At 39.9% G+C, this 72,089-nt stretch overlaps 4 protein-coding genes and 2 long non-coding RNA genes across 7 annotated transcripts in view; 2 read left to right on the forward strand and 4 right to left on the reverse strand.

Moving 5' to 3' along the window:
- Positions 1–1,620: 1,620 nt before the first annotated feature.
- Positions 1,621–10,639, reverse strand: LOC125019791 (low affinity immunoglobulin gamma Fc region receptor II-like). 2 transcript variants are annotated; one of them, XM_047604757.1, is made up of 9 exons: positions 10,543–10,639; positions 10,285–10,326; positions 9,872–10,129; positions 3,818–4,063; positions 3,559–3,720; positions 3,287–3,343; positions 3,132–3,206; positions 2,491–2,555; positions 1,621–2,152 (listed from the first exon to the last, which is right to left on the reverse strand). In XM_047604757.1, exons 1-9 carry the CDS (start codon positions 10,571–10,573, stop codon positions 2,138–2,140), a joined length of 951 nt encoding a protein of 316 aa, XP_047460713.1. In that variant the 5' UTR covers positions 10,574–10,639; the 3' UTR covers positions 1,621–2,137. The 2 variants fall into 2 exon arrangements, with proteins under 2 accessions (XP_047460713.1, XP_047460717.1); XM_047604761.1 differs by lacking the exons at positions 1,621–2,152; positions 2,491–2,555; positions 3,132–3,206; ... (1 more) ...; positions 3,559–3,720; positions 3,818–4,063 and adding exons at positions 8,634–9,264; positions 9,390–9,455; positions 9,544–9,789.
- Positions 4,166–5,320, reverse strand: LOC125019808. The gene is made up of 3 exons (XR_007114125.1): positions 4,847–5,320; positions 4,581–4,622; positions 4,166–4,402 (listed from the first exon to the last, which is right to left on the reverse strand). It is a non-coding gene; the product is annotated as an uncharacterized LOC125019808 (long non-coding RNA).
- A 17,405-nt stretch (positions 10,640–28,044) lies between the features above and the next one.
- Positions 28,045–29,335, forward strand: LOC125019443 (cancer-associated gene 1 protein homolog). The gene is made up of 2 exons (XM_047604220.1): positions 28,045–28,361; positions 28,537–29,335. Exons 1-2 carry the CDS (start codon positions 28,220–28,222, stop codon positions 29,031–29,033), a joined length of 639 nt encoding a protein of 212 aa, XP_047460176.1. The 5' UTR covers positions 28,045–28,219; the 3' UTR covers positions 29,034–29,335.
- Positions 29,336–40,154: 10,819 nt separating this feature from the next.
- Positions 40,155–41,603, reverse strand: LOC125022867 (putative high affinity immunoglobulin gamma Fc receptor IC). The gene is made up of 5 exons (XM_047609829.1): positions 41,520–41,603; positions 41,239–41,280; positions 40,816–41,073; positions 40,488–40,733; positions 40,155–40,397 (listed from the first exon to the last, which is right to left on the reverse strand). Exons 1-5 carry the CDS (start codon positions 41,548–41,550, stop codon positions 40,240–40,242), a joined length of 735 nt encoding a protein of 244 aa, XP_047465785.1. The 5' UTR covers positions 41,551–41,603; the 3' UTR covers positions 40,155–40,239.
- Positions 41,604–49,999: 8,396 nt separating this feature from the next.
- LOC125019691 lies at positions 50,000–51,631 on the reverse strand. The gene is made up of 3 exons (XR_007114110.1): positions 51,566–51,631; positions 51,357–51,476; positions 50,000–51,186 (listed from the first exon to the last, which is right to left on the reverse strand). It is a non-coding gene; the product is annotated as an uncharacterized LOC125019691 (long non-coding RNA).
- Positions 51,632–70,904: 19,273 nt separating this feature from the next.
- The window catches only part of LOC124995560, a 4,669-nt gene continuing 3,484 nt past the window's right edge, over positions 70,905–72,089 (forward strand). Inside the window, exon 1 of the mRNA XM_047568019.1 lies at positions 70,905–72,089. This exon is cut by the window's right edge and continues 2,369 nt beyond it. Coding sequence (XP_047423975.1) covers positions 70,905–72,089 — 1,185 coding nt within the window.

A 72,089-nucleotide genomic window follows, 5' to 3' on the forward strand; every position in this document is an offset into this window, starting at 1 on the left:
GGTAGATGGGAGAATGAGATGGCAGTTGCTCTCTCTTGGACTTAGAGGGAACATTCACATTTACAAAGACCCAAAGGGGTCTCCTTTTTTATGGGGGTGGGGTCTTTACAGGTGTTCACCTTGGGCTGGTTTCACTGCTGCTTTGCAAGGCCCTTTGGTTGTGTTGCTCTCCTGCTCTTTTGTCTTCCTGGTTGCTGTGAAGCTCTGCCTCTTCTGTAGGGAGGCATTGTTGACAGGCTATAACTGTGAGGGAGTCTATAAAAGCCAGATTCCCTCAGTTTATTCGCTCTCTGCCAAGATCCTGTCTGTTTCCGTTTGGATTGTTTACTTTGTTTTGTACCACACATCAACATTACATGCATTTTCATTGCATGCAATATGTTTATCTCACACCGATTACTGACTTCATACCTCATACATTTTTATTGGTTTTGTCATGTTTTCAAGTAGAACCAAACCAAAACTGATCTTTCAGTGTGGACCTGCCTTCTTTGTTGATTGTATTGATTGAATTGAGAACAATTTCTCATTTACAATGCTGACCTGGGCAAGAGGCAGCACAGAGAGTCAGTGGCCTAAACGATCCTTTGCCTCTGTTCTCTGCAGAAAGGCTCGAGATCTCTTTGTGTCTTTACCACATGGCCACATCCAGTGAGGAAGGTCTTCATGGTTGAAATAGCTCCACCCAGGGTCTCTCAGACCTTCTTCTCTTCACTTGTGTGGTCAGAGTTAAGGAAATCAGGATAACTGATTTCTGGCCAAATGTCAGTGTCCATGGATCATTATTTGGTAGTTTGTATGGATCGTTGTGGATTCCAATTGTCCGTGATTTTATCTGATAATCCACTTTTTTCCCAGTCTAGCTGTATTTACTGCTACATTTCACCACGTTTTTGCCACTCAGGGGGCATGGCCCGGGCATCAGTGCATACCCTCTATTACACCTTTCCTCACCATAAAGGGGAGCTCACTGGGCCGGGCTTTTAAGTTGCTACTAAGATTGTCACAAGATGAAGAGGGGAATAAGGGGAGGAAACAAAAGAACTTTAATGAATATTTGTATAATGGAGAACAACAGACACTGCAGTGACACGGCAAGAAGTCCAATAAAAGGTCCAGGACTGGACAGACACAGTTACAAAAGATAAGACAGGACTATATAGGGAGAGTAATGAGACGCAGGTCATGCTAATAACAAAGAAGCATGCAAACTACAGACAAGGAAAGAAGAGTTCAAAAGACACAGGTGAGGTGTGTTGGTGAAGTAAAACCAGCATAAATAAAACAGGAAGTTAGCTCAAAGAATGACCTTTCCTTGACCATGGCCGCAGTGTCTTCAAACTACAGATGATCCAAGAAATTCAAAGAAGAAAATTCAGAGTAATGGATCCGTCTCTGAATGTTTTGTCAGAATGTAGGAAGGTCGACTCACTGAGCTTTAATAAGACATAATCCTCAAGACTATTCTCAGTGTGAAAGTGACTGTACCACAAGTTCTTTTATAAGGACGTTTATGAATTTCACTCTTAAAGCCGAGGAACATTCTGCTATAGTTATAATTATCATGACACACGTGAGAAAACATTTTGTACTATGGAACAAACTCAAACAGACGCTCTGAAGTGTAGCATGTGACTTTTATTCTCTCACAAGAAACTCTCGTCTCTTTGGTGACCACAACCTAAGAAAAGGCAATACAACACTTTCAGATACGCAGCTAACTGCATCGTATTTAGAAGCAGCAGCTGCGCTCATCTGATGAGAAACTGTTTGAACAGATGAAGCTGATGGAACAAGTTTGTTAAACTGCCTGACGAAAATAAACCGAAACCTCTCTGATACGTTGGTTAGAGAGCACACGCTGTCAAGATCAACACATTTGAATAGAATAGAATGCCTTTATTGTCATTATACAGCGTATAACAATATTTGTTTTTGAACAGAAAAAAAAGAAAAAGACAACAGGCGTGAGATCAACAGATTTTTAACTTTTCCATTTCAGCTTGTAGAATTACCCAGAACCTTGACAAAGACTTGGCCGGGTTGAGTGGTAGACCACCTACAGATGTAGCTTGTGCATGTAGCTAATTGTGTCACTTCCTGGTTTTCATGTAGATCACAGAGCTCCTCCTTTCAGTCAACGCTTAGCAACCTGCAACACAGCATAGAGAAGACAAATATCATGAAAGTATGACTTCTCTCTACCCATAACAATCTGCTGGGAAATATTTTGAACCTCACGGCCATTTACATGGCACCATCTTAGACACTGACGTATATACAATACTAGAATCAGTTCTTGGAGACAGAGTTTAGGGTTTTGAAGATTCAGACAGGATGTGCAGATGCTACACTGATGAAAGACGAGGACCTCGCTGGCTCAAGATTTCTGAGCTGCTTTTTGAGTTTTTGTTCAGCAGACAGTAAGAACGTGCTCATAGAGAGACAACTGTGTAGCAATGAAGAGATAAAAGTCTGTATTTGACTTACATACTGGACTGTAGAATAGTAGACCTCACCATCAACAGGGCGTGCTGAGGGAGCGCTGGACTCCGCTGCTTTGAAGACAAATCTGTCATTATTGTTTATTACACATGCATCTTCATAGTTATAACAATACACCGTACACAGATAAAGGGATGAACAATGCAATGAATAATTTTAAGTCTGCCCCAGCTGTGGAGTGCCACTCTGGCCCAAAGTGTTCTCTCCATCTTTGTCTGACAGAGAGAAACGGTTAGCTATTACATATCAACTTTATGTTTGTTTTACAGGATTTTTTTCTGCACTGTTTTCTGCACTTTATTCTAGACCACTATGATCCATATAAACACAGACAAAAATAAGTGTACCACACATACAAACAATCACAATAATAAAACACAGCATCCGGCTATGTAGTAGTATGTAATCTGATCAGTTTTTGAATTTGGGTCATTATAATATTAACCAAATATAAACTGATACAGAGACTTAAATAACTAAAGACAAGTCTCAAGTTGTACATTCACCTATGTGTAACTAAAGCTAACACCAGCACCAAGATTTTGATCACCTGCACCATCACGTCAAACAACGGAAATGTAGAGTAGCTAACTGCTAACTGTGGTGTATGAGGTTAGAGGAAATACCGTTCTTCTTCCTGGTCTTCGTTACAGTAGCATACATTGCTGGGCTTGCTTCAGGTGCACTGGCCTGTACAGAGACTAGAAAAAAAAAACATGACAATAAATGTATATATATATATATATATCCTTTCTGTTAAATCCTTTTACTTTAAACCTACCTGTCTGATGCTGTGATGAGTCTGAATTAGTCACTGCGGATGAATGTGGACAAATTTCTGCAAAAAAAATATGGTATTTTAAATAAGGCCATGGAACTGAAGTATACAGAGGAACTGATATTCCAACAAAAGCATTTATAATTTGAAAAGCTTCAGCCCTAACACCCAACCCTGAGGAACTCTACTATGAATTTTGTGTACGTGGAAGAATCGCGATGAGGTAAAGCAAAAGCAGTGAGCTCATTGAGTAAAGTTCAAGTCATGTTCTTCACCTCTGCAACAGGCAAATCTGCCAAAGCAGATTAGTAGTCCCACGACCAACAAGAGCAGTATCAACAAGACAGCAATGACGATCCAAAATGTAATTGAGGAGGAAAAGGAGGCAGGATTAGAGTCTTCGTATTCTTCTTCTGGTCGGTCAGGTTCAGTAGAAACTTAAGAAGATGGGAATTATTTGAGACTGTAAACACATGCATGGTATAATCTATGAATACTTTATGAATCTTATTTTGCGTCTTAAACGTTTCTCACCTCCAACAGTCAGCCAGCTCTGTGGTGATTCTCCAACTCCAGAGATGTTACATTTGTAGAATCCTTGATCAGACATAGAGACATTTCTGATGATCAGATTTCCTGTGGAGCTTCTCCACATGCGGACTCCATCTTTATAGAAATCAGCTTGGATGTTGGAGGAAAATTTTCTGGTTCTGCAGCTCAGAGTCAGATCTTCTCCCCCCATCACAGGAAGAGCAGGACTCTCCAGGATCACAGAACCATCTAAAGAACATGATCATATGTAATTATCATGAAATCATGTTGAGATAATCACAAAATATCACTGCCTCACTGCAAACATACAAGTGCCATTGATGTTGATGATGTTTCTTCTCTGTCCTCCTTCCTCACACCAGTACTTTCCAGAATCAACTCGATGAATATTTTGAATGGTGCAGGTAGGTCCTCTTGATGTTCTGTCATCAGTGGTGCAACATGAGGACTTCCCCCTAATTGATTTATGTTCAACATCACAGTAAAAGACTCCGTCACAGTACAGAGTGACCGACTCATATTCAAGGAACTGCAGTTTGTTTGGAGAGATACGAAGAAAAGCTGCATCTGAGACAAAGAAAGACAGAAATTCAGTTTAGACATTTACTCCTGATGGACCTGATAGACAATATCTACAACATTTAAAAGCAGACGGGAATAGAGGAACTTGTGTGATGAATAAACACACCAACATCAAGATATGTTTGCTTCTTTTCTACAACTGCCCAACAAAAAATCTGCTCACCAACTTCTTGATCCTGTGCACACAGCAGGATCATCACAGTCACTGAGGATTGCAAAGAAAATAGACCAATCAATAAAAGTTTTGTCGTCTTCTACAGCTGATCAGGACATTCCGCATATTCTCTCCTAAATGTTGTAGCTAGTGAAGAATACTACTTCAGTCAAAAGCACTAAACAGTGTTCAATGACTTCCACATGCATGAGGTTTTTAAGTTTAAATAGAGTCTTTGTCATTAGGTTTTAACCTGTAAAGGAGCCAATACTCACACAGTGTGATGCAGAAAGCTCTGACCTCCATGTTGTCTTGACGCTGACTGACTGAAGTATAAAGTGAGAAGTGGTCTCTTCCTGTGTGACTTCTGAGAAGTAGGAGTGGTGGAAATAGCCTAAATTTCAGTGGGTGGAGCGAAGGCAGAGCAAGTCTACGTTCAGTGCAACTCTGATGTTTGTTTATTGTCTTCCATGTTGGTTTGTTGCTTTATTAGCATTCTAATATATACTTATATATACTTAGCCCTAAGAGTACTGGAGGTGGAAGTCACCTTTAAAGTGAAAAATCAAAGTGTTATCCTTCTCAACTCATTCAGCATCCCCTTGACTAGAAATGGATCAAAAGTTTATAAAAAAAAAAAATAAATACCAAAAGCTCACATATTCTACAAAGGTTCTAGTAAAAATAGAACCATTTTCACATGTGGATAAAAACAAAAAACCCAAAGTGACAGGGAAGCTGGCTACAGAATAGTAAGGCAATGTACACAATTCAACATTTGGTCATTTGGCTATTGTGCACATCATAGAATCCATAAAAATAATGATAAAAGTTAAAAAAAAAAAAAAAGAAAAAAAAAAAGACCTGAGATTCTTAAGGAACTAGAGTCTACTCAGGCATCACTGTTGTCCCTCTAGTTCAGCCTGTTGATCATGTGGACTCCCAGGTACTTGTAGAGGTCCCCTACCTCCACCTCCAGGCCCTTCATGGTGATGGGTGGCCCACTGGGGGGCTCCACTGGTGGCCACTCTTGGTCTTGAAGTCAACAACCAGTTCTTTGTTCTTGTCCATATACAGGAGAAGGGTTAGGTTTGCCTGTGACCACTCCACAAAGTCCATGTTAAGTGTCCTATACTTAACCTCCTATCCCTCTCTAATACACCCAACCACTGCAGAGTCATCAGAGAACCAGAGCTGTACTGGAAATCTGAGGTGTAGAAAGCAGATGGAGACAGGAGAGTCCCCTTTACTGCCCCCACTTTACTGACAATATTTTTAGTCCTGCAGAGCATTCGCAACTGTCCTTGTGGAGACAGGCTGCCTCTTTGCTGCATGAACAGAATTCTATTGTCCTGGGTCATAGAATGAACAAACTGGTGGAAAGTGGGGAGAACATTGTCCATGGTGACATTATTAAAGTCCCAAGAAATGGCTATGCGGGCTTTCAGGTGTTTGGAATTTTGCATGGGGGAGTAAACTCCAATGACAGAGGTGAATTCACTGGTTAAATAATGTGAACACATTCCCACAGCTAAAAGTTCAATGTCTGGTGTACAGACATGCTCATTCACAGTTATATGAGTAGATCCCATCTCCCTCCTTCTTATCGCTCAGGAGCTCATCTCTATCCATCCATAGTCTTTTTTTCTTATCATTGTCTGCATTTGTCCACATAGTTATACACCACAGGGTGTCAATGTTATCCAAAATTGATGCAGCTATATTCTTGCAGTAGAATATTTTCTTTTTTCACTCAGAGCCGGCCCAAGTCTCCATGGCGCTCTAAACAAAATTAGATGTTTCTACCATGAATATTGATTGTTAACCATGCACACGCCTGCTATGAACTCATTGCAGCTCTGATTATCCTATTGTCAGTGTGACATGTCTTTACACATGTATCTGTAATATACTGAAATTATGCTATTTCAGGTGTAATGAAGTTTATTTTTGTTGCAACTCGACAGCAAGTACAGTCAAAACTACTCTGAATCAGTCAAAATATACAAACATAATTTTTAGTTTATTACTTTTGTTTTCAGAAACCTGGAGGGGCAATGTGCAAAAAATGATTATAATTATATAGGTAGGGATTAATTTGAGCCTGGTACTTATTTGGGCAGATCGGGTACCTGTCAAAAAATAAACAAACACACAAAAACAAAAAAAAATGTTTAAATTAAAACAATAACATGCATTAATTTACAGAACAACCAAGAATTTCATGCTGTTTAAGATTTAACGTCATTTGAAAGAGTTGGAGATCTGTTGACACACTGAAAAGCTGGGCCAACAAACCACGCCCCTGACACAGAAAAAATAAAATAAAATAAACTTTAAATTTGGCGCATCTGAGGAGCAAGCAGAGAGGAAAAACGATTACCATTTCAACGAAACAGACAGTTAAATTTACTTCCTTTTTTCAAAAAAAGAGTTGCATAACACTTCAAAACGAGTCAGAAAAATCTCCACAAGTGGCGACAAGGGCAGTTGCAGCGGTCATGTTGATGGTCAAAACCGGCTGCAGCAGGAGGCTAGAGGCGCAACAGCTAGCCGGGTTCACCAACAGCTAGCCAAGCTGGGGCAGGAGGCTGGCACCATGGCAGCAGCTGGTCAGGTTCACCACCAGACGGAGCAGCTAGCCTAAATCAATTTCCCTTTGGGGGCAATTCTTTTCATACGTAGTAATTAAATATATACTATATGGTGACAGTCTGTCCCTTATCTGATACATTACCCACAGTTGAGCCTGAGGATAATGATAAGTGATAAGTGTCCCTATTTCTATTCCTATGCTTTCAGTCGAAGTTGAGGAAGCATAACTCTGCACCATGACCCTGTGACCCTTGATGCGATGTATTAAGATTGGGGGGGAGAAGATGAATGGGGTGAGGTCAGAGGACTGCAGCACACTGTCCTGCAGCCTTCCTCCAACTCATAGAGTCTTGAAGCTAGGTAAGGACATACTATGGTCCGGGATATCTGCAGCGCTTCTTCTAAAGTTGAATGGGAATCTCAGACCTTACTCCAGAATGCACAGAGGGCATGGACAGAGCTAGCAGTTCCTCTCGTATATACACAAACAGATCATCAGGATTAATGATATGAAGACCCTAAATGGACTGACGATGAGGAGGCAGGGAATCCAGGAACATTTTGTTTGATAGAAAATAAACAGGAAAACACAAAGAGCTGCAGAAGGCAAGAAAATACAAAAGAATCAAAACACGGCAGGACAAAAAATAAATAAATAAATAAATAAAATAAAAAAAATTTCAGGAACACAACACACAAGGAAATAACATCAACGACACAACAGGGAACAAAGGGAAGGCAGGGCTATAAATACAAGGGCTAAGGGCTGACAAGATACAGCTGACATGAATCAGAAACCAATAAATAATCAAGGGACACACGAGGAAACACAGACAGGAAATCCAGAAACTTAACAAAATAAAACAGGAAACACAAAACATGACACAGACAGACATGACATAAACACAAGAAGGCTAGACAGACAGGAAGTTACAAAACTTGAAAAAATAAAACGGGAAACTCAAAACATGACACAAGACATAATCATGACACAGATGGCCACTCTGGTGAGCACTACAGCTAAATATAAAAGGTCCTCAACAATGAAAAAAAAAAAAAAAAAAAGTAGCTTAAAAAGCTGCAAAAATTAAAACGCAAATAAAGCCAAAAAACATTATGATTGTTTTTTGGCATAGAAAGATGAGGATACGTTAGAAAACAAAAGTTTGGAGTAACACATAAAGAAAAAAAAAACTATGCAAACCTACTGGTGACCTGCAGTCACTCTTCCAGGCACATTTAAAAAAAAAAATAAAAAATAAAAAAATTAGCCATGGCTGTGAGTGTGACTGGCTGTCCTCTGTAATGGTTGTCCAGTTACAGAGGAAAAGAGGTAATAGTAAATTAATCAATAAATGGATCATGAGGATCAAGATTTAAATTTTCTCATACATCCCATCGTTCCCTCACTTCTGCCTTACACTGTACAATTCAGATACACATTATAATTAAAAACCATGAGTAGTCTGTGAATACATATCAAAGTTTATTATTCTTCAGATTTTAAAAAGCTGAAAACAGAGGAAGACAGCAAATGGTGACACACTGTCAGAGGTCACACGTTGCTTCAAACCAACATCAATTAATAGAAGCGCTCAGACAAGTGGTTATTTTGAACATCATACGTCAGGCTGGTTACGGCCACAGTGACAGGTTTAAAAAAAAAAAAAATAATAAAAAAAACCTTGCAGACATGTTACACAAGTTTCTTAGTAAGAGGCTAATTTCCTGATACAGTCACTTTGTCTAACCATGGGACTAGAAGCAGACATTCAGCTTGACAGCAATGAGCTTAATTCTCAATGAAATGTGACAGTAGGCATGATGAAATATTAACTCCATGATCTTAGCTACTAAACTAGCTTCTGTCCACCGGTTGCTTTTCATCCAGACCATCGCTTTGCTTTAAAATAACAGAAAACCCTCTTTTTGTCTGTGGGAGATGAATCATGTTTTATACGTCTGTCTAATACACAGTAAAGACATCCGAGCAGCAGCAGCAACAGCACCAACACCATGATGATGGTGAAGGTGGTCTTTAGGATGGGGCAGATGTGACTGTTTGGATCTGGGGAGGAACAATGTTCTGTGAGAGTTTCTGCAGAAAAAAAAGACATTATGAGACACAGTGGTTTATAAAGTGGTGACTAAATAAAAGAGAAATCCATTTCATCTCTCAAAAGGCTTTGTATGCAACAGATTTCTTTGCAGAAGTCTTCTTACCATTACACTTGCAGAAGGAGGTAAGATTCATCTCCTGGTAAAAATATGGTGATGAAAACAGTAAAGCTAGAATTTAAAAAATAAATCAATAACAGGAACTTACATCACATGTATTCACTATTAAACTTAAAATCTTAAAATTATTGCATCTCACCTCCAATAGACAGCCAGCTCTGAGGTGATTCTCCAACTCCAGAGATGTTACATTTGTAGAGTCCTTGATCAGACATCAAAACTGATTTGAGGTTCAGATTTCCTGTGGAGCTTCTCCACTTGTGGACTCCATCTTTATAGAAATCAGCTTGGATGTTAGAGGAAGATTTTCTGGTTCTGCAGCTCAGAGTCACATCTTCTCCCTCCATCACAGGAAGAGCAGGACTCTCCAGGATCACAGAACCATCTGAAAAACATGATCATGTTTAATTTATCTTGAAATCATGTTGAGATAATCACAAAATATCACTGCCTCACTGCAAACATACAAACAACATTGATGTTGATGATGTTTCTTCTCTCTCCTCCTTCTTGACACCAGTACTTTCCAGAGTCATCTCGGTAAAAATTTTTAATGGTACAGGTAGGTCCTCTAAATGTTTTGTTATTAGTGGTGCAACATGAGGGCTTCGCCCCAATCGACTTGTGTTCAACATCACAGTAAAAGACTCCTTCACAGTAAAAAGTGACCGACTCAAATTCAAAGAACTGCAGTCTGTTTGGAGAGGTACGAAGAAAAGCTGCATCTGAGATGAAGAAAAACAGAGAAATTCAGTTTAAAATTTACTTCTGTGAACTGATAGATGATGTCTACAACACTTAAAGTAATAGAGGAACTCCTGTGATGATTGAACACATCAATATCAAGATATTTTGTACAACTGTCCAAAAATCTACTCACTGACTTCCTGATCCTGTGCACACAGCAGGATCATCGCAGTCACTGAAGACACAAAGAAAATAGACAAATCAATAAAAGTTTAGTTTTCTCTGAACATATTTTCTATTAAACATGGTAGATGGTGACAAATATTATTAAACGTGTTAAATTTTTAAGTTAACACAAAATAATGTGTAATAAAAATGCTGACTTTCACATGCATGAAGTTTTTAATTGTAAATAAGTTAAGTTTTAATCACGAGAGGACCCAGTACTCACACAGTGTGATGCAAAAAGCTCTGACCTCCATGTTGTCTTGATGCTGACTGACTGAAGTATGAAGTGAGCAGTGATCTCTTCCTGTGTGACTGTTGAGAAGCGGAGGTGATGCAAATAGCGTCAGTGTTTTAGCTAAACATAGGTGGGTGGTGCAAAACACAAAGGCAAAGCGAATCTGTGGTTCACCTTTGAAAGAGAGCACATCAAGACGGCTTGCAGGAGTTTCAAACCCCTTGCATATTTTTTTAAAAAATGTCTAAGCAATGATCTACACACTAGGCTTTTACATACTGTCCACAAGGCGACTGCTACTGCCTGACACCAGTAGATCTTGACTGTTAATGGGTTGCAAGTTAGAAGAAGGGGCTGAGTTTATGTCACAGCTCAGCTGAAGGGCCCAAATATTTCAGTGCATAGGTGGGGATTTCTAGGGTCTGATATGAAAAAACCCAGACAGGCCTCACTTGAAAACCAGTTATATTCCACTCATATCGACCATTCTTTATTTGTAGAGCACTTTCCATACATAAAAATGCAACACAAAATGATTTACATTAAAAACAAATACCCCTTGCTCATCTATACCCCAGACCCTCATTTGAGCACACACACTGACACACAGCATACTACACACATGCATACTACCAAGCCCAGACTATCTCCAACCCAAGATAAAATACAGTATGGCTGAGCACTGAGGGACCAGGTGAGGAAACATCGTTCTTTAGGCACTGTCTACACTGAGATGTGTCACAGCCTACAGCTACGGAGGACGCAGGCACAAAGACCACCCTGACCTAGACAGAGAGGGGCCCACACCACAGTCATAAAACTGGGGAGCAGGAGCCACAACCCTCCAGGCCAGGACAAGTCCCAGGGTGGCACACCTGTAGGCAGGCCAGACATAACTCCTGGAGTGGAGGGCCCCTGTGAGCAGGCAAAGCTCCGGGCCCAGACAACATACCTGGTCGTGTACTGAGAGACTTTACAGCTTAACTCACAGGTGTCTTCACGGAAATCTCACTGAGTCAGGCTGTTGTCTCCACCACCATCATCCCGGTCCCGAAGAAGTTGTCTCCCTCCTGCTTCAATGACTACGTCCAGTAGCACTCACCCCCATCCTGATGAAGTGCTTTGATCGGCTAGTCATGCATCGGTTTGGGTCCAACCGATCAACCAAAAAACGCCATCTCCACTGAATGTGGACAAGACAAAAGAGATTCTTGTGGACTTCAGGAGAGCGCACACCCACCACGCTCCTCTGTCCATCAATGGTGCTGCTGTGGAGAGGGTGAGCAGCACCAAGTTCCTGGGTGTGCATATCACAGAGGACCTCTCCTGGGACACCAAGACGGCATCACTGGCCAAGAAGACTCAACAGCACCTCTACTTTCTCCGCAAACTGAGGAAAGCCAGAGCCCCAGCCCCCATCATGTGCACCCTCTGCCGTAAGACCCTCCAGCGCACAGTCTTCGTCCGCTTATCTAGGTCCGGGTCGCGGGTGCAGCAGCTTTAGGAGGGAGGTCCAGACGGCCCTCTCCCCGGCCACTTCCAACAGCCCCACTGGAGGATTCCCCAGGCGCTCCCAGGCCAGACAGGAGATATAATCCCTCCATCGCATCCTGGGGGACCCCAAGGCCTTGTACCGGTGGGACATGCCCGGAAATCCTCCAAAGGGAGGCGTTCGGGGGGCATCCTCACCAGATGCCCGAACCACTTGTATCCACGATCTTGTTCTTTCGGTCATCATCCAAAGCTGATGACCATAGGTGAGGGTTGGAACATAGATCAATGTTCAGAGAGGACATGAACCCCCGATTTGTGTATTTGTTGAGTGGAGTGGAGATTGTGAATACCAAAAGTCCAGCCTACAAGGGAAAAATGTCAATGTCCATGGACAACCTGATGTAAATCATTAGTAGAAATGCTGATCCGCCACTGCAGTGTATTCTGGTGTAGGCCTGTATATCTGGACTGTTTTGTTTGAGGGTATCAGGCTGATGCCGACATGTTGATCACACTAAAATCACTATGGAGATAAATTACATAATTTTTTACACAAGGAAATAAGGCTTCAAACGTAATATAGAACTTGAATGAAAATGCTCTTAATTTGAGCACAAATACTAGAGATGGGACGTTTGATACGGAGACTCCGAAGCCTGTTTCACTCTGTTGAAGCAGACTGATTCGAAACGCTGTGTGGAGGCTTGTATCAAATCTCCGTAATCACGTGACCGATGACGTTTGAAGCTTCATACGTCACAACGAAACACCGGAAGTGAGGTGGCTGATTCGAATCTTTGGCGCTGCTTCACTCATTATAAGGAGACGCGAAATGCCCGTGTTGCTGCTACAATTGCAGCTGACCACTAGATGTCACCGGTAGGGTCTGTCTTTGATGCTTTGAAGCTTCGAATCTTTTTTCGGTACAATCAGGAAGAAGCCTCAAAAGCTTCACAAGGCTTCATCTGCCCATCTCTAACAAATACTAACATTGTGGGGCCACGTTGTCGTTGTTGGACCATGTGAAGAACCTCAAAATGTTTTGAGTGTAGGGTTGGCATTAGGGTTAGGATTAGGGAAGTTCAAAGATAGAAACGTGTGTTTATGTGTTTATATTCCTGACAAACTGAACCAGTCACGTGGTCAAAATAAACTGCATACAATAAGTAAACAGATCAGATGGTGAAGAAGGCGTGTATGCTCCATGAAAACACATCTGTTAAGCTTTCCCTCAGACTCTCAGACGTACAAAACAGGTGAGCTGAAATTTTTAATTAAATCTTTCAACAATGATTTCCACAGATTTCATCCAAGTAGAGTGATTTGTTCATACTTATTATTCTTACTTGTGTTTTACTAAAAGCTGGTTAAAATAATACATACACATTGTTGGAAACAATCTAGAGTTGATACAATCGGACGATCCAGGATTGTTGTATCGTCAAGAACCTTCGTTGTCTCTGATTTTTAGACCACCACTGATAAAATGATAGGTAACAACTGTGGTGTTGTTCTTTCTCTCTTGTTGAATCATTGTCATCAGTGTGAGTCCATAAATCTGTGGCAAACAAGTTCATAATGAAAGCAAACATTCAAATATTATTTGTCTGTAAGACACAGTCTTTGACTAAACTTTAGTTCCTACCATATATACAATTACCTTTTCTGTGTATTTGTATCAGAAACAATGGCACATTATTATTGATTTCTCTCAGAGTTCAGATCATCATGATGCTTCATCTAATGGAAGAACTCTTCTTTAAACCTCATTGTGTTGTTATTCTCCTTCTCCTCATACACAACCATGCAGGTAAGAATACACATACATGTGAAATAATCTTACTAGCTACAATTCGTCTAAGATTCTAGTTCGACCCGAACGTCATGTAACTTGAAACCTCACCAAAATGAAGCACTAAGACCAAAGTCTGCTGACACCAGAGATAGAGATGAGTTTATAGAAGTCAAACACATCATATAAAACAATAAAGGATCAACACATCTACCAGCACCGACTCCGTAATCAATCCTGCAACAGCCTTCTCTTGTAATTACTTTTTGTTAATCGTTACCTTTCATCCTGCTTTCACTTTCGGAGAGGTACGTCAGAAATTTTGAGCTCTGTTTGCCATCTATCTACCCCAAGCACCTCCCTGTGAACATCAGAATGCTGCAAGTGGATATTGTGGTATCTGTAAAGATGCAAATGGTGGCTCAAAATGGTGACTTTCAATCCAACAGCTCAAACCCATGAATGAGCGACATATGTTGCGTTCACTGTTGATCTGTCTCCAAGATTGGACACTCATAAATATTCATAATAAAGGGTTTGTAATCAGGTACTTTACATATCCCAAACTATTTTGTCCCCAGCTCTGTCCCAGTTGACTGTACCTTCTCAGCCGGTAGTGGCCACCGTCGGTGATGATGTCCTTCTGCCGTGTCAGCTGAAACCCACAAGAGATGCCTCAGACATGACAGTGGAGTGGTCGAGACAGGACTTGAACCCCCGATTAGTTTTTTTGTTGCGCAATAAATTGGAGCTTGTCAGTAAAAAAAATCCAGTCTATGAGGGAAAAACGTCAATGTCCACAGACAAACTGAAGCTGGGAGACGTTTCACTGAAACTCTCCAAAGTGAAACTGTCTGATGCAGGGACCTACAGATGCCACGTTTAATCAGTGGGTGTAGGATCTACTGTTCAACTGCTTGTTGGTGAGTGAACTGACATCATGTTAATCTTTATTTATAGGGTTATAATCTTAGTACCCTAGTACTCTTGGCACTGGGGGCACATGTGAATGCAGTTTGTTTCTGGTGAAACCTTTTTAAAACATAACAGCTGCCTCTGTACAGGTAATGTTGCTGGGTTTCAATCTTAAGCCTTGTTCAGACCTCACATTAACGTCCAATCTGGGCAATCCATTTTCAACCGTCCAGCTCAGTTCATACATTGCATTAAACTGTGAATATGTTAACAGCTTCTTTCTCTAATGCATCTCTGGTGCTGGGGTCAGATGCAGAATTAAACTGCAGATGGCAGCAAAAATACACTTACAGTGTGCACTTACAGTGTGCGACTAGTTCATTCTGAGTTCATTCTTTGAGTTGTAGGTCAAATGTAAGGTCACCACCATCTCCTTGGTTTTGCTGACATTCAGCTCATGCTAGTTATCATACCAATCCACAAACTCCTGGGCTATGCCATGGGACCATGAGGGGCCTGACACAATAGACATTGACATATTTGACAAGAAGGGAACTGTCGTTCTGAGAGGTCCTGTCCAACTCCCACTGTATACTGTCTTCTCCCAACAAGGACAGAAAAGCCCTCACCTCCGGGTTGCTCCAGAACGACTTTTCCAGTCATCATTTAAAAAAAATGTACTGACACGAGAGCAGAAAGTTGAAAGTGAGCAGCTTACTACCAGTCAAAATAACTCATCTTTCTAATAGTCAAAACAACCTGCTTTGTACCTGGCGCTGCATCATGACGATTTTTTTTTCTGACCAATCAGTAGTAACCAACGTTTTGCGTCACATTTTCAGCCCCAATTCACCTAGTTTGGACCGACCACAGAGAAGGGACTTTTAAGTGCCCAGAAAAGTATCCCTTTGGCCTCATTCGGATCACCTTCTAGTAAGCGATTTAAAGTGGGCAGTGCTGGGCAGTGTATAGGTAGGTCGTGTAGGGAAATCCGGCTTTTGTAAGACAAGGTGTGGGGCTGAAATGTGTTGAAAGCTGAGGAGAACGACAAGAGTCTTGCTGAAATGTTGGGGCGTCCCAAAGCGACTGTGTAAAGTCAATGAATATTTTGACATCAACAGTGTCTGAGCTTGTGTGATGTGCAAATTGGAAAAGGGTCAATCTATGAGTTAGTTACTCTGATGATTTGTTATTTAACAAACCTCTCCATAGCCTTCATCACGAGGGAGGTGAGAGCCACAGGTCTAAAGTCATTAAGTACTTTGGTTGTGCTGTTCTTTGGGATCACAGTGTCTTAGCACATGACTGCAGATGTTTTCCAGCCCAGGTGAGCTGGTCTCTCTAGTTCTCCTCAGGGCTCTTGTCACATCCACGTTGCTGAACGTGAATGAAGTCGGTGGATAGAAGTGTGGTCTTGATATCTTCCAAATGGGTTGTGTTGTAACTGTCAAACCTAGCACAGAAGGAGTTGAGGTCATTGTAGCTTACCACCACCAGTGAGAATGTGTATGAATGAATAATGGGTTCTGTAAAAGTGCTTTGGAGCCACTCTGTGCGTTGAAAAGCGCTATATAAATCCAATTCATTATTATTATTATTATTATTCTTATTATTGGGGAGAGATTCAGGGCTGCAGCCATCTACATGAACAGTGTGTCAGTAGTTGGTCGCAGTGTTCAGAGCAGACATGTTTTTCGGGTTCCTCTGTGTAAATTTTCCTCAACTTTGTTTTTATATTTTTGATTGGCAACTTAAATGGCTCACTTAACTTCCCTATTGACCTCTTTCTTCTCCAATTAAGACCCCATTAGTTTTGTTGAGGATTCTTTGGGCTCCTTCCCACTCCCGGCCCTGTTGTTGGGGAGATTGTGACAACTTTCGAGGAGATAATGCTGTCCACACAGAAAGAGATGTATGAAGGGGTGGTGTCGACTTGCTCATTGATGTTGTCGGAGGGAGTCCAGACTGTGGACTCAAAACATCCTTGGACAGCTAAAACTCCACTGCTTGATGTTACGAATAACTGTTTTGGCTCTCCTTATGATTGGGAGGTATGCTGGAATGAGTAGGATGATGTTGTGTCAGCAGAGCCCAGGGGGGGCTTGATTTACTGCTGAAGACCTTTTAAAGCTTTCCCAGAGGTCAGCAGTGGAAATCACCCAGGATAAATGTTGGTGAGTCTGGAGAAATACATTCCAGATTGTTGAGTGAATTCATGATGTTTTTTTTTAATAGATTTTATTGATTTTTCTCAAAACAAAACATAAACAACATACAGGTACTCTCTCTATTCACACATATATCAAAACAGGAAGAAAAACAAACCACTGTCCAAACCAAAATGAATTTAAGTAGCTCATGACTGTCCTCACTCCAAAAGGTAAAAGAGGCACCAGAAAAGAGAAGGAAAAAGAAAGATCCCACATCCGCCCCTAACTGTTGTATCAGTCACCCTATACACATACTGTGCCTTCGCTCGTCCATGTATAGTGAAAGTAAAAAAAGAAATTACATGAGACAATAACAGGGTGAGTGACATTAATAAAATGGATAAGTAAATGAAATGAAAACAGATTAAATTTAAAATACCTAAATAGATTCAGTACAACAAGTGTATATATATGTATACACACGCACACACACACACACACACACACACACACACACACACACACACACACACACATACATAGAGTTAAATAATCAAATAAAATCAAAGCAAATGCAAAGAAGGGGACATCCTGAGACTAGCAATAGCAGAGATCATAACATAAATCATCTAGTGGAGATATTCAAGTCAAAAGCATATCTCCACTTATTTATAGTGTCCTGGAGGGGCGCGGGTAAGTACCGCAGAAAGGCTGACCATGTTCCCTCAAACAAATTATCATCCCCTTTCATCCGCGCAGTAAGTCTTTCTAAAGGTAAAACTTTATACGTTTCTTGGTACCACTGTGTGATAGTTGGAGGTTTATCTCTTATCCATTGCTTTAAAATACATATTCTAACCAGAAACAGAAGTTTGTCACAGAGTTTAAAATCTGTTCTACTCAGAGATAGTGTTTTTGAAGGCAAACTTCATATGAAGTGGCCAGGATCCTTAGTAACTTTAAATGAGAAAATTTTACTCAATTCCTGGGCTACATTGCTCCAAACCTTGCAATCAAACAGCACTCACAAAAGCAATGAATGTATGTCCCAACAGACAATTTACATTTGGTGCAGAGGGGAGAGGTCCGGTTATCCATCTTGTTAAGAATGAATGGTGTTATGTGGGATCTATGCAGTATCTTATATTGGGTTTCTCTCATTTGGTTGCAAATAAATGTGGTTTTGGCAGAGATTATTGCTTCATGCCAGTCATCTTCGATGAACTGACCCCCAAGATCACATTCCTACTTCTGTATCAGCTTCCTTATATCTGAGGGATCTAAGGAGTAGATTCATGATGTGTTTGGTGGAAATGGCAGCATAGGCTCTCGGATGAATGTAAACCAGAATGAGAAGATAGTAGGGCCGGAGAGAGACGGCCAAGAGTTCAATGTCTGTGGTGCACAGTTCCACACTCACAACGACTGTCAAACAACAGTGAGTATTTCCATACAAACACACTCTGCCGCCATATTATTTCCCAATGAGCTCTGCATCCCTGTCTAGTCTTAAAAGGGGGGCTAAACTGTCAATATGCTGAATGCTCACTCTCATTTAATCAAGTCTTTGTAAAGCAAGAATTGAGGCATTCCTGTATGCATGCACTTGACTAATGTTAGCTTGTAGTTTATCTAGCTTGTTCCAGAGCGAGCGCACATTGTTTACATGTCTCCTCCATTAATCTCGCATGTTTTTCACATTGTTTCTTCTCCTTCCTGCTTAACTTATGTTTGTGGTAAGAGGAGTTACTGTGGTGAGATGAGTCCTTCAGAGTATTTCCTTGTGAAACAAATCTGCGCTGATGCAAGTTCAGGGTTAATTCTGAGATGTTGCAGGAAGTCTCTGGTGTTCAGCTCATCGCCAGGGAAATGAAGTCCATTAGTGGGGACAAACTTCCATGAGAGGAAAAAGTGTGACAGAAGTAGTAATGTCCTGAGAAGTGCACAGGTGTCCATGGTGAGGGGAATACTCTGAGAAAAGTCACATTTTATTTGAATCACACCAGTTTGTGTTAATAATTCTTGAGATTTGAAGCCACTTGTTACAAGTTGAACTGGATCAAATAATTTATGGTGGACATAAACTAGACTGTGAGTTGGAAACTCCTCATGTACAAATACTGTCACTGTGTGATGGTTGCATTTTACCTCAAGTACGATGAAACCTGAGCTGGATTCAAGTTTTTTCAGATCTCCAGTAACACAATAAATCATTTTAATAATTACATGTGTTTGCTACAACAATTCATTTTTGAACGGATGTTGATATAAAACTGCAAACAGTGCTTTATCAACAATGTAGCTTTCACTTTTTGCATGTTTGTCACTTGTAACATAAACAGGAGTTCCTTAGATAAGGGACTTCTACAAAGAACTGAATGACGCATGTGACTATTTTTGCAAATGAGGAATTTCACTATTTGATGGTTAATTAATGAAGGTCTGATGTTCTTCTTTCTATCTTTAGGTACAGCTTCATCCATTGTCCTCAGTCTAGTGAACACTGAGAACGATGACAGAGACAGAGGAGGAGTGGTGTTACAGTGTGAATCCAGAGGCTGGTATCCAGAGCCTGAGGTGTTGTGGCTGGACGCTGAGGGAAACCTGCTCTCTGCTGGACCTCCAGAGACAGTCAGAGGTCCTGATGACCTCTATACTGTCAGCAGCAGAGTGACTGTGGACAAAAGATACAACAACAGCTTCACCTGTAGAGTCCAAAACAACAACATCCACCAGACCAGAGAGGCTCACATACATGTTTCAGGTAGAACATGGCTGCTGGTGTTTAGAAGAACAATGTTATAAACTCTGATGTTTTAATGTGTCTGTGTTTCATTGTTGCAGGTGATGTGTTTGTTGCTGGGAACAGTCCTGCTGGTCACATCACCATCAGCCTGGTGGTGATTTTCATCGTTATTGTTGCACTTGTCTTCTTGGTGGTGAAATGTCGCAGACATAGAAGTAAGTCTGTCATCACTTGTGTCTAAATGTTCAGGTAGTTGAGGAACTTCTTGTTGCAAACAGTAATAAATAAATAGCTATGTTTTTTGTTTTTTGTTTTTTTTTTCAAAAATAATAATGAGTTAGAGAGAATATTTCAGTTCTGTCCCCCTCTTTCCTCCCTCATACTGTTGCTTTTTTTTCTTCACATCAGGAAAAATTGCGACAACTTCAATAACGGGAACTTCAAGGAACCATGAAGAACTTAAATTGGTCGTGGAGGAAGAAAGACAAATGGTAAAAGACACAGGAGAGAGACAGAACATCAGGGACCTGGATGAGAAAGAAACAGACCTCAATAAAAAGTTAAAAGATCTAGAGGAAGAATATATGTATGTGGCAGACATGGTTAATTTATTTGAAAAGAAAAAGAAGGATGCAAAGAATCGAATGGTCAAGGCAAAACAAAGTAGAGATAAATATCAACGTGAGCTGGAAGCCAAACAAAAACAAGACATATCAAATCTTGAAACAAGGCAGCAACTTATTGAGAAAGCATTAGAAAAATACGAGTACGATCATAAGCAGGCAGTATATTTGATTAATCTGCTGATAGAGAGGAAGAAAGTCTTGGATGATGACAGGAAGAAGATTAATGAACAGCTGAAGGAGATAAAGATTAAGAGAGATGAAGGTGAAACAATGATCAGTTCAGACTAGTAATTTAAAGGAACTGTTCCACTCTAATAAAATAATCACATATGTTGAAGCACTAAGGTGTGATAAATACTGACTGTGAATCATCTTAGTGAGAGTTATTGTTCTCTTTTTTTTTGTCTTCAAAAATACTGAAAACAGAAAGTGTCATTGGTTCATGTGGACACTGATGTAAAAGTTCACATTTATTTTCAACAGCACAGATACCTGCTACTTTATATGAACACTTTGTCTAATGGCTTCCAAATTTAATGTGTTAGCTTCCATGTTTGGTTTTAATGTATGCACACTGCACACACTGTATTTAGCTGTTTTGTTTTGTTTTTGTTGTTGTTGTTTTGCGAAGCTTTACCCACTTCTTAAAAGTGTACACGAATAAAACTATTTAAGATGTTAGAAAACATTTCATTCTGTTTGTGTTCTGTATCTTGACTTTGTTCATTGGAGATTTAATAAATTTGCATTTGAATCATCAATCAATCGATCCATTTAGGCCAAAATATAGTGAGTTTAATTGAAGAGTTTAATGCTAGAAACTGTACAGATGACGATGAATTCTAACTAAAAGCAACACACACAACAAGACCTCTCCATCTTTACTGAGCAACCTGTGGTGAGGGTAGAATTAGTATGGATTCGTGCTGATCTAAGTTATAGCAAACAAGAGCAACTTATTTCTACCTCATGGTTATACCAAGTTACAACCTGCAAACAGGTGACAGTGAATCGAAGACTGAAGGAGACAAAAGTGTAGCGTTGTATTAAACGTTAGTGAGTCTGGAGGATGTGTGGGCTGGTCACTGATATTGTGGCTGGTCCAAGGGATGGATTAGAAAGTGGACAAATGTACATAGCTGCTATGCCTGACTTGTCCAGTAGGGGTCCCACTGTTTTAACACTGAACAGCAGATGGAAACAAACATTTCACTTTGTAAAAGAGTTGCTAATTAAAATTGCAAACATTTTCATAATGTGCTGCCACTTCTATCTAAAACAAAGTTGAGAACATTTTAATAGATAGATAGATAGATAGATAGATAGATAGATAGATAGATAGATAGATAGATAGATAGATAGATAGATAGATAGATAGATAGATAGATAGATAGATAGATAGATAATTGCCCAGTCCTTGCTAACTTTGCTAAGATTGCTACATGTAAAACTTGTCACACTGACCTGAAGGATCTTTATTTTGACATGTTTTCCTGTTTCAGAAGTCTTAGCTTCAAGGAACTCTTTAATTCCACTTTTGTCACAGTTGAATCTGTCTCTGCAGAGTGAAGTACAGCTTTAAATGCATTTCTTTTACCTTCCGTTTAGAAACACTTTCAAAGCTACACTGAAAAAGTATGACCTTGCTCCAACTAAAAAAAAAATGTCCAGGTACCACATCTAAAATATTTGACGTCATAGAATCTAAATTGAGTAACTTCTTATGACCTGACTCAACCTTAATTCTTTGCTTTGATCCAAATTATTTTCTTAACATTTTAATTATTGAACCAAACTAACAAATTTAAATTGAACCAACCTGATATATAATATACACTTTTAACTGAATTATTTTACATTGACACAATTAATTTATTTACATATACCCAAACTATATTTTTGACATTTTATTTGACTTAACTTCAAAAATAACTTTTGTTTCCACCTTATAAACTCTATAAAAAAAGACACTTGGCCAACAGATTACATTAAATGTATTTATAAATCTTTAACATATGGACCATATGCAACATATTAACATTAGGCAAATGGCCTTCATTTGGTTTAATATTTTTAATTTGAGTAACCCTGGACTATGAGATGAGGGTTAGTCTTTGCAATTTTGACATTGCAAAACAGTCAAACTTGAATTATCAGCAACTGCTTTGCTACTTCCGTTTATTTTTGGACGAAATCCACCCAGGACTTAAGAGACATCCATGATATCAAATGGTGCGTTTGGCCAGCATGCCGAGAAAGCGTGTGCAGTGCGCATGCGCAACATTTAACTCAAACTGAAAATATTACCTGAGACTACTACTTGAGAGAGATCAAAAACATTGTTTTGTGTCCTTTGGACGAACATTTAGTTTATGCAAAAAGAATGAGTTTTACAAACAGTTTGAATGAACAGCTGCATGTTACACTTTTTTCAGTGTACATGAACACTATGATATCGGACGTCTTAATTTTAGAGTTAAAATATATAAGTTTTGAGTTTTCATGAAGACATCATCTAAGCTGGTGTGTTTTCACTGGACTCACTGCTTCATAACTTCACTCTCTATCTTTCCGAGAATGTGTCCTAACTCCAAACTAAAGCTGCTCTCACATTGAGGATGTGAAAGGGACCCAGCAATCGATCCAGGATTGTTCAGCTCGGCTTCGATGTTGGTTGGTTGGTTGGTTGGTTGGTTGGTTTACTTTATTAATCCCTGTAAAGGGAAATTAATCGTCACCCTGTACATCCAGACACCCAACACACAACACACTACAACATAAAAGACACTGAAGTGCAATACACGCAGCTTAGCTCAGCCCACAACAAAAATCAACAATAATCAACAACAATGTTCATTAAAAAACTTGACTGCACCAGGTACAAAAGACCTCCTGAATCTCTCAGAGGAACATCTAGGCATCACCAGTCTGTTACTAAAAGAACTCTTCAGTTCATTGAAAAAAACATAGAGTGGGTGGTCCTCATTGTGCAGGATACACCTGAGTTTCCTACCCACCCTCTTCTCCATGACCACCTCTAAAGAGTCAGGAGGCAAACCGATGATAGATCCTGCCTTTTTTATAACTTCGTTATAAGTTATGTCCTGAGGACAGCCACAGGACATTCCTGTGAACAGGAATGCAGGGCCAGTCCGGGTTTTTTTTTCGTTCTGATGGTGATATATCTGCCTGCTACATTGTAATTGTGGCACTCAGCGGCATATCATTGTATACAGCTTTTATAGCGATATCCCACATTTTTTTTAAACGATCATGGTAGCGCTCTGCATCCAAGGAGAAGAGGAGATTCGACGGCAGATATCGGGCTCTATACAGGACAGATATCAGAAGCCTTTTGAAAGAGCAGGGAGTTGACTGGTTCTCCAAGTCTATTCTTCAGGTCATCAACAAACTGAAAACATTAAAATAGTAAGAGGTCTGACCCAGAACTTCTGGCGATGTGAGGGGACAGGGGAATAACTCTTTAGAGAATATGATCTACAGTTGTTTATGGATAAATTGAAAGTGAATTAAATGGTTAATTTCCCCCCTACTTGTAGCAATTCAGTGTTCTGCTGTGAAACTTTTGGACCTGGCATTCATTGGTGTGGATGTTACTTAGACATGTAGCTCCCACCTAGACCAGACCAGACACCCCCACCCCATAGCAATGACACTCCTTGATGGTAGCAGCCATCCCCAGCAGGATTAACAAAGTGGACAAAGGTACAAAACTGCTATTCCTAAATCGTCCAATAGGGGGTCTCACTACTTTAACACTCAGAGCCAGAACTAAACAGCAGATGGAAGCAAAAATTACACTTCATAAAACAGCTGATAAAATGTTTTGAAAGAGAGTAATTCGATACATAATGTGCTTCTTCTATGTAATACTTCTATGTTACTGGCTCAGGCTCCTGGATTGTATGAGTCCTCTGACTGGCTGTACACAAGTGCACAAAGTGAGTGAGTTAGTTTCAGGAGCCATAAAACAGATGTAAATCATTAGTTGAAAGGCTGATCAGACTGATGCCAACATGAAGATCACACTAAAATCACTATGGAGCTAAATTACATATTTTTTTATTTTTATTTTTTTTACAAGGAAACATAATATAGAACTTGAATGAAAATGCTCTTAATTTGAGCACAAATACTAACATTGTGGGGCCACTTTGTCTTGTTGAACCATGTCTGGAGAAGGGTTGGCATTAGGGTTAGGGTTAGGAAAGTTCAAAGATAGAAACATGTGTTTATGTGTTTATATCCCTGTCAAACTGAACCAGTCACATGGTCAAAATACACTGTACACAATAAGGAAACAGATCAGATGATGAAGAAGGCATGTATGCTCCATGAAAACACATCTGTTAAGCTTTCCCTCAGACTCTCAGACGTACAAAACAGGTGAGCTCAAATTTTTTATTAAATTTTTCAACAATGAGTTCCACAGATATCATCCAAGTAGAGTGATTTGTTCATACTTATTATTCTTACTTGTGTTTTACTAAAAGCTGGTTAAAATGATACATACACATTGTTGGAAAAAATGTAGTGTTGATACAGTCGGACGATCCAGGATTGTTGTATCATCAAGAACCTTCGTTGTCTCTGATTTTTAGACCACCACTGATACAATGATAGTTAATTAGTTGTTCTTTCTCTCTTGTTGAATCATTGTCAGTGTGCGTCCATAAATCTGTGGCAAACAAGTTCATACTGAAAGCAAACATTCAAATATTATTTTTCTGTAAGACACAATCTTTGACTAAACTTTGGTTCCTACCATATATATAATTACCTTTTCTGTGTATTTGTATCAGAAACAATGGCACATTATTTTTGACTTCTTTCAGAGTTCAGATCATCATGATGCTTCATCTAATGGAAGAACTCGTCTTTAAACCTCATCGTGTTGTTATTCTCCTTCTCCTCATACATAACCATGCAGGTAAGAATACACATACATGTGAAATAATCTTACTAGCTACAATTCGTCTAAGATTCTAGTTCAACCCGAACGTCCTGTAACTTGAAACCTCAGCAAAATGAAGCACTAAGACCAAAGTCTGCTGACACCAGAGATAGAGATGAGTTTATAGAAGTCAAACACATCATATAAAACAATAAAGGATCAACACATCTACCAGCACTGACTCCGTAATCAATCCTGCAACAGCCTTCTGTTGTAATTACTTTTTGTTAATCGTTACCTTTCTGCCTGTTACATCAGAAATGTAGTCATTGGACAAAATGTACTCATGATTTTTGCAAACAGCTTTGGGAGACTTTTGTTTTTACAAGATTCACTTCTTCCCTTTTTTTCTTGCGTAAAACATATTTCCCTACAGATTTTCCCCGTGATTAACCTTAAACTTATCAAAACACTACCTAAACACTATGTTGTGTGATGCACTAGTTTTCTTATGTATTCCTTAACTGGGAACACTGATGGCAAAGTTTTGAGCTTTGTTTGCCCACCATCCAACCCAAACACCTCGCTGTGCACATCACAGGGGCAGCTGTGGCTCAGTAAGTAGAGGAATATGTCGAAGTGTCCTTGCCAGTTGCAAATGAGGATGAATGTTTGTGTGCTTGTGTGAGTGAATGTGTCTGACTTTGAGGTAGGTTGAGGTAGGAAGAAAGGCGCTATATAAAAGAAAGACCATTTACCAAGTGGATATTGTGGTATCTGTAAAGACACAAATGGTGGCTGAAAATGGTGACTTTCAATCCAACAGCTCAAACCCATGAATGAGCGACATATGTTGTGTTCACCGTTGATCTGTCTCCAAGATTGGACACTCATCAATATTCATAATAAAGTGTTTGTAATCAGGTATTTTACATATCCCAAACTATTTTGTCCCCAGCTCTGTCCCCGTTGACTGTTCCTTCTCAGCCGGTAGTGGCCACCATCGGTGATGATGTCCTTCTGCCGTGTCAGCTGACACCCACCAGAGATGCCTCAGACATGACAGTGGAGTGGTCGAGACAGGACTTGAACCCTCGATTAGTTTTTTTGTTGAGCAATAAAGTGGAGCTTGTCACTGACAAAAATCCAGCCTACAAGGGAAAAACGTCAATGTCCACAGACAAACTGAAGCTGGGAGACGTTTCACTGAAACTCTCCAAAGTGAAACTGTCTGATACAGGGACCTACAGATGCCACGTTTCATCAGTGGGTGTAGGATCTACTGTTCAACTAGTTGTTGGTGAGTGAACTAACATCATGTTAATCTTTATTTATAGGGTTATAATCTTAGAACGCTAATACTCTTGGCACTGGGGGCACACGGGAATGCAGTTAGACCCATAATTTGTCTCTGGTGAAACCTTTTTAAAACATAACAGCCGTCTTTGTACAGGTAATGTTTCTGGGTTCCATCTTAAGCCTTGTTCAGACCTCACATTAACGTCCAATCTGGGCAATCCAATTTCAACTGTCCAGCTCAGTTCATACATGGTATTAAAACTGAGAATATGCAGAAATATGAGCAATGGAGAGAGGACACAGGCCTGAGGAGAACCAGTAGAGATTTGTCGTAGATTGGAGAAAGTATTGTTGACCAGTACTCTCTATGAGCTGTGGGTTAGAGAGTCCAGCGACCACAGGATGAGCTGATCATCTAGGTGAAAGTGTTGAGTACATGAACCAAGGTGTGAGGCTGAAAGATGTTGAAAGCTGAAGAGAAGAACAAGAGTCTTGCTGAAGTGTTGGGGTGTCCTAAGTAACTGTCTAAAGTCAATGAATATTTTGGCAACACCAATGCCTCAGCTTGTGTGATGTGCAAATTGGATTTGTTATTTTAAAAAAACCTCTCCATAGCCTTCATCACGAGGGAGGTGAGAGCCACAGGTCTAAAGTCATTGAGTACTTTGGTTGTGCTGTTCTTTGGGATCACAGTGTCTTAGCACATGACTGCAGATGTTTTCCAGCCAAGGTGAGCTGGTCTCTCTAGTTCTCCTCAGGGCTCTTGTCACATCCACATTGCTGAAGGTCAATGCAGTCGGTGGATAGAAGTGTGGTCTTGATATCTTCCAAATGGGTCGTGTTGTAACTGTCAAACCTAGCACAGAAGGAGTTGAGGTCATTGGGGAGAGATTCAGGGCTGCAGCCTTCTACATGAACGGTGTGTTTAGGTGTGTAGTTGGAGTCAGAGCAGACATGTTTTTCAGGTTCATCTGTGTGAATTTTTCCTCAACTTTATTTTTATATTTTCGATTGGCAACTTCAATGGCTCACTTAACTTCCCTATTGACCTCTTTCTTCTCCAAATAGGAGCCAGTGAAAATGTTAACCTGATCTGGATTCAATTTTTTTTAGTGCTACAATAAGACAATGAATCATTTTAACAACCATATATGCTTGCTACAACAATTCAGTTTGTTTTAGATGATGATATAAAAATGCGAACAGTCACTTGCCAACAATGTAGGGTTCACTTGTAATATAAACAGGAGTTCCTTAGATAAGAGGTTTAAAAAAAACAAAGAACTGAATGACACATGTGACTACTCTTGTAAATGAGGAATTTCACTGTTTAATAGTTAATTAACTAAAGTCGATGTTCTTCTTTCTATCTGTAGGTACAGCTTCATCCATTGTCCTCAGTCTAGTGAACACTGAGAACGATGACAGAGACAGAGGAGGAGTGGTGTTACAGTGTGAATCCAGAGGCTGGTATCCAGAGCCTGAGGTGTTGTGGCTGGACGCTGAGGGAAACCTGCTCTCTGCTGAACCTCCAGAGACAGTCAGAGGTCCTGATGACCTCTATACTGTCAGCAGCAGAGTGACTGTGAACAAGAGACACAACAATAGCTTCACCTGTAGAGTCCAACAGAACAACATCCACCAGACAAGAGAGGCTCACATACATGTTCCAGGTAGAACACGGCTGCTGGTGTTTAGAAGAACAATGTTATAAACTGTGATGTTTTAATGTATCTGTGTTTCATTGTTGCAGGTGATGTGTTTGTTTCTGGTAACAGTCCTGTTGGTCACATCACCATCAGCTTGGTGGTGATATTCATTGTTATTGTTGCACTTGTCTTCTTGGTGGTGAAATGTCGCAGACATAGAAGTAAGTCTGTCATCACTTGTGTCTAAATGTTCAGGTAGTTGAGGAGCTCCTTGTTGCAAACAGTAGTAAATAAATAGCTATGTTTTTTCAAAAACAATAATGAGTTAGAGAGAATATTTCAGTTCTGTCGCCCTCTTTCCTCACTCAAACTGTTGCTTTTATTTCTTCACATCAGGAACTTCAAGGAAGCATGAAAAACTTAACTTGGTCATGGAGGAAGAAAGAGAAATGGTGAAGGACACAGGAGAGAGTCTGAACATCAGGGACCTGGATGAGAAAGAAACAGACCTCAATAAAAAGTTAAAAGATCTAGAGGAAGAATATATATATGTGGCAGACATGGTTAAATTATTTGAAGACAAAAAGAAGGATGCGGAGAATCGAATGGTCGACGTAAAACAAAACAGAGATAAATATCAACGTGAGCTGGAAGCAAAACAAAAACAAGGTGAAAAACACTCAGACATATCAAAGCTTGAAACAAGGAAGCAAGATATTGAGAAAGCATTAGGAAAACATGAGTACGATCATAAGCAGGCAGTATATATGATTAATCTGCTGATAGAGAGGAAGAAAGTCTTGGATGACGACAGGAAGAAGATTAATGAACAGCTGAAGGAGATAAAGAAGAAGAGAGATGAAGGTCAAACAATGATCAGTTCAGACCAGTAATTTAAAGGAACTTTTTACTTGAATCTGTCTCTACAGAGTGAAATGTTTAGAAGAAGATCTTGGTTCAGTATTAGGCAGAACATTTATTAATGAAAAGTAATGAGAGGTGAACAGTTGGTGAATGAATGAACGACAACAATAAACATGTTGAATTTACTTTTACTTTTAAATGTTATGTTATTCTTTGTTGTCATATTTGTGTTTGTCAGTTTATTAGGTACACACATTAAATTTCACTGAAATAAAGACAGAACAAAGTGTTTGAACTGTTCCACTCTAATAAAATAATCACATATGTTGAAGCACTAAGGTGTGATAAATACTGACTGTGAATCATCTTAGTGAGAGTTATTGTTGTCTTTTTTGTTTGTCTTCAAAAATACTGAAAACAGAAAGTGTCAAAGGTTCATGTGGGCACTGACATAAAAGTTCACATTTATTTTCAACAGCACAGATACCTGCTACTTTATATGAACACTTTATCTAATGGCTTCCAAATTTGATGTGTTAGCGACCATGTTTGTTTCCAGTGCATGGACACTGCACACACTGTATTTAGCCGTTTTGTTTTGTTTTTGTTGTTGTTGTTTTGCGAAACTTTACCCACTTCTTAAAAGTGTACATGAACAAAACTATTTATGATGTTAGAAAACATTTCATTCTGTTTGTGTTCTGTATCTTGACTTTGTTTAGTGGAGATTTAATAAATTTGCATTTGAATCATCAATCAATCAATCCATTCAGGACAAAAATCATATAGTGAGTTTAACTGAAGAGTTTAATGCTAGAAACTGCAGATGACGATGAATTCTAACTAGTGCAACAAACACACACTACAAGACCTTATTATGTTTAGTTATGTTAGTATAGAAAAAAAAAAATCTACCAGGCAGTAAACATTGGCAGTTGAACCTTGTTATCATGAAGGTTTATGGAGATTTCCTCACTGCTGGTGTTCTGACTCCTGTCACTGTCTGGGGAAAGTTAAGTGTTTCCCCCTGGTGGTGAGTTTGAATTACTGCATTTCTTTTTTACCAAGTTATTTCAGTGTATTTTAGTTGTTTCATGACACTGGGCTTCAGTGTGGTGTTTGGGGCGTTTATTTTAAGCTACAAAAAAATGCTAACTATGCTAACACTAAGGTTGAGCTTCATTTGTGTTATATAGGGGAATTTACATTTTTCTACCGCATTTTCTATTGTGCCTGCCTTCCTGTGGATGCATTTGTGTTGTTGTGTTGTGTTGTGTGTGTCTTGGAATTCAGTGAGTGTTAAATATGTTTTATGTATCTGAACTGAATTTGTATGACAGTTTTACAAAACAGTAACTGAGAAGAGTTAGTAAAGTGACCCTAGTCCCAGACCCCAGACTAATTCACGTCTGGTCAGTTCCCGATAAATGATTTGAATCTTCATACTCAATCAGGAATCACGAGCTCCATCAACCCAGATCCTTTGAGTCAACTGACTTTTTGTGGTTTTTGTGACTCAGCTTGACCTGAATCCATGAAATGTTTGCCAGATACTACTGCTGCAAGTGCCAAATTGGACAAGAGTTTCTTTTTAATGACTCTATTAAACAGTTCTATAAACAAGTACGACTTGATTATACACAAGGTTTGGTATTTTTGAATATGGTTTAATTTTAATTTCCAACAAGTCCTGGAACCGGACTTTATGTCACCAAATCGCTGACATATTGTGTGAGTCCCCAGCAAGACAGACTGTTAAATGTTTATTGATAGAAAAATATTAGGTGTAGTAAATTGGTTGTATTCATGCATAAATAAGAGCCTTACTTCTGTAGAGAACACATTGGTCCAAGGTTGTGTTGTGTGAGATTCTGTGCACTGCTGAAATAAAGAGGTGCTGACTTCAAGATCATCATTGCAAGAGTGGTGATTTCCTTTTTCACTTCACATTTCATCACTATAAGTGGTTTGATTAAACTTAACTTGTCCCAGCCAGGCTGTATTACACCTTTCCTCACCCTTATGGGGAGCTCACTGGGCTGGGCTTTTGAGTTGCTACCAAGATTGTCACGAAGTGTAGTGGGGAGGAAACAAAAGAACTTGATGAATATTTGTATAATGGAGAACAACAGACACTGCAGTGACACGGCAAGAAGAACAATAAAAAGGAAAAGACAGGACTATATGTACATACAGAGAATAATGAGTGTCAAGTGATACTAATAACAGAGACGAGGAAGAAGAGTTGACAAGACACAGATGAGGTGTCTTGGTAATAAACTAAAACCAGCAGAAATAAAACAGGAAGTGAGCTCAAGGAATGACCTTTTCATTTTCTGAAGCTGGAGCTTCTTCAAACTACTGATGACCCAAGAAATTGTTGCAACTCTGATTTTCGTTGTTAGATTCATTGCATTTGTGTAACCAACTATCCCTACGACCAGACCTCACACCACCAAAGCTGTGGCACATAGTGTGGGTCCCCAGCACAACAAAATGATAAATGTTTGTCTTTATCAGCGGTTTGATTAAACGTAACTGAGCCCAGCAAGACCACTGTCAGTGTGAAAGTGACTGTACCACAGGTTATTTCATGAGGATGTTCATGAATTTCACTGTTAAAGTTGAGGAACATTCTGTTAGTTATAATTATCATGACAAATGCAGGAAAGCACTGACATTTTGTACCAAGGAAAAAACAGACGCTGTGACATTACTTTTATTATCTCACAAGAAACTCTCGTCTCGTCGCTGACCACAACCTAAAAACAGCAATACAACCCCTTCAGATACGCAGCTAGCTAAGGTGCATTTAGAAGCAGCAGCAGCAGAGTTCATCTGAGGAGAAACTGTTTTAACAGATGAAGCTGATGGAACAAGTTGGTTAAACTGGCTGATGAAAATAAACCGAAACCTCTCTGATGTGGTGGTTAAAGCGCACACACTGTAAAGCTCGATAAACTATTTTAAATTTGTAACACAGCAAAACGACATGAGGTCAAACATGTTTTTCATGTTGCTTCTACAGTAACTACAACAATTCTGGCTCTAATTGTGTCACTTCCTGGTTTTCATGTACATCACGGAGCTCCTCCTTTCAGTCAGCGCTTAGCAACCTGCAACACAGCATAATGAAGACAAATATCATGCACGTTGTAGATTATAGAAAGAAAAGAAGCTGTTGCCGGAATTTACTTTGCAAAGTAATATTAAGCATTGACTGAATGGGTCCTGGGATAGAGTGGCGCAGGTTCTGGAAGAATCTTTTCCTACAAGATACCCAGGGACCCCTGGATATTGTACCTGGGTCTGGCCCCAGAAGGAACTATCTGAAAGAAGGACCTGTATCTTTTCAAAATAAGGATCTTGCCATCTAAAAAGGCCATAACAAGAAACTGGCTGAACAATGACCCTCCAAGCCCAGGACAATGGTTGGGTACTCTTGAGGAGATTTACTTGATGGAACGACTGACTTATTACCTCAGAATGAAAGCAGGGACCCTCGACCAACAGTGGAACAAATGGATTGGGTATATGAAAAAAAAAAGGGTCTAATACTCAACTGCCTTAACAGACAGTGAATAAGGCTGCAACAAGAGTGATATACCCCACCACCTTTTATTATTTTATAATTTTAAAAAAGTGATTATAAGCATGACTGAATGAATACTCGAATCAGTGCTTGGAGATGGGATAATCATAATTACAGTTTTGGACACGTATACAAGATGTGTATATGCTGCACTGACAGAAGACAACGAGCTCACTGGTTCAAGGTTTTTAAGCTACTTTTTGAACAGCAAGAACCTGCTCATAGAAAGACTGTGTAGCAACAAGGAGATAAAAGAGTGTATCTGACTTACATATTTAATTGTAGAATAGTAGACATCACTGTTAACGGGGTCTCGGGTCGCTGAGGGAACGCTGGACTCTGCTGTGTTAAAGACAAATGAAATATTACTTAATACACAAGTGTCTTGTTTGTTACAACAATACATCATGAATGGATATTGAGATTAACAATGTTATGAATGATTTGAATGATCTGACCCAGCCGTGGAACGCCACTCTGGCCCAAAGTGTAGTAAATGGGTGACGCTCCATTTTTATCTGACAGAGAGAAATAATCAGTCGTTATTAGATTGTGTTATTGGTATTTACGCCGAGTTAAGTGTCGCCAAATGTCTTCGGAGATTTGTCTCTTTCCACATTTTGTAATCTGATCAGTTATTGGCTCAATAAAAATCCAGATTTCAAACAGAAAAATATATATAAACTGATACAGAAACTGAAATAACTGTTGTACGCATGTGTAACTCGCCCAAGCTGAACCTTTGGATTTTATCGTGCAGGAAGCTAAAATTAACACCATCACCAAGGCTTTTCTAACCAGCACCGTCACATCAAACAATGTAAATACTGAATTTCATGCAAATTGTGGTCTATGAGGTTAGAGGAAATACCATTCTTCTTCCTGGTCTTTGTTACAGTAGCATATATTGGTTGGTTTGCTTCAGGTGCACTGGCCTGTACAGAGACTGGAGGGAAAAACATGACTGAATGAATGAATATATATATTTAATATACGCTTTGTTAAATGTATTATCTATTAATGTCAAACCTACCTGTCTGATGCTCCACTGAGTCTGCATTAGGCGTGGTTAACTGTGCACAAAATTCTGAAAAAGAAGTATGGTCATGGAATTCAAATATACGGAGGAACTGATATTCTATACAACAATAATTAATTTAATTTGGGATATTGTGTTTCCTAAAATTATTACTCAACAGAAGCATTTGTGATGAAAAACGTTGGCCCTAGCACCGAACCCTGAGAAACTTCACTCCACTGACTTTTGTATCTACGGAGGAATCGCGATGAAACAAAACAAAACCACCATTTTACACATTCAGTAAAGTTCACATCATGTTCTTCACCTCTGGCACAGGAAAATCTGCCAAAGCAACATAGTCCCACAACCAACAAGAGAAGCGTTAACAAGACGCCGATGACGATCCATACAGTACTTGAGGAGGAAGACAAGGCAGGATGAGAGTCTTCTTGTTGTTCTGTATCAACGGCAGAAAATGCTGAAATGTAAGGAGATGGGAATTGTTTGAGAGTGTAAACACGTACGATATTAATATTTTATTAATCTTATTTTAAATAAACAACAGTTCTCACCTCCAACAGCCATCCAACTCTGTGGTGATTCTCCATCTCCAGAGATGTGACATTTGTAGAATCCTTGATCAGACATGGAGATGGCTTTAATGTTCAGATTTCCTGTGGAGCTGGTCCACATGTGGACTCCGTCTTTATAGAAATCAGCTTCTGTGTTGGAGGAAGATATTTTGGTTTTGCAGCTCAGTGTCACATCTTCTCCCTCCATCACAGGAAGAGCAGGACTCTCCAGGATCACAGAACCAGCTGAAGAACATGATCATATTTAGTTTATCTTGAAATCATGTTACAAAATATCACTGCCTCACTGCAAACGTACAAACATTGATGGTGATGATGTTTCTTTTCTCTCTTCCTTCTTGACACCAGTACTTTCCAGAGTCATCTTGATAAGCACGTTTAATGGTGCAGGTAGGTCCTCTAATTGTTCTGTTACCAGTGGTGCAACACGAGGGCTTCACCCCAATTGATTTACGTTCAACATCACAGTAAAAGACTCCATCACAGTAAAAAGTGACCGACTCATATACGAAGAACTGCAGTCTGTTTGGAGAGATACGAAGAAAAGCTGCATCTGAGATGAAGAAAAACAGAGAAATTCAGTTTAGACATTTACTCCTGTGAACTGATGGATGATTTCTACAACATTTAAAAGTAGAAAAGTAAAAGAGGAACTCATGTGATGATTGAGCACATCAATATCAAGATATTTTGCCACTTTTCTACAACTGCCCAACAAAAAAATCTACTCACCAACTTCCTGGTGCTGTGCACACAGCAGGATCATCACAGTCACTGAAGACACAAAGTAAATAAATGAATCAATAAAATTTGGTCATCTCCTACTGCTGATCGGGATGTTCAGCATATTTTCGATGAAATGTTGTAGCTGGTGAAGAATTCTACTTAGGTTAAAAGCTTTTACTTTAAGTTCAGTCACTAAATAACTTTCAAATACTTCCACATGACCTTTATAATTAAAACAGTATAACAGTCTTTATCATTAAGTTTTAATCTGGAAAGGATCCAGCACTCACACAGTGCGATGCAGAAAGCTCTGACCTCCATGTTGTCTTGACGCTGACTGTATGAAGAGTGAAGTGAGAAATGATCTCTTCCTGTGTGACTGTTGAGAAGCGGAGGTGATTCAAAGAGAGGCTGTGTTCTAGTTAAACACAAGTGGGTGGTGCAAAACACAAACAAAAGCTAAAAGAGGGGGCTGAGTTGATGTGAAAGCTCAGCCCAAGGTCTCAGATACTTCAGTGCATAAGTGATGACTAGGGTCTGATATGAAAAAAAAACCTGTCTCACGTGAAAACCAGTTAGATCCCACTTATGCCCCATATGGGCATTCATAGGTTGGTCCACTGTGGAAACTGTGGACAAATCCACTTTTAACTAAAGCCAGATTTACATACACGGCCTACCTCCACACCACTCTGCACCGCCCACTTTAAATCACTATTTCTATTGTTAGAAGGTGGGTGGAACAAGGCCAAAGTCATACTTTTCTGGGTACCTTGTAGTACCTCCTCTGTGGTCAGTCGGAAGTAGGTGAATTGGGGCTGAAAATGTGACGTAAAACGCTGCTTAGTACGGATTGGTCAGAAAAACAAACAAAGCAGGATGTTTTGGTTTTGACTAGAGAGATGAGTGTTTTTGACTAGTAGTAATCTGCTCACTTTCTGCCCCCGTGTCGGTTCATTTTTAAATGATGACTGGAAAAGTGTTGTTCTGGACTAACCCGGAGGTGAGGGCTTTTCTGTCCTTGTTGGGAGAAGAGAGTATACAGCGGGAGTTGGACAGGACCTCTCGGAACGACAAGGTTTTCCAGCAGATCGCGGCTGAGATGGCCAAACTTGGCTTTATCAGGACAGTAAAACAACTGAAGGAGAAACTTAAAAATTGAAGTCTGATTATCGAGCAGCCAAGGGGCGCAACAATACCAGTGGCATTTGTAGTTGGTTGTTGGCCTAGTATGGGAGACAATGTCAGCAATCTGAGAGAGGGATACAGGCTCAAACTTAGAACAGCAGAGCAAGGCGGGAAGGAGGAGGCGTCAAAAGTTGAAGGTGAGATGGCAGATCGGATGTTCTCAATTTTGTTTATGAAGAAATGTAGAAAGTCTGTTGGAGGCACAGGGCAGGCGTTAGCAGCAGGGTTTAGAATTGTGATTTGTAATTGTTTTGATTAATGATTTTGAGGAGTGGGAGTTTCTGAAGAAAAATGTTTGAAGTAAATGGCTTTTCCCTCCTACAGGGCCATCAAACACAGTTCACTAACAAAATTCACTCAGTTTGTCAATTCTACTAATTTCTTACACACAGGAGCAGCAGTTTAGGCCAGACACTAGACCCAGTTGGTTGTGGGTGAATCGGTGGAGAGAGAGAGAGTGAGGCTGCAGTCAGTCGGTGCTTCATAAAGACTCCTGTCTTCACTCTGGCCAATCCTGCAGCAGGCAATCAGGCACCTCCAGCCAACCAGCAGGTCCAACCTGCTGTCAATCACACACACACACACTCAGAGGCAACTGCTAACACACTTGGAGGGGAAGGGACATAGGAGCATCACATCTTCACAACAGTAATGACCCGGGTCATAACAATCAACACCTCCAAGTCTGAGGCCATGGTTCTCAGTCAGAAAAGGGTGGATTGCTAACCCCGGGTCAGGGAGGAAGTCCTGATTCAAGCGGAGGAGTTCAAGTACCTCAGAATCTTGTTCACGTGTGAGGGCAGAATGGAGTAGCAGACAGATTAGAGCGCCGTCTGCAGTGTTTCGGCTGCTTAACCAGGCTGTCGTGGTGAAGACAGAGCTAAGCAGAAAGGCGAAGCTCTCAATTTACCGGTCGATCGAAGTTCCAACCCTCACCTATGGTCATCAACTTTGGGTGATGACCATATCAACAAGATCACGGATACAAGCGGCCGATAGGGTAAGGAGCTCAGAGTAGAACCACTGCTCCTCAAGAGGAGTCAGTTGATGTGGTTCGGGCATCTGTCGAGGATACCTTCCGGACGCTTTCCTTTGGAGGTGTTCTGGGCATGTCCCACAAGTAGGAGGCCTTGGGGTCACTGAGGACATGATGGAGGGATTACAGGTCGTAAGGCCTGGGAGCGCCTGGGGATTACTCTTTAGGAGCTGGGAGCTGGTGGAAGTGGCTGGGGAGAGGGCCTAACTTGTCTTGTCTGGATAAGCAGGCGAAGACAAGACAAGTTAAAGTGTGTAAGTGATAAAAAAAAAAATAAAAATTCTTGTGAAAGTTGTGTTTATCTTATGTAGCTTCGCAATGGGTGTGCCCACCCATCGCTATTTCTTAACACAAAATTATAAAATAAAATAAAGATTTTTTTTTTTTTTTTTAATGTTTGTTTTTAGAGATATGTGCCTCCAGTGGGTGGGCACACCCATCGCAATGGGTGGGCCAGGCCCATAGCGACCGAAGTTGTTTTGTCCTTTGTGTTCATTTCCCACTAAAGCACCTATAATTAGAAAAAAAAAGTTTGTGTGATTCATTCAAATAGTGTATGAACAATTAAACTAAATTTATTTCACACGTTTTCTGCCTTCATTTGACCCCAGGGGACCGTGGCTACCCCCTGAGAACGTGGCTGTTGACCCCTCAACCAACGTCACCAACCCCGGCACAGATTGATTTCCTTGTGTGTGCGCTGCTCCCACCCCACGGCATTAACCGCCTCACACACAAGCTCCCACTCACTTCTCTTTATTTTTGTGCTTATGCCTGATAACAGACTTCCAAATAGAATATCAGTGCGTGTCTCGGTAAAGTTTCTCTTTTTCACTTTACATATGCTGAAAATCTGATCGTGCAGAACCCATTTAAATTCATTTGCATACTAAAATTGGGGCGTGGACAGGGAGGAGTTTGGCACTCCTACAAATGCACTTAATTCCACGTTGATTTGGATGTACAAAGGAAAAGGGCTTAGATCCATGCAAACATGATGCATCTGATTTTTTTAGGGGGCGCATGCTGTGTTTCAGTGAAAAAATATACACAAGTTTTTGTACATGAGGCCCCAGGTCAGGAGTGGCCTCCTCTCTTCACCAACAAGCCCTGCAACCAGACTTCATGTCACCAAATTTCTGGCACATGTGTGAGTCCCCAGAAAAACTAATTGATAAATGTTTATTGATAGAAAAATATCAGGTTGTATAACTGTCATGGTTTTGTGTCCTTGTCCTGTATTTGTGTTTGTGTTGAACTTCCTGTTTTATTTTGCTAAGTAAGTTGATTTCCTGTTGGTTGTGTTCCTTGTGTGTCCCGTGATTACTCATTGATTTCTACTCGTGTGATTGCCCTGATCTGTTTCACCTGTGTCTTGTCATCCCCCTGTCCCTGTGTGTAGCTCTGCCTTCCCTTTGTTCCCTGTCGCATCGTTGTTACTTTCCCTTATATTCCATGTGTTCCTTCCCTGTGTGTTTTCCAAACCCTGTGATTTTTTGTCCTGCCATGTTTTGATTCTTTTATATTTTCCTGTTTATTTTCTATTAAAACCCCCCCTTTCCCAGATTCCTTGCCTTCTCATCTTTAGTCTGGAATTTTGGGTCCTCACCTCAACATCATTAATACTGACAGAACGACACGACCCGCTATGGTCCCAGCGGACTTTATTTTTAATAAGATTGAGGACATAAGGTGAGTAATTTTGTAATACAAAGAATATATGCTTGAATGCAAACCCTGGCTAATGTCAGAGTTTCAGCTCCTTTTTCGAGGGCATTAATCTGGCCCGACAGGGAGGCATGGTCCTCACGGTCACCATGGAGGCAGACCTACTGGCACGCAGCTCCAGATGGGCAGGTCCGCCTACCACCTGGTCACTCACTGTTTTCCCTGATGTGTCATTGTGTTACTTTCCAGTGTATTCCATGTGTTCCTGCCCTGTGTGTTTTTCAAACCCTGTATTAGGAGTTTAATTTTTGTCATTGGATTTCCTTCCTTCTGCAGCACCTTTTGTTCCCTGTTACTTCAACTACTAATGAACTACTAAACTAATGAAGTGCTGTTCATTAAATTTCCCGGATTTCCTGCTTCCTCATCGTTTGCCCTGCATTTCAGTCCTCTCCCTTAAATACCCACCTCTACAGGTCCTGACATTAACCCACCACTGTGTATAAATACTAATGTGTAAAGCTCCTCTCCTATTACCTTGTGTTGTGTGAGATTCTGTGCACTGCTGAAGTAAAGAGGCGCTGACATCAAGTTCCTCATTGCAAGAGTGGTGATTTCCTTTTTCACCTCACATCTCATCATTATCAGTGGTTTGATTAAACTTAACTTGTCCCAGCCAGTCTGTATTACATCTTTCCTCACCATAAGGGGGAGCTCACTGAGCTGGGCTTTTGAGTTGCTACCAAGATTGTCACAAAGTGTAGTGGCGAGGAAACAAAAGAAGTTTATGAATATTTGTATAATGGAGAAAAACAGGCACTGCAGTGACACGGCAAGAAGAACAATAAAAAGGAAAAAAACAGGACTATATATACATACAGAGAGTAATGACAGACAGTTTATGCTAGTAATGGAGAAGCATACAACCCACTGATATGGAAGAAGAGTTGAGAAGGCACTGGTGAGATGTCTTGTGGTGAAGTAAAACCACCAGAAACAAAGCAGAAGGTGAGCACAAGGAATGGCCTTTTCATTGCCTGAGGATGAAGACCCAGGGAATTTAAAAGAAGAAAATTCAGAGTAATGGATCCGTCTCTAAACGTCCTGTCAGAGTGTGGGAAGATCAACGCACTGAGCTTTCATAAAACGCAACCCTCAAGACCATTGTCAGTGTGAAAGTGACTGTACAAAGCAGAGGAACATTCTGCTATAGTTATAATTATCAAGACACACATCAGAAGACGTTTTGTACCACGGAACAAACTCAAACAGACGCACTGACGTTTAGCACATGACTTTTATTCTCTGACAAGAAACTCTCTTGTCGTTGCTGACCACAACCTAAAAAAGCAGTATAACCCCTTCAGATACGTACGTAGAACCGCAGCATGTTTAGAAGCAGCAGCAGAGTTCATCTGGGGAGAAACTGTGTGAACAGACGAAGCTGATGGAACAAGTTGGTTAAACTGCCTGACGAAAAGAAACCGATGATGATCCATAATGTACTTGGGGACAAAGAGGAGGCAGGATTAGAGTCTTCTTGTTGTTCTGTATCGACGGCAGAAAACACTGAAATTTAAGGAGATGGGAATTGTTTGTAAGTGTAAACACATACGATATCAATATTTCATGAATCGTATTTTACATAAAGTGTCTCACCTTCAACAACCATCCAACTCTGAGGTGATTCTCCATCTCCAGAAATGTTACATTTGTAGAATCCTTGATCAGACATGGAGACATTTCTGATGGTCAGACTTCCTGTGGGGCTTCTCAACTTGTGGACTCCATCTTTAAAGAAATCAGCTTCAATGTTGGAAGATTTTTTTTTTGTTCTGCAGCTCAGAGTTACATCTTCTCCCTCCATCACAGGAAGAGCAGGACTCTCCAGGATCACAGAACCATCTGAAGAACATTATCATATTTAATTTATCTTGAAATCATGTTGAGATAATCACAAAATATCACTGCCTCGCTGCAAACATACAAGTGACATTGATGTTGATGATGTTACTTCTCTCTATTCCTTCTTCACACCAGTACTTTCCAGAGTCATCTTGATAAGCACGTTTAATGGTGCAGGTAGGTCCACTAAATGTTGTATTATTAGTGGTACAACATGAGGGCTTCGCCCCAATTGATTTATGTTCAACATCACAGTAAAAGACTCCATCACAGTTAAAAGTGACCGACTCATATACGAAGAACTGCAGTCTGTTTGGAGAGATACGAAGAAAAGCTGCATCTGAGACCAAGAAAAACAGAGAAATTTAATTCAGACATTTACTCCTGTGAAGTGGCGGATGATGACTACAGCATAGAAAAGTCTATAAAGTAGAAAAGTAATGGAGGAACTCGTCAAGATATTTTGCCTCTTTTCTACAACTGCCCAACAAAAAACTCTACTCACCAACTTCCTGGTGCTGTGCACACAGCAGGATCATCACAGTCACTGAAGATACAAAGTAAATAAATGAATCAATAAAGGTTTGGTCATCTCCTACAGCTGCTCACAATGTTCAGCATATTTTCTATGAAATGTTGTAGCTGGTGAAGAATTCTACTTTGGTTAAAGGCTTTCACTTTGAGTTAAGTCACTAAATAACTTTCAAATACTGCTACATGAGCTTTTAAAATTGTAAGCAAAGACTTTATCCTTAAGCTTTGATCAGGAGAGGAGCCACTACTCACACAGCATGATGCAGAAAGCTCTGACCTCCATGTTGTCTTGACACTGACTGACTGAAGAGTGAAGTGAGAAATGATCTCTTCCTGTGTGACTGTTGAGAAGCGGAGGTGATTCAAAGAGGGGCTGTGTTCTAGTTAAACACAAGTGGGTGGTGCAAAACACAAACGCAAGCTAAAAGAGGGGGCTGAGTTTACATGAAAGCTCAGCCCAAGGTCCCAGATACTTCAGGTCTGATATGGAAAAATAAAAACCCTGTTAGGTCTCACGTGAGACCCAACAGGGTCATATGGGCATTCATAGGTTGGTCCACTGTGGAAAATGTGGACAGATCCACTTTTAACCCATAGTGCAACCTGGCTGGGTCCCACCTATTGGTCAATGAGAACCTTGTTCAAGGAAAAAGTGGGACACACGTGGGTATAATTTAGATTTCCCAGATAGCCACCATCTTAATACCAGTTCAGTCCCACTTATGGGCAATCACAGGTGGGGCAACTAGGAGCAACTACTGGAAAGTGTGGACAAACCCTCTTGCAGCCCGGTTGAGTCCAGAATGAATGGTCCGACATGGACCTCATATGAATGAACCAGTTGACCAACATCTACAAACCCACTCTATCCCATACTGCAATCGTGTTCTGTCCTGAATATGGCCCAGTGACCTCCTTGTTCAAGGCACAGGGTGGACATTTGTAGGTCTAATTTGAAATGCCCCCATTGATCCCACATGGGGAAATTAATTTCCTATATTTGCTCCATCCATTTGTTCACACTGCAGTGTGTACATTTGGAGGTGAGGGCAGTCACTTGTGTAGCTAACGGTGACACAGTCATGGACATGTCCTGGTTGAGTCCTGTCTCTGGCCCAGTGAGCTTCTTGTAAAAGTGACACTGTATTGCCAAAAGTATTCGCTCATCCATCTGTATTAACTGAATTCAGGTGTTCCAATCATGTCCATGGCCACAGGTATATAAAATCCAGCACCTAGGTATGCAGACTGCTCCTACAAACATTTGTAAAAGAATGGGGGGTTCTCAGATGCTCAGTGGAATTCAGCGGGGTACAGTGATAGGATGTCACCAGTGCAACAAGTCCAGTAGTGAAATTCGCTATTAAATATTTCACAGTCAACTGTCAGTGACAGTACGTAGAGAGCTTCATGGAATAGGTTTTCCACAGTCCAACAGCTTCATCCAAGCCATACATTACTAAGTGCAAAGCATGGGATACAGTGGTGGCAAGCAGTACCAGTGACTCTAGAGCAGTGGAGATATTCTCTTATTACGGACACAGCTCCTCCCAGTGACCCTCCTTTCATTCATCTGGCCGTCTCCACTTTGCCTGGCACTTCGGCTCCGCTCCTGAGACTGATTGGAGCTTTGTTGGTTGGAGCTTTGGCCAATCCTAGCACCCTGGATGGACCATGGATATTAAAGCCCAGACTTCAGCACTTCGGCAACAACATTAGTACAAACGGCTGTCCACCTGAGTTTACATGCCCTGTGCCATTTGTGTGGTTCATCGCTGTTTTGTTGTGTGTTAGCCTTATGCCTGTAGTGTTTGTCATTAAGAAAGAGATGTCTGGACCAGGTGTTTTGTGTTAGTTGTTTTTGTTTTACGGGACTTTACAGAGCCTTTGGTGTTAACCTTTCCCCTCCTTTTGTTGCATTAAACAATTGTGCTCCGTTGGAGTCCTCTTTTCTTTTACCTTTTGTATTTTTTTAGGCAAAAATCTTAAGTTTGTATTAGTATCACTAGACGCTTGATGATAAAGGGCTATTTCAGTTCCAGTAAACTGTTTTGTGTTGCATCCTCTTTTCCCCTAGATGAGTAGGGTTGTAACACCAATCACGCTCTTCCATCTGGAAATCTGATGGACCATTCTGGGTTTGGAGGTTGCCAGGAGAACACTGCTGATCTGACTGCTTTGGGCCCAGTGTGGAGTTTGGTGGAAGGGGGATATAGTCTGGGGTTGTTTTTCAGGAGGTGGGCTTGGCTCCTTTGGTGCAAGGAAAGGAACTCTGAATGCTTCAACACACCAAGAGATTTTGGACAATTCCATGCTCCCAACTTTGTGGGACTAGTTTGGGGATTAACCCCTTCCTGTCCCAACATGACTGAGCACCAGAGCACAAAGCAAGGTCCATAAAGACCTGGATGAGGAAGAACTGGACTGGCCTACACAGAATCCTGGCCTCAGCCCCATAGAACAGCTGGAATGAATCCCATGAAGACTGTGAGCCAGGCCTCCTCCTCCAACATCACTAATAAACTTCTGGAAGAATGGTCAAAAATTCCCATTAACACACTCCTGAAGTTGTGTAAGGCTTTCCCAGATATTCATTAAAACACAGGACAAGATGTTACAATCCTTTGTGCCATGACCTAATGCAAAACTCCTTTAGAAGCCCGGCCCAACTGGATAACCAACCAGCAGAAAAGTGGTCATCTACTAACTAACCTAGCCAGCGGCAGTAGTTAATAGAGATGATGGGAATGCAACTACACTCGGACAAGATATCTCTTCCTTCTGCCTATGTCAGAAACGAGATACAATTAGCCCAGCCACAGAAAGAAGAGTTGCTGCCAGCAGCTGTTACAGCTGCAAAGGGTGGTAATGTCATATGAAACCCTATGAATTATGCTTGGGATGTCACTTAAGTTCATATGTGTGTAAAGACGGATAAGTGAGTACTTATACAGAATAAGTACTCACTTATCTTTCTTTACACACATATGGGCTGGGTTGGGCTGACATGGGGGCTGACATAAAAAAAGGAGCCTCCAATTGATTCAAAACGCTGCAGCAAGAGCACTGACAGGAATTAGCAAGAGAGATCATATTATTCCAGTATTAGCTTCTCTTCATTGGCTCCCTTTAAAATCTAGAATTGAATTTAAAATCCTCCTCCTTACATACAAGGCCCTGAAAGGCCTAGCTCCATCATATATGAAAGACCTCATAGAACCATACTGTCCCAACAGATCACTACGATCTCTAAGTGCAGGTCTGCTTGTGGTTCCTAGAGGTTCTAAAAGTAGAATGGGAGGTAGAGCCTTCAGCTATCAGGCTCCTTTCCTGTGGAACCAGCTCCCAGTTTGGGTTCGGGAGGCAGACACAGTCTCTACGTTTAAGGTCAGGACTAAGACTTTCCTTTTTGACAAAGCTTATAGCTAGGGCTGGACTTAACCATCCCTTAGTTATGCTGCTATAGGCCTAGGCTGCAGGGGAACGATGCACTGAGGACATGTCCCTTCCTCTTTCTTCTCTGGTTCCTGTCCTCTAATACCTTATAATTTTATTTTCTATCTCTTATAATTTATTTTCTATTACTAACCACTGTATCTCACTCGCTCCCTCCCTCCATCTATATCTTCTTGTGAGGTTCTCTGGTCTGGAGTGCTGAATATCTGACCTGTGGAGTTCTAAGCTACATCTGCTGCCGTGGCCTCATCAACCAGCCCAGTCTTCATGGTCTGGAGTGCTGTGTATCAGACCTTTGGAGCTCCATAAACTACATCTGTCCCAGTCATCATGGCCTCCTCCAGATGTCCACTCCTACCTGGATGAACAATTCACCAACCTGCCCATGATTCCTGTTATACTAACAAACTGTCTCATAGATCATCAGCTATGTGTTATATTACTAGATCCTACATGTTTCCTTCAGCTTGATGTATGTATCTATGAGAGAAGTTAGTTTATCTTGTTTCTCCTGTTCTTCTTCTCTCTGTCTTCTCTGTTTTTACCCAGCTGGCCTTCAGCAGATGGTTCCTCCATATGAGCTGGGTTTTTCCTTGCCACTGTCGCCCTCAGGCTGCTCTGGAGGTTGCAGGCTGGTTTTTGTGAAGCGTCTTGAGACGATTTGTATTGTTATTGGCGCTATATAAATAAAATTGAATTGAATTGAATATAAATCAACCATTTGGGCCCAATATAAAAACTGTTAGATCCCACTCAGAGTCTATATGGGTAAACACAGGCAGGGTCACTACAAAAACACATTTTGGATTCATGACTGCAGCACATTTTTAACCACAAGGGGCCAAAATAAATGCTGGCTGGGTCAGACTATAGAGTGACCACCACGTCTCAAGCTGCTCTTCTTCTCTTCAGGTTGGACATTAATAGGGTAATTTTTTTTTTTTTTTTAAATCATTCATTTTCAGAATAATAGGACCAGTTTTAGTTGACAGATGCAAACCACTGGCATTGAAGTTCAAAACACCAAAGCACATTGCAGCAGCTTCTCCTTCACATCACGAGTGTGCATGCCTTCCCTTAAGTCTTATATTCATGCTTTGTCACAGGATCTGTTCACACAAACCATAATATATTAGATGAATTAAGATAGGATTACTTACTTGTCAGTGAGACCCTGGAAGGATTCTTTTCGTGGAAGAATGCCTTTGTTGTCTAGTTGTTGTTTTTTCTCAGACAGTTTGGGAGAGCTGCTCTCCACAGTCAGGGTGGTCTCCTCCCCCTCATAGTTGGCGGTATCCCTCAGAATCTGATCATGGACCTCCCAGCTAAATGACGCAGAGTCCATCCCCACTGAAGTGCTTCTTACTCTCCTAATGTGACCTTGTCATAGTCACAAGACATGCTGACCAGCCTCATTGCTAGGCACAGTACTTCTCTTATACCGGATCAGACTGTGTATTGATGATAGGTTATATTCATAGATCATACATCATATTTATTGACAAATAGGGAACTCTCACTATGTTTAATGGCAGCTTCCTTGTATGTGTGGCAATAAATGATATTCTGATTCTGTAGACCACACGATTGTGTGAACTTTTATTAACTTTCACCTTTTAAATGAGTCAAAGTGTTGCAGCCCTGAACATAAGAAGAAATAAGCCACAGCAGTGATTTACTGTCGCCTTATCAGGTGTTTTTCTGCAATAAGGAAGTTACCACGATTTCTCCCTCGAGTGTGGGTCAGGCTGAAGGAATAGATCTCAGACTGCAAGGCTTTGAGCATTTTACTCTCCAACTTCTTGTTTAAGTAACATTTTAACCATTTTTATATTATATATTTATATCATATATTTCTAGCTAATCACATTAACATATTTAACTGTCCAGACATATTCATATATTCAACTTATTTATATTCTTAACTTATTACTCTTTTTAATTTGTCACAAAACCACATTGTTTGCTAACTGTCGTCTCAGTTGACTTCTCATAGTAAAACGGTGACATAGCCATAGTTTATTTGCTTTAATTTAAATATAATTATCATAAAAAATAGTTAAATACCTTCTCCCCCTTGAATCATCACTTTACCGTGGTTTGAGTGCTCTACTGACCCTAGGGCGTATGCTGTCTGGTTCATTTTGCCCCTGGTAGGGTCTCCCAAGGCAGATTGGTCCTAAGTGAAGGGTCAGACAAAGTACGGTTCATAAGACCCTGAATGATAAGTACAAGCGAGAGTTAGTGTTCCCGGCCCGGAGGGCTACCGAGCCCCCAACCTGGAGCCAGGCCTGGGGTTGGGGCTCATGGGCGAGCACCTTGTGGTCGGGCCTTTATTCCAAGGGGCCTGGCTGGGCCCAGCCCGAACCAGTTACATGGACTCGCCTCCCTGTGCAACCACCAGCTGCAGGAGGTCCAGGAAGGGTCCGGTGCAGTGTTATTTCTTTTCGCTCCTTGTATACACTTTTTGTTTCAATTCACTTATTTTATATATTATATTCTATAATTCTTTAAATAATGTGAATATAGTAGATTGTGATTTTCCTGTTATATATATATTTCCTGATATGTGTGTGTGTGTGTGTGTGTGTGTGTGTGTGTGTGTGTGAGTGTGTGTGTACTTTGCTGCTGTAATGGTGAAATTTCCCAGTTTGGGATTAATAAAGCATCAACCAACCAACCATTAACACCACTTCACTGTACCACCCAAATTTGGATTAATAATAAAAATTGACTGTACTGATTCTGGGGGAGTCATTATTTAAAACAGCTCTACCTTTAATGAACACAATAGTGCATGACTAATTAATAATCATCTAAATATGCTCCCAGGTAGGATTTCATGTCATCATCCTCCAGGATTTCATTCTTTAGACGGTTTTGAGCTTTTAATTCTTAATAGGCAGAAAAATATCAAAACACATGCGCATGTTTCTTACCCTCTCACGCTGTAACTCTGTTTCATAGCTTTGTCGTTAGTCACAGCTTTTTTTCCTGGGGTCCTACCTCCCTGCTACCAACATTACAGAAACACCATGATGTGATGTACAGCTCCTCATGTAGAGCAGTGGGAGTAGGAGGAAATAAATAAGTTCAGTGCATGATCCAACATTTAAAGTGGAGCAGAGCAAAGTATTAACCAACCACCAGTGCGTCTAGAGGCTCAGACTTATCTTAGCCCTGGGATGCTAGCATCAGTTTGACTGATGGGAGGAGGTGGAGCACTACAGTCCGTAATATGTTGTTCTTATGCCTCGACCTAGGGATTACCTAAATATAACATAGAAAAACTCTCCCTCTTCCACACTTTCAAAAAGGAATGACAAAACACGTACAATGCAGTCCAAAGGAGTGGGGATGTATTTACCCAAACGAAATTAAAGACTTCAGGTTGAGCATCGCCTAAAATAAACAAAACAAGCTGGGTTTAAATCTCACTTGCCTATTCCCAAAAATAAGAATCAACAAAACAGGTTTCTTACCTCACTCCCTAACCAAAAACAGGAGAAAAGATGAGACAAAGAAAAGGCTACTCACCCCTACCAAACTGGACTGCACAGTGTTTATAATATTTAATATATTTACAAATGAGATGCAAAATCACAGTACAGAACACACACAAGTAAAAACAACACTAATGCCACAAAGGCCAGATCGGGTCGGAGTCGGAGACTTTAGAGAGAGAGGATCACAGTGCGTGGATGAGCAAGAAGGCCAGGACCAGGACCCTGGACAGGGAGGGATAACACAACAGACAGAAAACTAAGACAGAATACAAATATTCAGTACAGTCGTTATCCTTCACCAGAGAGCAGACTGTTCTGTCTGTGTCTACCGGTCTACGTTGAGCCTAACACCTGATGGCGCTACACCAATGAAAGTGTTTCTGCTCTAGATACTTCGAAGTGACCCATGACTAGAACTTAGTCCTGAAAGGTAAACCACTGTTATCACTGACGTCGTATTAATATTTTTCAAAATTCAAATGTTCCAAATTCCCCTTGGGCCCAGGAGTTCTCTCTCCTATTTTTTTTTAACTTTAAGCCAAATTTTAAAGTCAATGAAGCCACTTTTCACACAGCAACTGAAATACATATGTCTTACTAGTTACAGCGGTAAAGGGCCCGTCCAGTTAACTTTGCACAATGTGGGTTTTAGTGCCACATGTTACTAATCAGGTTTTTCTACTCTTATTTCTTCTATTCCTTTTCTATTCCTTGATATTCTTTTTCACTTTTTCTCTATTTGCAGGCCTACTCTTATTTCCTTTCATTCCTTAATTCTAACTCCTCTTTTTCTTATCTTCCTATTTCCTTTAAATCTATGTTCTCTTTCCCCCCCTTTTGCAATAAACGTCAGTAAACCCCCCAAATTTAGCAATTTAGAATGATATACAACTTCTAAAAGCAACAACCACCCCAACAAAGAGTCTTTATGGTGTGTCCCCACAGCAACACAGTACAATCCCCATGAGCACACCAGCGCATAATGTTGTGAAAGTCTCACCCTTTGTATAAGTCGATTGATGCGGGAGTCAGCTCCTCAGGACTGAAAGCAGATGCTGAAAGGCCACAAACACATCCTGTTCGTGACGCCAAAATGTTGTATATTGATATGCTGAAGAAAGAAGTGATCACCGCTGACAAGTCTTATCTTATATTTAAAAAGGTTTATTACAAGAAAGATCAATGTCAAGTTCTTGTCAAATCTGAGAGAGCTTCTAGCCAATCGTTGAATCCCCTCTCTCATAAAGCCCTGACAGTCTCCTTATATAGAATGCTCATCCCCAAAACCCCCATTCATTAAACAAAGGAAACTTATCTCCTTATGTCTAGTTAGTTTTACGAGCTAACATCTGGTAAATAATCTCTGACCTTTGAAAACCGCAAAAACAGGAAAAGGGACAGAAGTGAGCTCCTCATCACCATCACCTCCCAACTAAATGATTGTGTCTGTTGGATGTGATTTATGGTTTAAGAGCAGCAGGATTTGTAATTTATTTTTATTTTTGGTATGTCGGTCTTCCTCTGTTAGGTTACACTTCTGTTTGTTAATTTAGCCTGAGTTCACTCTGAAGTTGACGTATGATTTGTGTAATTTTTTTTTACCTTGTAAATGAACCCAATGTGTTCACATTTGACACACCTTGAACTTGTGGCTACTTGTGGAAGATGGGGCCTTTTATGAGTTACATCCCAAAGACTGCAGATATCAACCACTTTATTTACTAAGTAAATGATTGAAAAAGATTTAACATCGGTAACATGTTGTTGCTTTTTTGTAAATCCATTTTTATTTATTTGTTTATTTTTACATCGAGCATTTGACAAACTAATAAAATCTTTAAAATAAACAACAGATTAGATTCTTGAACCAAAGTTGCAATCAAATGAAAAAGATTTGATGTTAATTTTACATTTTTCACTTGTGTTTTATCAAGTGACAATCAACATTCACATCATGTCACACGTTCTATACATTAAAACAGTGTCTAAATGATCTTGGTTTGGGTGTGGTCTGGTTCAGAACTTGATAATAAATTACTACAACATAAACCTGTTTTATACAAATTTAAAAACAAACAAACAAACAACCAAAAAAACTCTGCAGCCTCAGATATTGATGCATCAACACTAAACTCAAAGAAAACAAAAAGACAGATCTTTGTTTTGGTCTGTAATCTCTAATTAAATCTGTTCACATTAGTTCTGTATCTAGTAAACCAAATTATAATGATATGTGTACAGCCTATATGAATTAAAGAGCTGCAGAACAAATAAGACATACAGTCACCAACTCCAAGAAAAACTATGAACCACTGAGGCAACGTTCAGGTTCCTTCTCCTTGTGATTTTTCCTGGTTCAATAACAGGTTCAATAACAACCGGTGGCTGGTCTGAATTGTTCTTTGTTTCAACTTAATTTCTCTTCTTCTTTATCTCCTTCAGCTGTTTTTTAATCTCCTCCATTCCGTCCCCCAAGACTTTCTTCTTCTCCATCATCACATCACTACCATAAAGAACTGAATCAAGAACTTTCTGTTTACGTTCTAATTCTTTCTCAATATGTTTCATCTTTGTTTCAAACCCTGATATACTTTCTTCAACTGTTTTATTTTCATATGCTCCTACGTGTGTTTTACCTTGTTCTCTTTGTTTTATTCTTCTTTTCATCTTATTCTGAATTTCATCTCTTTGTTTTTCCATGTCACTGATTTCCTTTTCTTCCTCCTTCTTTGTGTCCATTAATAACTGAACTAGTGCCACCACATGTGTAGTTTGATCCTCTAGATCATTTAACACTTTACGGAGTTCTGCTTCTTTCTCATCCATCTCCCTGATGGTCAGACTCTCTTTTGTGACCTGAACCGTTTCTCTTTGTTCCTCAATGACCAAAGGATCCTCTTCATGTTTTTGTGAAGTTCCTGTTGTTGGACTTTTTTTGCCTGATGTCACATTTTTGCCTGATATAAAGAAATAAAAGCAACTGTTTGAGGGATGAAAGAGGTCACCAAAATTTCAATGTTCTCACTGACACATTATCCAGTGGAAACACAGCTGTTATTGTTGTTTTCACTTTTCATCAGTGTCTTAAACTACTTGAACATTTAGACACAAGTGATCACAGACTTACTTCTATGTCTGCGACACCCTTTCACCACCAAGAAGACAACTCCAAGAATAACGAAGAAAATCACTGTCAAGCTGATGGTGATGTGACAAACAGGACTGTTACCAGGAACAAACACATCACCTGAAACAACACACAGTCACGGAAACATTAAAACATCAGAGTTTATAACAGTTTATAACATCTTCTAAATACCAGCAGCCATGTTCTACCTGGAACATGTATGTGAGCCTCTCTGGTCTGGTGGGTGTTGTTCTGTTGGACTCTACAGGTGAAGCTATTGTTGTGTCTCTTGTCCACAGTCACTCTGCTGCTGACAGTATAGAGGTCATCAGGACCTCTGACTGTCTCTGGAGGTCCAGCAGAGAGCAGGTTTCCCTCAGCGTCCAGCCACAACACCTCAGGCTCTGGATACCAGCCTCTGGATTCACACTGGAACACCAATCCTATTCCCCTGCTGAAGATGTCATTGTTCTCGTCCCTCTCTAAGGAGACAACTATAGGTGAGGCTATACCTGAAAAAATAAAAACAAGAAAATCAGCTAGTACAACAGGTTTCTGCATATCTTATTGTTTATGTAAATGTGCGCTACAATCTTATGCCCCATCTTGACCATCCTCAACAGGACGCTTCACCATCTCTTTTTGGATAACACCAGAGTCTTTCTCCGATCAGGCATAACATTATGACCACCTTCCTGATATTGTGTAGGTCTCCCATGTGCCTCCAAAACAGTTATGATTCATCAGAGAATGGACATGGGCCTTCTGAGGGTGTCCTGTGCTGTCTGGCAACACAATGTTGTTAGGGGAAGGGCCTCTGTGAATCATCCTACATTGATTTGATCAGGTCAACACCTTGCCATCAAGGACTGTCATTGCTATAGGGTGGGGTTGCCTGGTCTGATCTGGCCTAGGTGGGTGCTACATGTGTCAGTGACATCCACATGAATGAATGTCAGTGTCCCATCAGAACATAATAATGGTTTACATGAAAGACATAAAAGATGGTCAATGTTATTCACTTCTCCTGTCAGTGGTCTTAATGTTGTGGCTGATCGGTTTATATGTAAAGCTTAACATAAGAAGAATTCACTCACCAACAACCAGTTCCACAGTAGTTTCTACATTCAGCAGCGGAAGGAAGCATCTGTACATTCCTCCATCAGATAGTTTCACTTTGGAGAGTTTCAGTGAAACGTCTCCGAGCTTCAGGTTGTACTTGGACATCGAGGTTCTTCCCTTATAGGCTGGATTTTTAGTATCCACAAGCTCCACTCCGTCACGCAACACATATACAAATCGGGGGTTCAAGTCCTGTCTGGACCACTCCACCACTATCTTTGAAAAGTCCACGGGGGACCCCAAATGATACGGCAGGAGGACATCTTTGCCAATGCTGGTCACCACCTTGGAGACAGCTGTGGGGAGTTTAACATGTGGAAAATGAACAAATATAAATATGATCGTTACTCAGTCCACCTAATAACATACAGTGTCTTCTTTTAACCTTTTATAGGGCACTCATTTGAATACTTGGAAACATCTTCAAAAGACTTTAGGCATAGTCTTCACTTTTGCTTTAGATATAGAGTGAGCTGGGATTCATTCACTCATGCTCCACTTGCTAACTCGTTTGTCATTCCAGTCGCATTATCATCAACCTGTTCCCTCCTCCTCATTACTTATCATTAATAGATATTCTGCCTTTTTTTTTTTTTTTTTTTAACCAAGATCTTAGTTTGAAGACTTCAGAGATGAATTCAACTGAAATGCAGGTAAAAAGTTCCTTTAAACTAAAACAAGTCTTCCCTGTAGCAACCTTAGCAATGAAGGGTTTACAGTTTTGTGTCTGTGACTGGTCTACATAGATAGATAGATAGATAGATAGATAGATAGATAGATAGATAGATAGATAGATAGATAGATAGATAGATAGATAGATAGATAGATAGATAGATAGATAGATAGATAGATAGATAGATAGATAGATAGATAGATAGATAGATACCACTTACCTGTACAGTGTTGTGTTAGGAAAAGGACACCAACAATTAGATGAGGTTTAAAGGTGAGTCCATCCTTTAGATGAAGCATCATACTGATAAAAACTAACATAAATCAGTTTTTAAATTTGTTACTTTCATAAAGTACACTGGCAATGAAACTGTTGATATCTTAGCTCAAACCCATGATCATACAAATTACCAAGACAAGGACCCTAACATCAGAAAGTAAAGAACACCACATCCATTAGCATAATTAGCATTAGCTATATAGTGGGTTAGCAAAGTTGCAAAGTTAAAGGCTCGAACTCACCCAGCTGATGTCAAAGAATTACCAGCAAAGAAGGGTGACTGTGATATGGCCAAAAATATTGCACTTGAATGCACCACAAAAACTGCTATGCTCCGACGGTCAACTGTCAGATTGGTGTGTTACGGTCTTGACATTCCCAGATATGACAAAGTAGCTCTCAAAAGAGATCCACAACACGTCTACAGTCTAGGAAATAGCTCATTCCAGGAAATAACTCTGTTGTCAATGGAAGCTACTTGACAAGCCTCTTCAATGTGCACTTTGCCCTTTTCTTCCTCTGGTTTCCTTAACAAGTTCCCTGACCCCAACCCTGCACTAAAAACACCTCGTAAATTCACATTACAGAGAGAACAGAGAAACCAACAGAGAAACTAACTTTTGTACATTTGTAACATGGTTTTTACTATAAGCATGAAAGATTCTAATTTGATCAAGTCTACACAAAGCATTGCTGGAACATTTAATTCAAATCTCACCTGTTTCATGCCTCAGACACACTGGGAACTGTTTTATATGCTGCACCCAGCTTCGCTCCATACAGGACAGTTAGGCAAAACCTGTCTGTGCAGTTCTTATAATAATGAAAGAAACACAGACACAAACACCGCCCCATGTTAACTTTTGTACCATCGTAAAGTATGATCACTTTATCTGATTGTGAAGACAAGTTTCTTCTTGTACTAAACACAGCATGTTGTCTACTAACACACAGTGTAAACTTCATTTTAATATGAGTTAAAGGATACACATTATGTACACTAATGACTCATAACATTATGACGTCTGCCTAACATTGGGTAGGTCTCCCTTGTGTTATGATGTATCGCTTATTTATATCATGTTTAATTTTGGTTACACTGCACTCTAACTTTAAAACTGGTCAGCTAACTTTACAGCAAGTGCTAATTTACATTACAGCTACATTAGTTATATTAAGTGCTACAGTTATCTCTATGCTTTTAGAGAAAGTTTAGAGCTGCAGTTAGATCTACGGCCTGGTGAATGTCTCTATCAAATTTGTTGAGTTACACTTGATGAACTTTAGAGGTAGAGCTTTGGAGCTAAAACAAGATGTTAAGGGAAGCGTAGAAGAGCTTGTTGACACCTCAGTCTCACAAACAGCAGAACTGAAACTCAGACGATCCTAAAAAAAAAAAAAATCCTTTTTTTTTTTTTTTTTGCAATGAGACAAATGTTTGCTGATCAAAGCAACAAAACTAAATTCTCAACAGTTTCAAGATGTCAGTTCTCAACATTGTCAACATCAAAGTCAACAAATAACAGAGAATATGTTCAAAATCGAATAAGTAAATAAACAATCACATCATCAAATTAACATTTAGTCCTCCTGCCATTAGCAGCAGTAGGGCTCTAATCCTGGCTCCATGTTCCCCACCAGCCTTTCTCGTTGTTGAGGGCTAATCTTGTTCCATTCTTCTTGAATTACTGCTTTTAATTCTTCTAAATTCTGTCCGTCCTGCATCTCAGCACATGAAATCTGCATCTGGATAGAAGCAGTTTAAATTCAGGTGCTAAAGGATGACTAGGGTCAGACAGGACGAGTTTCGCTTTGTTCAGGGTCCTAGTTTTGTACAAATTTTGCAGTAACCCTAACCTTAACCAAGGGTCATATAAATATAGAGTTCACGTGTGTAGGTGTTTGTCTTCCTGACAAGCTGAACCAGTCAAGTGGCTAAAATACCCTTCACGCAATAAGGAAATAGTTCAGTTGATAAAGAAGGCGTGTATCCAAGCCCCATGGAAACTCATCTGTTCAGTTGCCTCTCAGGCTTTCGGACGCACACTCTCGCAACAGGTGAGTTCAAATTTTGAATTGAATCTTTCAGCAATGATTTCCACTGATCTCAGCCAACTGGAGTCGTTTTGCTCACACTTATTATTCTTACTTGTGTTTTACTAAACGCTGGTTGAAAGACTACAATAAAGAAACAGATTAGACAACAGAGGCATTTCCTGGAATGAAAAGTGGTTTGCCTGCCGCAACAATCAGCACAAATATATTTGGAAAACATGCACAGACAAAATGTAATGTATATTCTAAAAGTAGTTTTCAGTTTTATATCTATCTGAGAACACCCAAAGATAGAGTCCTTTTGGTCCATCTCTTCACAGTCTAATTCATATCTGGTTTGTGTCGTTCGACAATTTGTATCGACAATAATCTTTGTCTTTGTTTGTGGTGTTGTTCATTCTCTCTTGTTGAAGTCTTGCCAGTGTGTGTCCATAAATCTGTGGTGACCGAGTTTAAAATGAAAGCAAATATTCAAATATTATTCGTCTTCAAGACGCAATCCTTGACTAAACTGTGGTTCCTGTCATATATACACTGACCTTTTCTGTGTAGTTTTTATCAGAAACAATGACACGTTATTATTGATTTCTTTCAGAGTTCAGATCATCATGATGCTTCGTCTAATGGAAGGACTCGTCTTTAAACCTCACAGTCTTGTTATTCTCCTTCTCCTCATACACAACCGTGCAGGTAAGAACACACATACACGTGAAATAATCCTTCTAGCTATGATTTGTCCAAGATGATTTACACAAAAGAATAGAATCGTTGTTGTTTAATTGAAAGAATTGAATTGTTTAATTGGAACAAAGCCCTCCAAGCGTAAAGTGTATCGTTCTTAGCCGGGAGCAGTTCTTGGCTGCCGATCAAAATTCCAGGAAGATTGTAATTCGACCTGACCTGACAGTCCTGTAATTTGAAACCTCAACGAATGAAACACTGAGATCAAAGTCTGCTCGCAGCAGAGACGGAGACGTGTTTAAAGAGGCCAAATGCCTCATATAAAACAATAAAAGATCAACAACTGCCCCATCAACCCTAACCCCGGCTATGTATCAGTCCTACAACAGCCATTCTGTAGTAACTACTTTTTGTTAATATTTACCTTTCTGGCTGTTTTCACTTTTGGAGAGGTACATCAGAAACATGTTTACTGGACTAAATTTACTCATAATCTTTGCAAACAGCTTTCTCTTTCCTTTTTTTCTTTGTTTTATCGTGTAAAACATATTTACCTAAAGAATTTCCCTGTGATTAATCTTTAATTTATCAAAACACCACCTAAACATTTAGGAAAGACTCTTATCTATGTGCAACTTATAAGTTTTTTCTTATGTTTTCCTTAACTGGGAACATTGACAGCAAGGTCTTGAGCTTTGTTTGCCAACCATCCACCCCAACCACACAAACGACACAAAAGGTGGCTCAAAATGGTGACTTTCATCAAACAGCTCAAACCCATGAATGAGAGACATATATTGCGTTCACTGTTGATCTGTCTCCAAGTTTGGACACTCATAAATATTCATAAGGTGTTTTTTCTAATCGGGTATTCCACATATCGAAAACTATTTTGTCCCCAGCTCTGTCCCAGCTGACTGTTCCGTCTCAGCCGGTAGTGGCCACCGTCGGTGATGATGTCCTTCTGCCGTGTCAGCTGACACCCACCAGAGATGCCTCAGACATGACAGTGGAGTGGTCGAGACAGGACTTGAACCCCCCATTAGTTCATTTGCTGCGCGATACAGTGGAGCTTGTCAGTGGCAAAAATCCAGCCTATGAGGGAAAAACATCAATGTCCACAGACAAACTAAAACTGGGAGACATTTCACTGGAACTCTCCAAAGTGAAACTGTCTGATGCAGGGACGTACAAATGCCACGTTCCAACACTGAAGGTAGAATCTACTGTTCAACTGGTTGTTGGTGAGTGAATTGACATCATGTTAATCTTTAATTATAGGGTTATACTCTCAGTACCCTATTACCTTTGGCACTGAGAGCACATGTGAATGCAGATGGACCCATAATTTGTCTCTGGTGAAACCGTTTTAAAACATAACAGCCATCTTTGTACAGTTATGTGTGTTTTTATATGAAAAAGAAAATCTAACTGAGCTTTTCTTTTCTTTATCAATGTCATAAACCAGGTGTGTCAAAGACTCAGGGGACAAAACTGGCTCAACCAAGGGTCCAATCAGGCCACTTTTCAATAAAACTAAATGACAGTCCTAATTTTTCCAATAGGGGTCAGACTGTAACACTAAGAACTAAACTGCAGATGGCAGCGAAAATTACACTTATAGTGTGCAGAATAGAACATAGAACCAAACCAATCGCAGGCGATCCATTAAAGCTTGCAATATTTGAATTACACAACTTCCAAGTGTTCCGTCATACTTTGAATTTTGTCAATCAACTGCGAGTTACAATATTTCAAAAGCCGTAGTCCTCTTAGTTTCATATTGGGCTGGATGTGGTCACTGAACTAAAATGAGTTTCACACCTCTGTCATAAACTGGTCATCATATACTGTACCTAAATACACATAGTAACACTATGAGGGTATAAAGCTGACTTACAGTTTAATGATCCACAAAGGAAGTTGCTTGGTCACAGCAGCTTAGCTGTTACAAAAAGATGAGCTGTCATACAGTTGGATAGTGTAGGGAATGAAAGTGTGGTAAAGGTGAACTTCCTTGTGTCACTGGTTGGTCCACATTCCGGTCTCTGGAGGTGATTTCCAAAAATTTGGAACAGAACTCCTCCCTAATTATTCTTGGATGTGAAGCCACTTATTTCAAATTGACAGAACTGCATCCAGTAAAGGAGAAGAAGTTTGTGTAGCTGCTGGCAGTGAGACGGAGAGTAGATAAGTGGACCCAATGACTGTGAAGAGGTTTGGACCAAGTCTCTTTATAAATAGTCAACTGTTCAGGAAGGACTTTGGTGAAAAGGCAACTGGTACCTAATCATTTTCAGTGGAAGCCAGTAGTGTACAGAAAGAAACAGAAACCCAATGTTGTTGGTGAACTGAATTATGGGTGTTACTACCTTTGTAAATGAGAAATTTTCACTATTTGATGGTTAATTAACGAAGGTCTAATGTGCTTTGTTTTATTTTTAGGTACGGCTTCATCCATTGGCCTCAGATTAGTGAAAACGGAGGATGAGGAAAGAGTGGCGTTAGAGTGCGAGTCTGCAGGCTGGTATCCAGAGCCTGAGGCCTTGTGGCTGGACGCTGAGGGAAACCTGCTCTCTGCTGGACCTCCAGAGACAGTCAGAGGTCCTGATGACCTCTATACTGTCAGCAGCAGAGTGACTGTGGACAAGAGACACAACAATAGCTTCACCTGTAGAGTGCAACAGAACAACACCCACCAGACCAGAGAGGCTCACATACATGTTCCAGGTAAAACATGGCTGCTGGTGTTTAGAAGAACACTGTTATAAACTCTGATGTTTTAATGTTTCTGTCTCTGTGTGTTGTTGCAGGTGATGTGTTTATTCCTGGTAACAGTCCTGTTGGTCACATCACCATCAGCTTGACAGTGATTTTCCTCATTATTCTTGGAGTTGTCTTCTTGGTGGTGAAATGGTGTCGCAGACATAGAAGTAAGTCTGTCATCACTTGAGTCTTAATGTTCAGGTAGTTTAAGACACTGATGAAAAATTAAAACAACAATAACAGCTGTGTGTTTCCACTGGATAATGTGTCAGAGAGAACATTTAAATTTTGTTGACCCCTTTCATCCCTCAAACTGTTGCTTTTATTTCTTTTATTTCTTTCTTTCTTTCTTTCTTTATCAGGCAAAAATGTGACATCAGGCAAGAAAAGTTCAACAACAGGAACTTCACAAAAACCTGAAGAATGTTCCTTGGTTGTGGAGGAACAAAGAGAAACGGTTCAGGTCACAGAAGAGAGACTGACCATCAGGGACCTGGATGAGAAAGAAGCAGAACTCAGTAAAGAGTTAAAAGATGTAGAGGATCAAACTACACATGTGGTGGCACTAGTTCAGTTATTAATGGACACAAAGAAGGAGAAAGAGAATCAAATCAATGACACGAAAAAAGAAATAGATGAAATTCAGAGTGAGCTGAAAACAAGAACAACACAGAGACAAAAAGGTAAAAAACACACAGGAAAAATAATGCACAAGAAAGGCATTGAAAAAAGTATAGCAGAACTTGAAAGAAAGATGAAACATTTAAAGGATGAATTAGAATGGAAGCAGAAAGTTCTTCCATCAGTTCTTTATGGTGCTGATGTGATGATGGAGAAGAAGAAAGTCTTGGGGGATCGAGTGGAGGAGATTAAAAAACAGCTGAAGGAGATAAAGAAGAAGAGAAATAAAATTCCAACAAAGAACAATTCAGACCAGCCACCGGTTTAGAATAAAAACAGAACAGCACTGTCACACAATCTGAGCTTAAAGGAACTTTTTATTTATGTGAATGTGTCTCTATAGACAGAGTGAGATCTTGGTTCAGAAACAGACAGAGCATTAATTAATGAAGAGATGATCAGACTGATGGAGGATGTAAATGCTCTATTAGTCTTCTACATCTCTTACAGTCACATTTATTTATGGAGAAGACTTCAGATGATATCAAGAGATAACGATGTGTATCTGTGTTTCACTGAGACTCTGTTGATGCTGTGGAAGGATGTAGCATCTCTGGGCTTCATTAGCTTTTATTGAACCAGGAAGAATCACGAGGAGAAAGAACGTGAACGTTGCCTCAGTGGTTCATAGTTTTTCTTGGAGTTGGTGACTGTCTTATTTGTTCTGCAGCTTTTGATTTCACACACACACATATATATATATATATATATATATGAGTTAAAGGCTACATTTGGTTTACATATAAAAGTAATGTAAACATATTTTATTAGACATCACAGAACAAACAAAGATTGGTCTTTTTTGTTTTCTTTGACTTGGTGTTAATGTATCAACATCTGAGGCTACAGACTGAATCTTTGCTTCAAGTTAAACTTCGAGTTTATTTTTTACATTTGTATGAATCCATAGATTTAGGGATTATGAATCAGTCCAGTGATATTGCTTTCAGAAATAAGTCTTGTAGTCATTCATATTCCATCTAGTTCTTTTGTAATTCTTAGTAATCTTTATTTTTATGTCTTGTATATAGAACTGTTAATGGCTTGTTTGGTGGAGTTAATACAAAACTAATGTGATCACATTTTCTTGGAGATTTGGTGAAATCGTGCCCATGAACCAGATCACACCCAAAACAAGACCATTTAGAAATCATCATAAAAATGAGTCTTAAATTGTGGTGAGTGTGTGTGTTCATTTAATGAGTTCACTTGTTTTGTTTTTCATTCTAACATCAAGGTTCATGAATGTAAAGTTTTAACGGAGATTTTATTCATTTGTATTGCATGTTCATTTTCTCTTGATTAAAAACAGATAAAATTAAATATTTTTAAATCTTGTTGCATTTACAGACAAAATGAAGGGGTTTAATTTAAGGGCTAAGATTTCTAGCCCGGTTTATACTCTTTTCCCGGCGTTTTCCCGGTGTAGATCCTCAAGAGTTGGGGATGATTGATACTGAAATATCGATACTTTATCCACAACTGTTGTCACTTTGTGTATTATACTTTTTGTTGCCTGTCCTGTTTAATGTTGTTGTCTCATTTAATGTCTTTAATTCTTTAATTTCTGTCTGGTCGCTGTTGTGCTGCTGTAACATTTGAACTTCCCCAGTGGGGATCAATAAAATACTACTTTACTTTGGATACTTTGGAAGAGGAGAGAACAGGGTCACAGTTAAGATGAAAGGTTTCATTTTATAGTAGTTCCTAATAGTTAAACAATCTTTTATTTTAATGGTCTTATTGTTTTACTTATTTCTTTTTTAGTGTTTCAAACATAATTTTCACATATGACTGTTTGCTTTCTCTGTTGTTGTATCAGCTCGGCTATATAGTAAATGAGGCCACTACCTCAATATACTTCAAAGTTTAAAATCAAACGTCACTATCAAGTGTTCGGCCAGATATGAGGGTCACATATCACCATTCTGACCTATGGAGACAGAAATTGTCGGAATGATGGGACGTTTGATTAAAGGTTTAAGTGCCACCCGATATGAGTGAGTATAAGATATTATTGATTATATAGAATATAATACCGATAGTTTTAAAAAGACGGGATGTCCAATAGTTTTGACATTTCTGTGCCACTGTTAAAATGTTCTTTGATTCACGTGAACACTCACACATCACCAGGAATAAGACCTGACTGTATCCTCATTGAAAGTCACAGCAGCTCTCAGCACTGGAAACACAACACACACATAAAAAATACCTGAACATCATACAGGTTCCGAGCGAGATTAGTTCCTTTAACTTTCAAGTTTTATGCAGGGAGTTCCATGTGGTAGGTACAGGCAACTTAAAACAGTGTTTACAAATTTAGAAAGAGATTCAGGCATGTTTAATACGGTAATCAGTAATTTCTTTCGGATTTTGAGATGTTATGCATATATAAATATGTATATATACATATACTTGTTCCAGGTTCATTTGGCAAAGCCTCAGTGTTTTTACCATCGTCGTTATCTGGTGTGATGTTTTAAATTAGCTGACATACCTTCTGTGATTAGGTTTATCATTAATAGGGTTAGAGTTACTCTAACACCAATATCACATTACTGTTAATAAAACACTGCTACTATAGAGTAATACAATCCTTACCTGTGTGTCAAGTGTAACAGCCAAAGTATTACACAGGACCAGTTTACGCCACAAGGTGGCGCCTCCCTTTGTTTTGCCGCTTAATACTGCAGGTTTCCTCTCTTGCATTCTCTCTCCCAGTTCTTCTCTTCGATTCAAGTAATGTGGACGGTAGGGAGGATGAGAGCCGAGAGCTTTTATTTGTCTGCGAGCGTTATTAAATATGCCGTGTGACCTGGCTTTGTATGGTTCACATCTGTTAATAAATGTACCATTTGGAAATCGCACCCTGTCGTCTCCTGCTTTTACAACTTTATTTTATGCTGAGGCTAAACTACTAGCTTCCGTGGCTAAGCTTCCTTCCATCACCACTTTACACAAGGTATGTAATTGATTGCATGTAATGTCTTTTTACTTAATCACAATAACAATAATAGTGTTTCCATTACAGTTCCATTCACAAAATAAAAGTGATATTCGTGGAATTTCAATAAAGTACAATAGTTCTTTGTACATGTTTCGCAAATGAGCTGTAACTCTTGCCAAGTCACGTGAGACTTCACTTTGAGGAAGATGGACTGGTCACATCATAGACATACATACAGAGACGCCGCATTGACTGCTGCGGCCCACTAGGAGGGCGTGCCTACAGGGCGGCCATCTTGGAACAGGGCCACTCGCTCCTACAGTGCATTACATCCATGGAGGGATGGTGTTTCTACACAATAAAAATGATCATAAATGGCCCAGTTGTCAAGCTATTTTGTTTGTCAAATGTCAGACATGACAGACAGACATAGATAAAACCCAGAAAACGTTCAGGTGTGTTCAAGCATTGCTTTTGCATTTGAATAACATAATAATATTAGTATTAATAATAATAATTGGAGATATTGGCGATATTGCTATTACTATTCTATCATTATCATTATATTATCTTTATTATTACCAATATTATTGTTATTGCTATCATTATTATTAGTATTATATTAATATTATTATGATAATATCATTATTATTATTATTATTATTATTATTATTATTATTATTATTATTATCATTATCCTCGTGGCCATCCAGCTCCTAAACCCCCTGATCAGTATCATCATCTCTATGAATAAAGTGATTTGATTGATTTCAAATGTGAAGAGGGTACAGTGCCTGTCACCAGGCTGACACGGCACACATCGCAAGAGAGCCTTGTTAGAACCTGCCGAACCACAAACCCTGCAACATAGACCAGAGCATTGTCCACAAGACCACTAAAGCGCGTGGGAAGGGAGCTGTGGTCACACATGGGGGCTGCGAAGTTAACTAATGGCGGAGGGAGTTCTTCTGCAGTTTCAGCAGAGAACATCTCGACAGCAGACAGATACACCATGTCATCCTGTGCTGCCATGTTGCCTAGCCCACTTGGTGAGACACCACACCGCACCATAAGACGCCGGAAGATGCCCTGAAACTAGCCAGCAGAGGGATTGTTGTTCCAGCCCCATTAAGGGAAAAAAAAAATCAACAAACACCCACACGCTACAATTATACCAAAGATCTTTTCTTATTGTTTTTTTAAAGGCTTTAAAATGTGAACCCTACCTGATGCTCTGATTGAATTAAAGAGAAGCTCCAAGTGATCTTGGCTGAACCAGTAGGTGCAGACATACCACTGGACTTGGAGCAGCTCAGGAATCATCAGAATCAGGGCATCAATGTTGATCACACACCCGATGACAGACAGGTACCTTCAAAAGAAAAGTGTTATTTGCCCGATTGTATTAAAACAAAGACACCTCGAGGGAGCACATAGGAATTTTGTTCACTCAAAGAGGTAAAGTGATTTTTCCCACCATATCCATCAGATGTGAAACAGCAAAGGGTGACAGGGAGAGCTACAGTCATAGATGTTTTGCTTAGGTGGCATCCATTGTGGGTAAACTGTACTGCCAATTTACTGGGAACAAAATTACTGTGTGCTTCCTAGAGGTTTGAAACCTTATTTTCTTTTAGGATGAACCAACTATAGGCACATTATTAAACTGGAACAGGGACAGCTTGAAACCAGAGCATGCAATACATGACACCTGCATGATGTTAACACGTTATCATACATACCATTGACACCGGTAGGACCTGAAAAACACTAAACAGTTCAAATAGAAAAAAATTCAGACAGCAAACAAATTGGAACAAGACACATCATATCACATACACATATATATACACATATATATCATACAAACTCCTTTTCCTCACATATAAATCCCTTCATGCCCTTGCCCCCCAGTACCTGTTCGACCTTCTCCATCTCCATCTCCACTCATCATTCCCTGTGTTCCTCTGATTCTGCTCTGCTCTCCATCCCCTGTACCAGACTACAGACATTCGGTAACAGAGCCTTCAGTGTCACTCAGTGTGTTTACATGCAGAGCTTAATGGAGCTATGCTCAAAATTGTACTTTGTCGCTACAATCCTTGTCCCAGTTTACATGCAGCGCAAGAAAATCAAATAACTGTCCTCCTCCTCCACACTAGGTGGCAATAAGTGTCTTTTAATACCACGTTAATACGGCCCAATTTCTGGTTGACCTATTACGTGATATAATAAACAAGAGTCGTTCATGCAGCAGACCGGCATTTCAAAAAACCAGAGGTAATTTTTAATCTTGTACGTGATGTTCGCGCTACTTCTAGTGCAGGTAAGATCCGCGCTATCCCTCAGACGGCTCTGTTTCTCTTCTTCTTCTTCTTCTGCGCTTGGCTTTCTTGGATGTTTTTGTTCTGGGGTCACACGCCAGCGCAGCGGTTGTGGAGCATGAACACACGCATTATCCGATTGGAAACTCAAATTCCAATCACTATCTGGGTGTCTCAATCGCATAATGAGAACTCTGAGTTTAATCGGAGTAACGTGTGTAGTATATTATCTTCTTGTTTTTCTCTTCTGTCTCTTTCCTGTGTTTGGGGTTTGTGAAGTTGGTAACACTTTCTATGAAGGTTGTATTTATAATGCCCTATGAATGTACTCATAACATTTTATAAGGTGTCTATAAAGAATTATAATGGTCATTATTACCATCTATACATATTCACAAGTCGCTATAACCAACTTCATGATGCATTATGACAACTGGTTATGAATGATTATAATTTTAATCTGAATAGTGCATTATAAATATGTCAATATCTGCCTAGTCACTTGTTCATTTTATGATGCATCATAACTACTTTGCTTTGCTAAATGTGCATAGTGATGCATAATGAGTTTTGACTTCGCCTATAGTGCTTTATATCTGTAGTTATAAGTATATATAATAAAGTTATAATAATGTATACATCTCCCTACAGCACACTGTTATAAACAGCTATGCAATATCATAAGTGCTATTTGTCAGCGCTAAGTAAAGTGACAAGAATATGACACTATTATTAACAGATATAAGTTACTATGAGTAATTAAAAGGTGCAATGAACTAAGTCCTGAGTCTGGAATCTTTACCCCATATGCACAATGTTAATATCATAGGTGTTATTTGTCAGCTTTAGGTAAGTTAGTGCAAATGAGGTGTTGTGGATATAAGACTATTATAAACAAATATGAGGCACAATGAAATGAGAGCCTGGACAGTAAAGACAAAAGGAATGCATTTAGTTCACTTTATTTTCATTTAAACCAACCCACATAATCAGAATGATCATCAATGCTCTGACATTACACAAGCACATGAAACACGTGAAACAGGCCACAAAAGTGGCACGGCGGTTTCCTAGAGATGTGGCTCTTAAAAGTGCCTTTGGGTTGGTGAGGTGATTCAGGGTCAGAGGTCAGGAGATGGTTTGACAGCAACTACAAGAAAAACAGAGGCAAATCTTTAGTGCTCTAGCTGGGTTTGTTTTTATGCAGAAAGGTTTGATCGAAAACACATGAGCAGATCACGTTTTTTTTTGTTTAAAGCAGCCTAATGAGACATTATGTTACCGCATATCGTGCAGGCACCGCAGATTACCCGTAGATGGCTTAAACTAGCTACACGAAAGTTACCAGACACGGCTAGTTTTAACTCACAAATTAGATCGTTTTCATATTGTTGCGTTTAATGATTGAAACCATTCGAAATCATTGCTTTAATATGTAAACGATGTGCTTCATGTAAGCAAAGTAAGGCATTAGCTGACAAAACACTAGCAGGACAGTGAGACAACCTACCTGTCCTGTAGAGGACTCAGCGAAGAAAGAGCGGAAAACCCGCAGTCAATGCTTTACGACAGTGGGAGGAGCTGAGGAGGGAGGTGGGTGGGGTCAGAGGTCAGGGGCCATGGATTAAAGAATGACATTTCTACAATAATAATAATATAAATAAAAACGATATTAAAATAATATCTGACGGCATTCAATAAATGCGGACATTTCTAGCGCTCCTGTATAAAGAAGCGGTTAAATGCCACCCCGGTGTCACAGTGGATGTGAAACCGTCACGAAAATTAATCTATTGTTTGGTGCCTGCCGATTTTTCTCAAATTTTCATGCCGCTCGAAACGAATTTCAAACTGATGTATTTCAATTGGAAGTTATTTCGTGCTATGAGGACGACTGTCAATGTGACACTGCAGGTTTGATTTTATTTCATTTAGACTAAATTTGTAATGGTCTTATTTCGGTTTTTAATGTAACGTCAATTTTGCTGCAGGATTCGGCACTTTGAGATTCGAAAAAAAATAATGGTTATTTGTTATATCGGTCTCTTATACATGATCGCTAGAAATGTCCGCCTTTATTGAATGCCGTCAGATATTATTTTAATATCGTTTTTATTTATATTATTATTATTGTAGAAATGTCATTCCTTAGTCCATGACCCCTGACCTCTGACCCCACCCACCTCCCTCCCCAGCTCCTCCCACTGTCGTAAAGCATTGACTGTATCAGAAAGCGGTTTTTCTTTTCTTTCTCCGCTGAGTCCTCTTCAGGACAGGTAGGTCGTCTCTCTGTCCTGCTAGTGTTTTGTGAGCTAATGCCTTACTTTGCTTACATGAAGCACATCGTTTACATATTAAAGCAATGATTTTGAATGGTTTCAATCATTAAACGCAAGAATATGAAAACGATCTTATTTGTGAGTTAAAACTAGCCGTGTCTGGTAACTTTCGTGTAGCTAGCTTAAGCCACCTAAGGGTAATCTGCGGTGTCTGCATGATATGCGGTAACATAATGTCTCATTAGGCTGCTTTAAACAAAAACACGTGATTTGCTTATGTGTTTTCAATCAAACCTTTCTGCATAAAAACAAACCCAGCTAGAGCACTAAAGATTTGCCTCTGTTCTTCTTGTAGTTGCTGTCAAACCATCTCCTGACCTCTGACCCTGAATCACGTCACCAACCCAAAGGCACTTTTAAGAGACACATCTCTAGGACCAAGCCGTGCCACTTTTGTGGCCTGTTTCATGTGTTTGTGTAATGCGCTCAGAACATTGATAATCATTCTGATAATGTGTGTTGGTTTCAATGAAAATAAAGTGAACTAAATGCATTCCTTTTGTCTTTACTGTCCAGGCTCTCATTTCATTGTGCCTCATATTTGTTTATAATAGTCTTATATCCACAACACCTCATTTGCACTAATTTACCTAAAGCTGACAAATAACACCTTTGATATTAACATTGTACATATGGGGTAAAGATGCCAGACTCAGGACTTAGTTCATTGCACCTTTTAATTACTCATAGTAAGTTATATCTGTTAATAATAGTGTCATGTTCTTGTCACTTTACTTAGCGCTGACAAATAGCACTTATGATATTGCATAGATGTTTATAACTGTGTGCTGTAGGGAGATATATACATTATTATAACTTTATTACATATACTTATAACTACAGATATAAAGCACTTTAGGTGAAGTCAAAACTCATTATGCATCACTATGCACATTTAGCAAAGCAAAGTAGTTATGATGCATCATAAAATGAACAAGTGACTAGGCAGATATTGACATATTTATAATGCACTATTCAGATTAAAATTATAATCATTCATAACCAGTTGTCATAGTGCATCATGAAGTTGGTTATGACGACTTGTGAATATGTATAGATGGTAATAATGACCATTACAATGCTTTATAGACACCTTATAAAACATTATGAATGCATTCATAGGGCATTATAAATACAACCTTCATAGAAAGTGTTACCGTGAAGTTTGTATAAAGTTTAAAGGTCAAAAGGTCATTTACCAGATACCAGCTCGTAAAACTAACCAGACATAAGGACATAAGTTTTGTTTGTGTATGGGGGTTCTTGGGGATGACCATCCTATATAAGGTGACTGTGGGAGCTGAATGGCAGAGGGGATTCAACGATTGGCCAGAAGCTCTCTCAGATTCGGCAAGAGTTTTTGACATTGTTCTTTCTTGTAAATAAACCTTTTTAAATGCAAGATAAGACTTGTCAGCGATGATCACTTCTTTCTTCAGCACACTTCAGCATATCAATATACAACACGTGTTTACATGCACTTAAATTCTCCTGTTATAGTCCAATTAAGACAATAATTTGTTTTTTTCACGTGCATGTAAACACACCGAGTGAGTATTTTAAAAAGTTGAGTAGTCACGTCAATCCAGGTTGTGGTAATGAACCTGAAAGCAACTGACATCGCAGAAAAAGAGGCAGCAGAAGGAGAAGCAGCAGCAGCAGAAGAAGAAGAAGAATGGGGAGTGTTAGGTTGAGCTGTTGGCTTCATTTAAATCACGTGTATGGGAGCACTTCGGTTTCCCAGTGAACCGTCCGACACCTCTACGTCGTCCATTAATTTCAGATAATGGACACCTTGAAGGGCACTAACCCGCTTATACCATGGTCACTTACGAAATGAATAAATATTAGGTCAATTATTAATACATCATTGTTGTTTTTTACCGTTTCAATCATACGTTTTTCACAAGAAGCACTGAGCGGACTATTTAATGTCTCCTGTCCGCAGGCGTTGCAGCAGCCGTTATCAGCGGAGGGGAAGAGAGGTGATTGCTTAACGTTACATTATGTGATACAAACTGCGTGTGACCAGAGGATCATGCAAAACTTCCAGTTTCCTAAATCATTTTTATTGTAAGAAATATTATCCACCATTCACTCAAATCAATTAATGTGTAGAAGATCATCCTCTAAATTGTCCAGTCCCTCCGGTGTCACCTCCCTGTGTCTCATTTCCTTCTATTTTTCATATTCTCTCTTTCTCTTCTGTTGCATCCCAGTCTTCAAAATTATCAAATGCACCAAAAAGATTAAATTTGACTTTAAATCACTAATTTTTTGTCAACTGTATTGCTGTATAAATAAACTGCGAAATAATGTACGTTCTGTGTTTCTGTTGCCATGGTTACCAAAGCATTTGAGCCAGTGCAATGATTTAGAACTGTCATTAGGCAACTTGACCCGAACTTATGGGTGTCCATTATTTCTTTTTAATGTACACCCTGCAGCCAATCAGAATCGAGGATTCACTCAAACCATGGTATAGGTAAGGGTTTATACCCGACGAGGTGTCCATTATCTGAAATTAATGGACGACGTGGAGACGTGAACTGTCCGATGCGAAGCGCTTCGCTTCCATGGCACTCGTGTGGCGGACTGGACAAAGACCGCCTGTCAGCGTTGTTTCACTGAGGTGCGGTATGCTACTACCAATACATCAAACATGCCAATCACTGACACAGGAAAAAGATGTGTTTGCAATAACTCATCCCCGCTGTTTTTAAGCACCCCCTTGACATGAAAACAGATAGGGCCAGCAAAATCACAGAAGCATTTGGCACATACATATCAACATCTATGCATCCAGAGGAGCCCGGTTTCAAGTATTTCGTGAAAGTTCTTGAGCCACGCTTAATGTTACCAAAGTTGCCAGTTGGCAAGTGCTACCTGACTTCCTCAGTATATACATATTACCTACAAGAAAGTGTGTTTTTTTCTTTTTCTATACAAACAGAATGAATGAATGATATTAAAACCCTAATGCATTTGTTTTATGTTTTATTCTATTTATTTTTAAATTTTTACAACAGGAAAAGGGTTTTTAGTTTTGCAGTTTCTGTTCAAAATAAATGAAAAAAGCTAGTCTTATACATGTCTGACTTTTTGTTGCTATTTTCCCCGATGACCCTCATACCGCGGTACGTACCGAACCGTGACTTGTGTGAACAGTTACACCCCTAATTAATACACAATCTGATCTAGTACAACAGTAAATCAACACACCCATGTGTTTACAATTAGAGAAGCGTTACCTAGCAACAAGGCCAGCTCAAATGGAATGTCATGTGACCATGACAAGATCCAATCAGGAGACATGTTGTATTTGTTTGAAGAAGTTGCCTAGCAACAAGGCAGATGTACTAGATCAAAGGGGCGTGGTCAAATGCTGTCCTTTGATCTCATGGAATGTGAAACATCAAAGACAGAGTTTCTTGATATACCTAAGATTCTCAGCTCAGATTGTAGTATAGATTAATTCTACACACTGAACAGGTGACAAGTGAGGTATTTCTGGTGACAGAATATCTCAGTTAAACTCAGTTATTTAACGAACGAAAGGTTAACACTAAAATTCAACACAAGACAATGAACAGGAAGAACAAGAGAAAACCAACAGCAGGAAACCTGCAAACAATAACAGGAAGAACTTGTACAAAAACAAGTACAAAACAAGAAAATATGGAAAGCACTGAAGAGGACACTGATGCCTTTATCTCACAAACTGAGATGAGTCCTGTTGAGATGAGGCAGTCAGTTCCTTACTGGGAGTTAGAACACATCAAACAACAACACTTCCAGTACCTAAAGGATTTTGTAATGTCAGGAAAGTGTGCTCAGGCTGTTAAGGCCCTTGCAGGAAACGAAAATGAAATGCCTCAAGAAGATACGTTATACACTGAAGAGGAAGTTGATGCTATGATCTCAGAAATAATGGAACGGACTGCTTGGGATGTTGCTGAGCTGAGGGACTTAATCCATTGCTGGGAGGCAGAAAGTGCCACATCCTACGATGACTCATACATTGAAACAAGGATCCAGCGATACCTGAAGGATTTTTTTGAGATGAGGCGAAAGGATGCTGAACATCGTGGGGAAAATTGTAGACCACAAGGTATAGGAAGCACTGAAGCACCCAGCACACAGTGTATGAAACCAGAGCTGCCTGCTAGGTGCTCGTCCATCAAACCAAACATTGCGGCAACCAAAAAGATCCAGAAGGCAGTGGGGACAATGGACTCCTCCTCGACCAAACCAAAGGTTGCAGCAACCAAAAAGACACAGAAGGCAGTAGAGACACTGGACTCCTCCTCAACCAAACCAAATGTTGTGGCAAACAAAAAGACAAAAAAGGGAGTAGAGACACTGGACTCCTCCTTGACCAAACCAAACATTGCAGCAACCACAAAGACAAAGAAGGGAGTAGAGATACTGGACTCCTCCTCAACCAAACCAAAAGTTGCAGCAACCAAAAAGACCAAGAAGGGAGTAGAGACACTGGACTCCTCCTTGACCAAACCAAACGTTGCAACAACCAAAAAGACAAAGAAGGGAGTAGACACACTGGACTCCTCCTCAGCCAAACCAAAAGTTGCAGCAACCAAAAAGACCAAGAAGGGAGTAGAGACACTGGACTCCTCCTTGACCAAACCAAACGTTGCAACAACCAAAAAGACAAAGAAGGGAGTAGACACACTGGACTCCTCCTCAGCCAAACCAAAAGTTGCAGCAACCAAAAAGACAAAGAAGGGAGTAGAGACACTGGACTCCTCCTCAGACAAACCAAAAGTTGAAGCAACCAAAAAGACAAAGAAGGGAGTAGAGACACTGGACTCGTCCTTGACCAAACCAATCACTGCGACAACC

This window comes from Mugil cephalus, chromosome 1 (genome assembly GCF_022458985.1).
Source record: "Mugil cephalus isolate CIBA_MC_2020 chromosome 1, CIBA_Mcephalus_1.1, whole genome shotgun sequence".
Lineage (NCBI taxonomy): Eukaryota > Metazoa > Chordata > Actinopteri > Mugiliformes > Mugilidae > Mugil > Mugil cephalus.

Coding starts and splice junctions, on each gene's coding strand:
- LOC125019791 (XM_047604757.1), bottom strand. CDS start 10,573: ATGGAGGTCAGAGCTTTTTGCATCACACTGT. Junction 10,130..10,284: donor TGCACAGGATCAGGAAGTCA/GTGAGTAGATTT, acceptor TCTTCATCTCAG/ATGCAGCTTTTCTTCGTACC. Junction 3,207..3,286: donor CTCATCACAGCATCAGACAG/GTAGGTTTAAAG, acceptor TTTTTTTTCTAG/TCTCTGTACAGGCCAGTGCA.
- LOC125019443 (XM_047604220.1), top strand. CDS start 28,220: ATGTATCTGTGTTTCATTGTTGCAGGTGATGTGTTTGTTTCTGGTAAC. Junction 28,362..28,536: donor GAAATGTCGCAGACATAGAA/GTAAGTCTGTCA, acceptor TCTTCACATCAG/GAACTTCAAGGAAGCATGAA.
- LOC125022867 (XM_047609829.1), bottom strand. CDS start 41,550: ATGGAGGTCAGAGCTTTCTGCATCATGCTGT. Junction 41,281..41,519: donor AGCTTTCTGCATCATGCTGT/GTGAGTAGTGGC, acceptor TTGTATCTTCAG/TGACTGTGATGATCCTGCTG. Junction 40,734..40,815: donor CATCAACATCAATGTCACTT/GTATGTTTGCAG, acceptor AATGTTCTTCAG/ATGGTTCTGTGATCCTGGAG.